The following is a 72,089-nucleotide window of genomic DNA, read 5'->3' on the forward strand; positions in this document are numbered from 1 at the left end:
AGAATTTTATACATAGAGAAGACCCGTAGGTGATCTTTTAAATATTTCCTTGGGATTTATTCTTGTTACTTGATTTACATACTTGTCATACAATCGGGAACCAGAGATCAGAGCCAGTCATTTAGTATGATTAAGATACTCACCAAATTTGAATAAAACGTGTCTTATAGTCGGTATGCCTACCCATGCACGCTATTCCGTATGGATATATCAGTATATGAGTCGGGACGTCCGGACACGGTACCATTAACCCCCAATCGTTTCAGTTATCAAGTAAAATGGAATAAACTGGATTCTTACATTTGTGCACAACATAGACAACCCATTATGTAATACCCGCTCCAAGTGGCATAATAGCCATCCTAAGTTTAGAAACTAAAATAAGTTAAGAGTATTTACCTTTTTGCTAGCTTCCAATCAATATGATTATATTTTAGGAAAAAGCCGTAAGTCTAAGTATTATTGACCCAAGTCCGATTATCTGGGGGGTACTATATTCTGGAATGAACAGATTTATTATTTCTTAGAATGTATACGGGTCAAAGGTTAGTCTCTTTAGATATGACCCATTACTTAAGAGTAGATTCGCTAGATTAGGCGTATATCGAATAGAATGTGGTTTATACATATCCGAGTGCAATGACTCATTGGATAAAGGTTATTTAACCAAGCATTCTAAATTGGAAAGGTTTTGAAATACCTAGACCCGTTACGCCTAGTTTATGCGAACTAGGTTCGTATAACTAGTTATGCGCATAATACGGGTTTTGAAGGTCGGATGGGCTTATGACGAGTCTTAGTATCAAAACACATTTTAGATAAAGCATCTACTGACTTAAAGTCAGATTATAGGTCCGTTTTAATTTAAAATCATTCATTTAGCTCATTTGACCACATAGGGGCATTGTGGTCATTTTTAACAATATAATTGCGACTTGTTATAAAACTCATCAAACGGGCTGGCCATGTGGTATAACTTCAGTAGGTTATACTCAAAAATAACATGGTCCTATAACTAATTTAAATCAGACCTAATCATTGACCAAACGGGTCAGAATCGAAAGTCAAAGAAAAAGTCAAACTACTTGACTTTCGGCATGGAATTAAGCTTTAAACAAGAAATGACGAGTTGGACATGCTTAGACAAGTCCTAACATGTTTTATAAACTGATATGATGCTAAAACTTCAATTTTTAAGATTTAAAAACTTGATTAACGTAATTTGCAGAGTTTACGTTTTTGACCGTTTATTTAATAGAATGTTGACTCGTCATTTCACCTACTTATGGTGATCTTTAGAAGGTATGATCCCAGGGGATTATAACCTTCATAATTACGATCACGTAGCCACGTTCGGATCGAACATTGGCTTGACCATAATGGTCATAACCGAAAGTCAAACAAAAATCAAACTGTTTGACTTTCGGCTAATAATTAGCCAACAAATGAACAAGACTGAGATAGAACACTTACTTGTGTTCTAGGAGAAGTCTTGAACTTAGTAGGAGGCTTCCAAATTATGGAAACAAGCTCGAAGAGCAGAATAGAGAAAGAATGAAGGAATAAGCAAGTTGAAAGCTTGAGTTCATGAGCTATTTATAGTGAATCATGGATCATAGGATGATGCCATGTGTTAGGAGGTGTCCTAGGATGATTGCAAGTGTGCAATATGTGTTAGAACCAGAGGAGAAGTGGCAAATTCGAGCTAGGTGTCACCATATGCATAAAAGTCTTGGAGGCCAAGCATAGTCTGCCAGAGTCACCCCTTAACTGTAAGGGTTGACCGCTTACGGTCTGTAAGGACCTTCAGCGCACCAGAATAAAATTCAACATCCTTACGGACCGTAAGGACTAAGCCTTGAGGTCCGTAAAAGACTTTCAAAAAAATAAATTTTGAGATTTTTATACTTCAAGTCCTTGGACTTTACATTTTTGGCCATTTGGCACTTTTAGTCCATTTCCTTTCCCGTAGTTGAGTTTAGTCGGAGGTCCCGGACGCGTTTTAGTTAACGCATGATAAAAGTTTCTCTCCTTCTCAGAATCGGGATTAATTGGAGATACGAAACACGTTTCAATGAACGTAGAATACAATTCTTTCCTCCTTCCACATAGTCGGGAATTAATTAGAGGTTTGAATATGTATCGTTCCATAGTTGAACGATAAAGTCCCTTTCCTTCGTTGGAAATTCGGGACAGGTGTCGCCTCATAATTGGATGAAAATTTTCGGGTGTTACAATTTGATAATTTTACATTTGAAGATATTATATAAATTGTTACAACTTATGTTATTAAACTTCTAGGGTTTCCCCCACCACTTCATCTAACATTCACCATCCTCTTCTACAAGTGCAACCGCCAGCAGTCCCACTCAGGCTTCGTCATGAATCTTGATTTGGGGAGGAGAACCTGATCTTAATCTATAAGTGTCGCCACTGTCTCACCATCCCCATCCCTTTTTAGGTTCGTGAGAGGAGAATCAGAAAATTGATTTGGTCCATTTATGCGAATTAAACCCAAACCCACCAAGATTATTGTGAATCTTGATCTGGTTTGATCCGATTCCTTTAAAACTCAAGAAAACTCAACATTTTCAAATGAATTCAGTTTTTGAATCCGTTTGAAGATGGATTGTGTGTCATCTAAACATGCAATGTGTGTAACTGTCGCGGTGGATTCTGGAGTTGTTCCGGGAAAATGTGGTGGTGGGTTTTTGCCGGAGTGTTGATGGGAATAGTGGTGATGTGATGGCATAATTGGAGGGCAAGATGGGTAGGAGGAAGAAGAGGAGATTAAAGAGTGTGTTAGGGATGAGTTGGAGTGAGATGGGCGGGTCAGGTAGGAGCAATGGTGGTGGTGATGGTGGTGAGCCGATGAGTTTTAGGTTAGGGAATTTGCATAGGTATGTTGAAGTGGAGCAGGTAGCAGCTGGCTGGCCTGAGTGGCTCAGTGCACTGGTTAGTGAACCTATTCATGGTTGGGTGCCTCTTAGAGCTAAATATTTTGAGAATTAGAGAACCTTCATTTGTGTGTGTTTAATTTCTTACTCAGTTGATCATTGGTATGAATGTTTTATCTTGGTTTTGGTTATTATGATCGGTATCTAGTAACTGATTCAGGGATTGTTTCTAGGGTTGTTTTGGGGAGAATTGAGTTTCAGACCAGAGAACGGGAGGATATGACGGTGTTTGGTCGACTGGAGGAGGTGGTGGTGACTTGGGTTGGGAGGAGAGGGTTTTTATATATACATATATATATATATATAAATTCATATTTTTTAATCTTCCAGTAAAAAAGACAAAAATGAATTTTAGGAAGCAATTATAAATAATTAAATACATATATATAAAATTACTAAAATACTCTTACTTTTAACAAACAATATGAACGGAATTAGAGGCAGAGAGCAAAATGGTAATAAGTTAGAAATATCAAAAAGGAAATTGACACTTTTTAAACTATTGTTAAAATGACCAGACCAAAGAAGTTAACTCTTAAAAAAATCTTAATTTAAAAGTAGAGTTAAAGTGTTTATGAGTAGCTGTAAAAAGAGAAATCAATGAATTCTACGTATATATTAGAAAAGAAAATTACAATAGATGGAATTAAAATAAAAAGAAAACTCTTGAAGTGGATTCTAACCTACCAAAAGCTATTATTATTATTATTCTATTACACAACAATTTAATTTTAAACAAAGTTGACTATCTATTTATTAAGTAGGGTGTTGGTGAGCTTAGCGCTGATAAATGTAAAATTCTAGAATGGCATCTTAAGTTGGTCTTCCGTGATGTTCAAGTTGGGGCTGATCATTTAGGATGATAACGATAGAAGTTCAAACAAACTTTAATTCGTATGCCATTATAGCCTAGTGGCATTTTCAGTGGCGGACTTAGAAATTTTTCGATGAGGGTACCAAACATTTTTAAAAATTTTAGGCCCCAAGATATATAAGTAAAAAAATAGGTTCGTATCGGGTCGGTTCGAGTCGGGTCGGGTCATGTAAAACAAAAGAACATCATACTAAATTTATATAATCATCAAAACATGTCAAACCTTGTTATAAAACATAATTAAAACGTCGCCCTACGGGTTTTTATTTTTTGAAATCTATCCAAAACATCATCTAAACTTACTTTCTTAAGCAACTCTTTCTCTATATAACTATACAACTATCCCTTATACTCATGTTTGTCATACCAATCTTCCTTAAATTTTCGTAACTCGTTACCTTGAAATGTTGATTGTGGGAATTTGATACCTCTTGGTTGATATGGTTCTCTTAGTAGATATGCCCTTCTAATCTCATCTCGTTGATTCACGTTATATGATTCAATCGGCTTACGATCATAAGGATCCGAAGGAAGAGTATCCACATCAACGAATTCGGAAGATGTATCAACTTTCCTTTTGAGAAATCATGCCATAACATCCTACTCATGGTTCCTATCGGCTATCACAAACAAATTGATCTATAAGTTCATGGCTCCATAACATATTACATTATGTATCAACTATTCAAGCCCTAGAAATCATAATGTAAATCACCCTAAAAATCATCTAAACAACATATACACCATAAAAAAACCCAAACATTCTTCACTAATGTAACAAATATAACCCACCAGGTCTGACCGTATATAACCCACCACAAGAAAAAGGCAAAATATCATCAGTAACAAAATATAAGTATATAACGCACCACAAAAAAAATATCACTAACAAGATCATCAAAACGAAGCACATATCTACTGTCATAAAAAATCACTTCCGGTGGGTTGCCGGTTCCGTCCCACCAAAAATCAACCAAAAATCATCAAAAAAATCAACCAAAAATCATCAAAAATAACAAAGAAACTTACCCGTGTTCGATCGGCAGTGGTATGGTGGCTGATTACGGTGGTATGTGGCTGCTCACTGTTCACTGTTGTCGCTGATGTTCTGATCGATGGCATGCGTGCAGGGACGATAGAGAGTGGGGGAGAAGATATAAGGGTTTTGGGCTTGTTTATTTTATTTTAATTTGAAATATTGTTGATTTGTTGGGTTTGTTTATTGGGCTAAGACTTAGTAGTGGGCTAGTTAAAGGTATTGGGTATTTGGGTTTTCTTATTTAGGTATTAAAAGTTATATAATTTAGGTAATATTTTTTTAAAAATAAGAGTTTACTAAAAAAAATTTAAAATATAAATTGATAGCACTTTTACCTAAGGGGTGCGGACGAAAAATTCCAAGGGGTGCGGACGGCATTTTCGACGGAATTTAGCACTAAAATTTTTTTCCCCGGGTTGCGTCCGCCCACCTTGGGCTAGCCTTACGTCCGCCCCTGGCATCTTGGTGGTGGGATAAGACTTATGACCATTAGGTCATGGGTTCAATTCCCACAATAGGGTTTTTCCCAAATTATTGGGTTTCCTCCTGAATTGGTGTATAGGCATTATTGCCGAGTAGAGATGGATATGATCGGGAGGTTTCGCTAGTGGCACGATGATACTCTAGTGATCCATCAGTGATCCAAATTTGCCGTTCAAAAAAAAAAATCTTTTCTAGCTAAGGGTATAAGGAGTGGTTAAACACTTAAGAGTGGTAAACTTCAAAATCAACAAATGAGAGTGTGCCATGTCATTCAACCTTAAGAGTTTAAACTATGCTGAAAAATGTTGGCAATGGTTAAACACTTCATGAATTGGTAAACTTTTTTTTATTTTTTTTAAACTAGTATATTTAATATTTAAACATGTATTTTAACTTAATAAATGTAGAATAAATTAAAAATAAAATTACATTAAATTAAAAAACATTAAATTACATTAAATTGAAATAAAATAAACTAGTATTCGTCGGAATCAACTAAAAGGTGGGGTAAATCTTGACTTGCGAGATGATTCATGAGATCGTGTTTTAGTCTCCAATGCATGTCTTCATCCATCAACTCGTCCAACACCGTATCGTCTAGAGCGGGCTCGACCGGAGGATCCCGAATGTATACCGGTGCTATCACGTTTCTGTCGTCTTTCACAATCATGTTGTGTAAAATAATACACGTGTACACAACACTCCTAATTTTTCTAACGGTTCTTGCTCACATCGGCCAACTCAATACACCCCATTTCGACTTCAAAACACCAAAAGCCCATTCGACGTCTTTTCTTGCCGCCTCGTGTTGCCTCTTGAATTTCTTTTCGTCTACTTCGTGAGGGTATGAGATCGACTTCACAAACATGGACCACACAGGGTAGATTCCATCCACGAGCAAATAACCACGTTTGTATAAATGATTGTTAACGTAAAATGGACATTTTGGCGCGTTTCCATTTCGTTCCGTTAAAAATAACGGAGATTGTTGTAGCACATTGATATCGTTTTGTGAACCTGGTGGACCGCAAAAAGCATACCAAATCCATAAATCTTGAGATGCAACCGCTTCGAGCATAACAGTCGGGTATTGGTGATCTCTCGCATATATTGGCCTCAATACTCGACAAAATTGCCAAACGAAACGAAATGGGTGCAATCAAGGCTACCGAACATACCTGGAAGGTGATGTTTTTCCTCATGAGCTTCGTATAAAAGTGTCATGTCGTGGCTTGTCGGTCTACGTAAGAAATCCGGAGCGTATATTTTGCAAACCGTGTTGCAAAAATATTATAGGCGCTTGCGGGAAGTTCTTTCGGCCATATGCAAGTACTCGTCGTTCTCGTCTGGAGTGCTACCAGTTGCGAGCTGTTAATAGCCGATGTAACCTTTTGCAACGGCGTAAAGCCCTTCCTACCTCGCGCATCGAGGGCCTCTTGAAACCACGAGTCGTTCGCTTCCACATCGCTTACAAATTTTTGGAAAACAAACGTTTCGACATACGGAACCTATGCCAAAAAATATCTTCGTTGTATTTCGGGTCTTCGAAAAAATAATCCGCCATGAGTGTCTCATGTCCCACCTCACGTTGACGTTCAATATATCTCATTCGGTTAGATTTTGCCCTCAATTTAATTTTACATCTTTGTCATCGATTTTCTTTGCTTTTCCAGATAAATTACGATTTTGCCCCCAGTGTATAACTACATACACAAGATGGGGGAATAGTGCCAGGAAGCTGCCTGGGACTCCCTCATTGGCCCAACCAATTTACGATTTTTTTCCCGCTTTAAAATTACGATTTTGCCATCGGTTCAAAATGAGGTTTTACCCCCCAGTTCAAAATAAAATTATGCTTTTGCCCACAACTAAAAATTACAATTTTTTCCTCGGTTCAAAATTGCGATTTTGCCCCCTTTAAATTTACACTTTTGCAGTTACTTTTGTTTTCCTCCCATGCAAATTTTGATTTTGCCCTCAATTTAAATTTACATTTTTGCCATCGTTTTTCTTTGCTTTGTTATTTCTTTTGTTATTTTGTTTTCTTTTTTTTTTTTTGTCCTTTTCCGCTTTATGTATATATTATAGTTATTATTGCGCGAAACTATTAAGAAAAAACTTTCGCAATTCAGTTGGTTGTATGAACATTCAAATATAGTGAGTGTCTCGGGTTTGAAGCCTTTCATAGGAAATAATTTTTTTATTACCTGCTGCTAAATAAAAGTTTGAGTAAATTGTTTCATTTGTTGTAATTTCTTGCCTTTTGCTCGTTTGGGTCGAGGGCGCTCGTGTAAGTTTTTGCCTTTTGTCCTTTTGGGTCGGAGATGTGTTTTAATGAAGTTTATTTGTCAAAAAAAAATAAAATAAAAATTGTTTCATTTATTTGTTTATTAGGGAAAAGATCAAATAGGAAGTTAATTTTCGCTAGGAAGGATAGGAAGCCATAGGATTATGACATGTGGCAAATTTTAAAATAAAGAGAAAGGGTATTTTAGTCAATCCAACTCCTTCTTCTTCCTTTTTCAAAACCCAGTAAATTCAAAAACCCACCATTTTCAAAACCCACCATCTTCAACTATTTCTTCACTTTCTATCTCAATAATCACTACATTATAGTGCGATTTTCATCACCAATCAATGATTCAGAACCCGATCAACGTGTTCTTCAGCTTTTTTTGAAGAAAACCCAGTTTAATTTCATAAAAAAAATCTCGTTTTTCCGGTGATTTTGGAGATAATCACTCGATTCGTTCGATTCGAGCGTTGGTAAGTGTTTCTATCATTCAAATTTCGTCAATTGATGAAGAAATCGGCTCTAATCCATGTAAGAAATTCTTTAATTTCATTTTCATGATCTGGGTTTTTGATTTAGTCATTGCGTTTTACGATCTTTGCGGGGTCCGGGGGCGGCAGCCCCCGGTAGCGGGGTCCCAGGGGCGGCAGCCCCTGGCGGGGTCCAAGGGGCAGAGCCCCTGGCTGGGGTTGAGCTGTACTAAAAATTTTTTTTCGATTAAATTGCTGTACTAAAAACGCATCAGAAAAATTAATTTTCCAGAAATTGGCTCATTTCGAAGACAGTAATTCGTAGACAATTCAGACAGTTCACAGTGACAGACAGTTTTATGTGTCCATTGCGTTTTAGAAATAAGAGAGTTTTATGTGGTTTCTGGCTAATGCGTTTTAGAAAAAAACACATTTTTAAGTGTTTTTGGTCATTGCGTTTTAGGTAAAACACATTTTTAGGTGTTTTCAGTCCATTGCGTTTTAGAATGAGTCATTTTTAAGTGTTTTCTGGCCATTGCGTTTTACATATAAGACATTTCTTTGTGTTTTTGGTGCATTGCGTTTTAGGTAAAACACTTTTTTATGTGTTTTCAGTCCATTGCGTTTTAGAAAACAGACATTTTAAGTGTATTCTGGCCATTGCGTTTTACAAATAAGTCATTTCTTTGTGTTTTTGGTGCATTGCGTTTTAGGTAAAACACTTTTTTATGTGTTTTCTGGCCATTGCGTTTTACAAATAAGACATTTCTATGTGTTTTCTGGCCATTGCGTTTTACAAATAAGTCATTTCTTTGTGTTTTTTGTGTATTGCGTTTTAGAAAAATGTCATTTTTTAGGGTTTTTTTTTCATTGCGTTTTACGTGGTTTTCTATTGCGTTTTACGCAACTGGGTTTAAATTTTTTTTTTTAAATATAGCAATAGTATACTCGTTTTAAAGATAAAAAAACGCTCGTTTTTTTTGTGCAATTTTTATAAAAAATAATGTCGTATGAAAGAGTTATTAACGTTTAAAAAATGGGGGGGAATTGGAGGAGAGAGAAACTATTGGCTTGGATTGACTAGAATGCTCTTGAACAAACTCACGCGCTTTTTTTCTTCCTTTTAATTTCCCTGATTTAATCTTAGCCCTTGATTAACTTAATGGATGATCAAGATCACTTCCTATCCTTCCTAGCCAAATAAACTTCCTATTATATCTCCACCCATGTTTATTATTCTTAATAATAATTTCCATGTTTTTTTTTCAATTTTCAAAAAAAAATTTGTAATTTTTATAATCAACTGGTATGATACTAGTATTTACGGGTAAAACAACAGTAAGTAACGAATCGAACGGGTACCGTGCCCATCCCATTACAAACGAAACAAATCGATAACGTTCGAACTTCCCGCCCGTGTTGCGCTGGGAATTTCACGAGTTGAATCAAAGACGTATTTTACGTTGACAAAGAAAGCGAGATATGTGTGGTGTTGTAACTAACAAATTCCGTCACACATCCCCAATCACAATCAATGACCTGCAAAGTTTGACCAATGAGTCAAGTCAAATCTAATCACTTCTCCACTCAAATAAAGACTCCTAAACCAGGAAACGTATCGAAGCTTATTATATTAACAATAATACCATTTATAAATTCCAATCTTTGCAACTAATTAGCTCAGATTCCATTGACAGATTGTGTTTTAAAGCAAGCGAATACAATCACCAACCTACGCTTTCGTTTATTCTTTTCCTTCTCCATCAATCGTTCCTTCTTCATCATCCAATTTTAAGGTTTGTTTACGTCCAATATATGTTTTATTTCATAATATTAGCTCCGTTTTCAGAATGCTGTGTTGTTTTTAACTTGTCAACGAGATCATTTATATTGATTAATACGAGTTTTATGAGCAGAATCATTCTGTAAATCAGTAAATAGGTACTTGGATTAAACAGTAGGAGGATTCATTTATATTGAGATGATGTTGTTTGTTGCTTTTGATGTTTTCATGACTTTAGGGTTTCATTCAATGATGTGGTTTTGCTATCATACTGTCTTTATTGGTTTATTTAATATGGTTTTTGATTTGATTTACACCAAAATAGGGTGTTAGTGGCTGGGTTTTTCAATATGTGGTAAAGAACTGTTTAAACCTGAAACAGGGAGCGGCGCAGCTTGTTGCCCGTCTACCTGCTATTAGTCTGTAATCGTCTCTGTTTTAGTGAAACTCTTTTCAGTAAAATACAATACATTGTCTGTTATAAAGGCTTACCAACAGTAACTGGACCCTGAACACCCGTGCACCAAAATGTAGTCCTGTTGTTTGTGAATGATGTTGTTGGTGTATGCAGGGTTAGCCCATTGAAGATTTCTGATGGGAGACAAAAGATTAAACTTCAATCGGCCACTTCTTTCTGTGAGACGAACGGTTGCTAATTCACAAAAAGGTTCTACAAGAAAGAATGAAACTTCCACCCCTGCTCTGCTTCCAAGTCCATCTTACAGATCTGACTTGCATTCGGGCCCATTGAGAAACCCCGGGACCGTTCCTTTTGTGTGGGAACAAATTCCAGGAAGACCCAAGGATGAAGGAAAAACACAAAAACCTCCGCTTGTTCCAAGTCCCCCTCCGGGTCGGATTTTGAAAGAAAGATCACAAGATATGAAGAAGCGTTCAGGGAATGACATAAATGAGAAGCCACAACTTACTTATGGTCCAAACTTTTTACAGTTGAATGATGATGATACTGAAGATGATAGTGAATTTGAATATGATGAGCCTGGGCATATGTCACTTCAATTTTGTGGATTGCTTCCACATTTTTGTTTAAAGACTTCTATTGGTATGTTAAATCAGACACCTGTGAGAACCCGATTGCCAGTATCTTCTGCTAATAGAACTCGTGTTGGCGCCTCATCTCAGGTTAATATCTTTTCAGATTTCTTTGCTCAAATACTCTGTTTTTTGGTCAACTATGGTCCATTGTCTATAAGCGGCAACATGGGTGGGTAGGGTAATGGCTCAAAAATTAATTCTAGCTGAAACGGGTCATTTTTGGTCCGTTAGGCTGACGTGCACACACTCTTTTTGTTCACTTTTACATATTTCATAAATAAATAACGTGCTACTTAACATTACGGAAAACATTATTTCTCTATCGCAATTAATAATTAAATGTTTGATTAAAGAAAATAGGAATTTGTATTCATTTGAAACAGACTTTGACCAACTTTCAGTTTTCAAACCGTTCCCCTTTTAGCTAACTTTCACGATTTGACCCGTTTGGGATAAAAGCCACCTGAATTGACCCGTTTGAGACAAATGACAACCCAAATTGACCTGTTTGAGATTAATGACAAACCAAATTAATCCATTTGAGATAAAAGACAATCCAAATCGACCCACTTATAAGTAAACAAGTTGAAATTAGTCAAATTACCACCTCTATTTAGAACTATAAAGCCATACAAATTTCGTTCTTTCTTTTTTTTTATTCTTCCTGGAATTCATTCAGGATGCTAGAGTGGCTGCATATGAACCCAAATCATCCGTCAAAAACCAAAAAGACCCTACCATATTAAATCACGAGTCAACTGAAAATACCAAGCAGAAAAATTCCCAAAAGCTAGAACAGGGTGACAAGATTTCATATAATCACAATGCATCGTCTCCTCCACCTTTTGTTTCTGAAGAAAATGAAGTAAATATACAGAAGAAAGGGCTAGTCAGCTTCAAGGAATTATTAGCTCAAGAATTACAAGCTCATGAGAATGAAAAAGAAACAAACTTTGAGAATCCTACAATTGAGAAGACACTTTATGTTGACACAGTACACAAGGTGGAATCTTCAAAATCAGAGTTCAAGGAGACCGATGGTGATATTTTTGGAATTTCACTTAATCCCACTGAGCCGTTCATGTTCGATTTGGTTTTTGATAATACAAAACATGATAAAGAAATGATACAAACAGGTGCCTGCAACGATCCTAAAGTTGATAAAAAAGTCAAAGCTTCTCAAAAGTCCGGGTTAGAGATGCCTGCTCCTCCGCCGTTACCAAAATCTCCTTCAGATTCTTGGCTGTGGCGTACACTACCTTCTGTGAACTCAAAAACTGCACCTTTATGGTCAAATCATAAACAATCTTCCAAGACAACAACGAAACAGGGTAAAAATGTCCAGTCGCGGTATCCCCAGGTAAAGTGATCGACTTGTTTCAATTCAATTGTTTGCAAAATGGTCGGGTTAGGTAACGGGTCTAAATGAACAATCTTTTGTCACTGTTGAAACCGCCGAAACCTTTGTTCCATATTTTTTTTTTTTTTTTTTGTAAATATCTTGTTTATAGTTTTATGTGTCAAGTATGATTGTAAATAGTTAAATCTATCTTAGTACAATATATTCTAGTTTTTTTTTTTTTTTTTCCAAAGCAATTTAAAAAGTTAAATACACCAACACTTTGTTTGAATTTCGACTCATTTTCGTTTGACCCGTTTGGAATAAAGATAACTTAAAATTGGAAATCGACTTGATGATATTCTAGTTTTGATCATACAACTTTTTTATGATTTTCAGGGACTTTTGCTTCCTATATCCGAAACTTAGCCTTGGTGCACTTCTATGCTAGTTGAACAAATCAAGTGGGTTAGCCTTTAAAGGTTCTATGAATGTGGGTGCTTATTATTGTTATTGGTGTCCACACAAGTTTTTATTTATTTTGTAATTATAAACGAAGAATAAAGAAAAAGTTGATTGTATATGATATGAGAAAAAAGAAATTAAATGATAAAAAAGGTTCAAGTACAATGGGTACCTTTTTAATTCTAGCGAAAGTGATCTTTTATGGGATTGTTATGATTAGTTGTTGGAGCATATGGAAGACCAGGAATGAAGTTAAATTTTCCAATTGTCAAGCTCGGATAGAAGATATTTGTAGCGAAATTAAGTCGGTAGGATTTTGTGGATTAGTAGTAGATTGAAATCTAGGTCCATTGAGTGGTATAAATTTGTTATTATTTAGCTTTTTATCCTTGTATATTGGTGGTTTTTAATGAAGTTTACTTAAAAAAAGTTATAAAAACCTGAAAAACACATATCGGTGTGCAATATATTGAACTACATATTCACATGTATGAATTTCCAGAGCCAACGTCCTTGTGATGGCAGTTAACATTATAGTGTGTTTAGAATCCGCCCTCAAATCAAAACCCTTTATGTAAGATTGAAAGATCATGTTACATTGTTATTGGAACATGTAAGAACCTGTCGAAAGTCTTTAGCGTTTAAAATATTAAGTTTTGCATTGTCAAAACACGATGCGAGTTACGACAGTGTAAACGTTGATCCTGTATCTAATATTTCTTGATGGGTTTGCTTCACTTATTTGATCACAGGGCCGGCATAAAAAAATTTATAAGCCCAAAGCGATAACAAAATTGGAGCCTTTTCGTAAAAATAAAATTGCTTTAGATCTTATTATCCATATATCATCTTTATGTATGCATAATTATAGATCAAAAACTCAATGTCAACAATCAAAAAGCAAAAATCACTTACGTACATTTTTTTAGAATTTAGGGCCCTAGTGAAGCGGGACGTAAAGCCCTTGTTTTATTTTACTCCTCTTGAGTCGACCGTATTTGATGTTTAGATATTTTTTAGAGTTTCGAATACAAACATGTGAATAATTCTATTATATAATTTATTTACATCACATGTTCATGTTTTTTCTTTATTATTACATGTTGCCATGTATGCATTAGCATAATCCAAAAACACACCACTTTTGAATGTGTTGCAAGATGACAATTCAACACACTCATCCATGTAAACCCTAGGAATCGATTTACGAGGGGATACAAAGTGTAATTTAAATTGCATGCAGATTATGATTTCTGTAAGACTTGTATGTTTGATTACGTGTCTTAAACTACAACTTTCAATAAGAGCATATCACCTACATATGAGCATCTCACCTATATATGTAGGGGGTGTCAATCATACTGGGTAGGTAGCTTGACAATTCAAATTGAACACGGCCCATATTTTTGTTGGTATAAAAAACATCGACGCTAAAATCATGCAACCCAAAAACGATATTATCTAAATGTATCAAAAACGTCTGACAGATTGCTAGTAGTAATGAAGTAAATGTTTAATAAAATATGTCAACCTTAACACAACTTGTTTTTTTTTAAACTGACAACCCAAAATTTGATTATTTTGGTGTCTGGCCATATCTATATGAAATAATGTCTCTGCCCACACATTCAAATTTCATTCCCTGTAATTAGATTAAATGAGTGGTGGCGGGTGCAATATTATAAGGAAATAAAAACATGTTTGTTAGGTTCCATCAAGGTCTAAACTAGGTACAAACAATGTGTATGTACAAAGCCTGCCTCTGCCTGCCTAATTTTCATAAACTTGGATTATTTTCACCTCAATTCATTGCATAATATATGTTACCAACACTATTTAAGATGAAGAATTAATATTAATAAATAAATGTTTTTCTTCTTCAAGTCTTGATAGCACGCCCTTTGTATTGACCCCTTTGAATCACAAAATCATCAGGAGGTTGGGATTCTTCTAGCCATGCAACTTCTGAGCATGTTACTCCATCTACCTCTATGCTACCTTCAAAATGTAATAACAATAATAGTAATAAGTTACGGTCAACATGTATATAAGAAACACCATCGATTTCATCAACATATCCTTCACTGTTCTCCGGGACGAGAAAATCTTATTAGGCCTCATCTATTGGAATTATACTATTTTTCCTTGCTTATAGTCTAAATGAATATGGTTAAAGGAGTTTAGGTAGGATTTATTGAGCATCCTGGGAGAGAGACCTCTCGATACAGGACTGAATCATTTCTCTCATGTTTCCCATAGTGGTTTCGTGCCTTAACCTCCTCCTCGAAATATAAATGAAGTCAGGTCATCTTTACACTCATGTTGTATCCATGTCTGGTTTAGCAAGGTACTGACGGGTCCTGGGTTACAAAAGAAAAAGATTCCCATAGTATTCCTAGGTATTAGGTATATTGTTCGCAATCGTTTAGACCCTAAATCATGGGAGCCAAAGTCACGCCTAGACGCAGCTAACAGCCGACCTGACCCGGTTAAAAACTGTCTGAAGAAGTCATCTGTTTTTTTTTCTTTCCTATCTATATTCTAAAAACCAATATTCTTTTATCTTTATAACACCAACCGGTGAAGGAGAGATGGGGTTTTAAGTTTTAACTATGTGTTGTCAGAGGTCGTAGACAGTGGGGTTTTTACATTTCACTGCAAATAAGGTGTGTTGTGGTGGGGTGAAATGTGGTATTGGGTTGAGGTGGCTTATTTAATAATTAAAAAAATGGTAAATTACACTTTTCGTCCTTTATGTTTGTACCGGATTGCAACAGATAACCTTTAACTTCAATAATTACAGTCATAATTGTTGGATATAATGTTCAATTGTCCGATTAAAATTCGAAGTTGCCGTCAAGGTACAACCCAAAGAGTTACACTTTGGGCAACGAACATGTAACGGTGTTTAATTTGTTAATCACCGGATCACGAAATAATAAGCGTAATAAAAGAAACGTGTAATTATTTAGAATAATTACGTAGAGCTGGATAAATATTATAATTAATTTGTTAATTATAATTAATATCAGATAATTAAATGTGTATATCCATATTGTTAGTTATTAGATAATTAATAAAATAAGGAGATATATTGTTTAATTATGAGATAGTTATGAAGGAGTTGTGATTAGATTACAATTCTTAATCCTTGTTTTGAAATAAAAGGTATACGTATATCTTTTTAATAGAAAAAGGGGACTCAACACATAACTCTGAAAAATGGCTTCTGCTCGTTGCTTTTCATGGGTGACGAAAACAAATTGAAGGCAACAGAGGAATTCTTATTCAAATCAAGAGACAGATTTTGCTTTTGTTTTTTTTTTACTTGTGGACCACTCACGCAATAAGAACAAGAACAAGTTATTTCTACTTACAATTTTTCAAGGGTCGCAACAAGTGGAGCTATTGTTTCTTTGGTTACGCATACGGTAAAGTTTTGAATTTTTCTTTTTAGATTAAGGCTTCGTTTGAAATCGTTTCAAACGAACAAATATGATTTCGTGGTCAACGATCATCTAGCGAGATCGTTCGTTGAACCAAGGTGTCTTTCTTGGATGTCACGATTCTTTAATTTTAATATAACCTATTTTGATTGTAATGAGATCACTGGTGGAAACGGTTTAGAACCGAACCTCGTGTACATGTTTTCCGCTGCGTTCAGTTTGTTTGACAAATTGATTAAAATTATTTTCTAAAAGTTACACGAAATTTCCAACAGTGGTATCAGAGCCACCTTACAAATCAAAGTAGGTTATTTTATAGATGTGTTTGTAGATCTATAAAATAGTTATAGGATTGCATGCTTAAAATCGAGTAGATTTGGCATAGGATCCTGTCACGTATACTAGTTATAGGCAAGTTTTATTAAGGCCAAACATGAACACTTGTCAAAGTACTATTTGACAAAATATTTGGCCTTAACCTATTTCGTTTAGCTTAATGATCGTAGTATGCAAATCCGGGTCTGGAATCGTTTTTCATAACACGTGTACTAAATTAGTTTTTGGAGCTACACACGTTAAATTAGTTTAAAGAAAAACGAATATATTAAAATAATTATTTTTAATATATACCAAACTAAAATATTAAAAAAAAAACGTAACTAAACACTTTATTTTAAAATAAAGTTAAAATTTTGTTAAGTCTTTTCGTTACAATATCTAAAGGAAATTTAACTTTTCTTTATATTAAAGTTTTTTTTTAGGATTGGATCTAAGATTAAGTGGGAGCACAAAAGGGTTTGTGCTACACTTAATGGGCTCGGTTCACGTTCTTGGGCTCGAACGAACCGAACATATTATGAACCCGGAATTGCATATTTATTTATTTATTTTGCGTTTTGCCATGAGATGTTTATTACGCCATAAAATTAATAACCAATACACGATCATTAAAACAACAATTTTAATAAAAGGTTTATTAAGTATTGGGTAGGTAATTAAAATAAACAGTTTATTTTAAAATACAAAAATCAAAAATTGGTTTTTCAAAAAATTAAAAGTTAATTTGAAAACCATAATTAATAAAAGTTATTGATTAAAATAAATTTGCGACACGACCAACTTAGATTAAATAGGGTATTTAAAATTAATCGGTCGAGTGATTGAAAGGTGTTTCAAGTCGTCACAAATTAAAACGTAAAATTGATTTTTACAAAGGAATTGTATAGCCTATGTTCATGCCATAGGTCGTACAAGTATTTTAAAACGACCCGAACTGGTAATTTTAAAATATAACCCAAATTAAAATCGATATTCTACGCCACCCTAAATTAAGAACACCCGAACTGATCTATCCGAACCCCTGGTGCTAGTGTTTACCCTGCATCCAGGCCTACGGTTTTGGTTAGGGGTAGTTCCGCGATTTCCATGCTTACATGGGCCGGGCTACAGTTCTTATTGGAGGACAAATATCACTTTTGCGACACGAGAGCGAATGTTAGTGTTTACCCTGCATTCGTCTTCTACGGTTGTGAAAGTGGGCGTAGTTGGGGTTAACGTACCAATGCTTGACAACACTCGTCATGCGACCCTAAACCGAGAATTGTGTAGTTGACACAATTGGTGATCGTCACCTACCCTTCAATCTATGCCAGTGAAGAGTGCTAAGTCCATTCACTGAGTTATGGGGAGATGGGATCTCATCCTAATTCCTAAAATTTTGTATATCTTGGGTCAAAATTGAATTAGGTTAATGCATGAAAATTACTAATAAAATTTTCTTCTAAATTCTACAGATGTCTACAAACAATTCTGATAACACCAAATTCTCGCTTAAGTCCATCCTTGAAAATGCTAAACTTGATAATTCTAACTTCATGGATTGGTACCGCAACCTGAAAATTGTTCTCAGGGCGGAGAAAAAGGCTTATGTCCTTGAAGGACCAATTCCCGAAGCACCTGCTGCTAATACGGGTGCAGCCCGTAGGACATGGGAAAAACATGTTGATGATTCCCAAGATGTGACATGTCTTATGCTTGCTATGATGATTCCAGAACTTCAGAAGAATCTGGAAAACTTGGGCGCATATGAGATGAGTGAGCAGCTGAAAAACATGTTTCAGCAGCAAGCTCGTCATGAGCGTTTTGAGGTGATGAGATCTCTCATTACATGTCGCATGCAGAAAGGTACTTCGGTCAGTGCTCATGTACTGAAAACGAAGTCTTTCGTTGATCAACTGGAGCGTCTGAACGCACCCCTTAGTAATGAGTTAGCTACGGATGTGATCCTTAACTCGTTACCCAATTCATATCATCAGTTCGTAATGAACTATAACATGAATGGGTGGGAAAGAACGATCCCAGAGTTGCATCAGATGCTAAAAACTGCTGAGACAAACATCCCAACTAAGGGCAATCCAGTGCTGGCGATCAGGGAAGGAAGAATTACCAAGAAGAAGCAATCCAAGGGAAAAGGCAAGGCGAGTAAGCAAGACAAGGGCAAAGGCAAAAAGGTTGCCACTCCGAAGGCAAAGCCTCATAAAGATGCCAAGTGTTTTCACTGTGATGAGATCGGACATTGGAAGAGGAATTGTCCCAAGTACCTGGCTGAGTTGAAGCTTAAGAAGCTGCAGATTGGAGAATCCTCGGGTATACATGTTATTGATCTATTTTCCTTTTCGAGCAAATCTTGGGTGTTTGACACTGGATGTGGTTTTCACATTTGTAATGATTTGCAGGGACTGAAAAGGATTAGGAAGCTGAAGCAGGGTGACTTAGAGCTGCACGTTGGGAACGGGCAGAATGTTGCTGTAAAGGCAGTTGGAGAATTTATTCTTGAATTACCTTCTGGATTGTTTATTACTTTAGACAATGTTTTTTATGTTCCTAGTTTGACTAAGAATATTATTTCTGTTTCTGCTTTAAGAGAACAAGGTTTTAATTATGCTTTTGATATTGTTAATGGTAGCATTTCTGCATTTTTAAATGGTGTGTTCTATTTTGAGGCTAAGCCTCACAATGGTGTCTATGAAATAGATACTTCTAACAATAGATCAAATAATATAGTATGCTCTCTTTCCTCTAAACGTGTTAAAACTAGCTTTAATCAAGCATATCGTTGGCATTGTCGTCTTGGCCATATTAACATTAATCGCATGAGGAAGCTCCAGACCGCAGGGATTCTAGAATCCACGGGTCAGGAGACTTATGATTTATGCGAATGTTGTCTAAGTGGCAAGATGACTAAGGCCCCTTTTACCGGAACTAGTGAAAGGGCCAAAGACCTGTTAGGACTCATACATACTGATGTATGTGGTCCATTCAGGACTATGTCAAGGAACGGGGAAAGATACTTCGTCACATTTACTGATGATTATAGTAGATATGGATATGTTTATCTTATGAAGTTTAAACATGAAACCTTTGAAAAGTTCAAAGAATTCCAAAATGAAGTACAGAATCAACTAGGGAAAACGATTAAGGCACTTCGATCCGATCGAGGTGGTGAATACATTAATCAAGAGTTTGATGAACATCTCAAGAAGTGTGGGATTATATCCCAACTAACTCCACCCGGAACACCACAACTCAATGGTGTGTCTGAGAGGAGAAATCGAACCTTATTAGATATGGTTCGATCAATGATGTGTCGTACAAACTTACCACACTCCTTTTGGAGTTATGCTCTTGAAACTGCTACACGTCTTGTGAATATTGCTCCTACTAAAAAGGTAGAAAAGACACCATATGAGATGTGGCATGGTAAACCACCTAAAGTCTCTTACCTTCGCATATGGGGATGTAACGCTTATGTTACCAGTGAGTCTTCGGACAAACTTGATCCTCACGGTGAAAAAGTTGTTTTCATTGGATATGCATACCCGGTTGGTTATTATTTCTATAATCCTACTGAAAATAGAGTTTTCACTAAGCGTCGAGGAACATTCCTAGAGGATGAGCTTATGGCGCGAGGAATTGGAGATAATCTTGTGGATCTTGAGGAAATTCGAGAACCACAAATTAATCAACCAATAGTCGAATCTGCCTCTCAACAAAATATTGTTGGACCTGAACCTGATAGGATTCAGGAATCTGATGTAACACTAGGCGTCCGCAGAAGTACGAGGGATCGTCATGAACCTAATCGGTATTCACCTGATAGGTACGTCTTGATAATAGATCAAGAAGAGCCCTCAACCTACAAAGCTGCGATTTCAGGTAACGAATCTGAAAAATGGCTCGAAGCCATGGGCGTCGAGATGCAATCCATGTATGACAATCAAGTCTGGGATTTGGTTGAACTTCCTCCCGAATGTCGGACTGTAGGAAGTAAATGGGTTTTCAAGTTGAAAACAGACATGGATGGAAATGTGCAAACCTATAAGGCTCGGTTGGTTGCTAAAGGATTTACTCAGACTCAAGGAGTTGATTATGAGGAAACCTTCTCGCCAGTAGCCATGCTTAAGTCTATTAGGATTCTACTTGCCATAGCCGCGTATTATGACTATGAGATATGGCAAATGGATGTCAAAACCGCGTTCCTAAATGGACACCTTACAGAAGATGTCTATATGGAGCAGCCTGAAGGTTTTGTAGATCCTAAGAATCCAAAGAAAGTTTGCAAGTTGAATAAATCCATTTATGGATTGAAACAAGCATCTCGAAACTGGAATCTTTGTTTTGATCAGAAAATCAAACAATTTGGTTTTATCAAAAATGAAGATGAGCCGTGTGTTTACAAAAAGGCAAGTGGGAGTTCTATTACTTTTCTAATCCTGTATGTAGATGACATACTTCTCATTGGAAACAATATCCCGATGTTGCAGGACGTTAAATCCTGGTTTGGTAAATGTTTCTCAATGAAGGATCTTGGAGAAGTTGCTTATATTCTAGGAATAAAGATTTATAGAGATAGATCTAAGCGGCTACTTGGACTTAGTCAAAGTACATATATTGATAAGGTCATTCGGCATTTTTCGATGCAAGATTCCAAGAAAGGTCTCTTGCCAATGGCAAGTGGAACCGTACTGAATAGTCATCAGTGTCCCAAATTGGACAAAGATAAAGAGGATATGAAAAAGGTTCCATATGCCTCTGCTATCGGTTCCATCATGTATGCCATGTTATGTACTAGACCGGACGTATCGTTTGCTCTGAGCTTGACTAGCAGATATCAACAGAATCCTGGTAAGAGTCACTGGATTGCTGTGAAAAATATCCTAAAGTACTTAAAAAGAACTAAGGATATGTTTCTGATATTTGGCGGTTTGGAAGAAGAGCTGAAAGTAAAATGTTACACTGACGCAAGCTTCCAAACGGATCGTGACGATTCACGATCTCAGACAGGCTATGTTTTTACTTTAAATTGTGGTGCTATAACTTGGAAGAGTTCTAAGCAAAGCGTGGTGGCCCAGTCAACCACTGAATCAGAATATATAGCGGCTTCAGAAGCTGCTAAGGAGGCTGTTTGGATGAAAAAGTTCATTGCTGATCTCGGAGTTATACCAAGTATACAGAAGCCTATCGAGATATTTTGCGACAATACAGGTGCAATTGCTCAGGCAAAGGAACCAAGGTCGCATCACAGCACGAAGCATATTCTCAGAAAATTCCACTACATACGGGAAGTTTTGGAAAGAGGAGACATCGTAGTAGAGAAAATTGATACTGATCAGAATCTAGCGGACCCGTTTACTAAGCCTATACCTCAAGTGAAACACGAGAAGCATGCAGATAGTATAGGTCTTAGATATGCTAGACAGTGGGTCTGATTTTGTAATTTAGTAATTTGGTGCATTTTGAACTGTAAACAGTATTTTATGTTTATTTGAATTTAATGGTTGAATGTCTTTTAAACTATTATATCTGTGTTCAAATATTAGTACGTTAAGTATCTATGAATATTGTATTCTAAAATGTCCGTAGTCTATCAGATTCGTGAGAACCAATCTGGTAAAAGACTATTGTGAATTAGATGGTTGATCCATATAATGGATACTCAAAGTGTTGAGAACCATATTCACTGATATGATTAGTTGAATCATATTGGGCGTAACTCGTTTCAAAATGATCTTCATGGATCTTAGTCATAAGACATTTTAAATAGGTACGATCATTGTATCCTTAGACCTGCGGTACATACTAGAACTAACTTAAATGAATGGTTGCTCTTTGATTCTATCTAACGCTGTACGTAACTGGCAGTAATAAGGATAGTTTTGGGAATGATCTGAAGTTTAGTGGGAGTTGTTTGATAAACCACTTTAAATCAGGAACGGAATTAGAAATGGTTGAATAATATATGAGAATGAATTGGATCCATGTCTCATGTTCAACAAGTGTTCAATACAGAGGGATAAATGAGTCGATAACCAGGGCTATAGTATTTGCATAACCAAAGGATTGATTAGTGCAAAGAATTAGTTGACATAAATTTGTCATACCTTACCGGGGGCAATATGATGCAGCTAGGCACCCACTATTGTCTACTTTGAAACTTAATTGGCCAATCGACCAAGTGGGAGATTGTTGGATATAATGTTCAATTGTCCGATTAAAATTCGAAGTTGCCGTCAAGGTACGACCCAAAGAGTTACACTTTGGGCAACGAACATGTAACGGTGTTTAATTTGTTAATCACCGGATCACGAAATAATAAGCGTAATAAAAGAAACGTGTAATTATTTAGAATAATTACGTAGAGCTGGATAAATATTATAATTAATTTGTTAATTATAATTAATGTCAGATAATTAAATGTGTATATCCATATTGTTAGTTATTAGATAATTAATAAAATAAGGAGATATATTGTTTAATTATGAGATAGTTATGAAGGAGTTGTGATTAGATTACAATTCTTAATCCTTGTTTTGAAATAAAAGGTATATGTATATCTTTTTAATAGAAAAAGGGGACTCAACACATAACTCTGAAAAATGGCTTCTGCTCGTTGCTTTTCATGGGTGACGAAAACAAATTGAAGGCAACAGAGGAATTCTTATTCAAATCAAGAGACAGATTTTGCTTTTGTTTTTTTTTTTACTTGTGGACCACTCACGCAATAAGAACAAGAACAAGTTATTTCTACTTGCAATTTTTCAAGGGTCGCAACAAGTGGAGCTATTGTTTCTTTGGTTACGCATACGGTAAAGTTTTGAATTTTTCTTTTTAGATTAAGGCTTCGTTTGAAATCGTTTCAAACGAACAAATATGATTTCGTGGTCAACGATCATCTAGCGAGATCGTTCGTTGAACCAAGGTGTCTTTCTTGGATGTCACGATTCTTTAATTTTAATATAACCTATTTTGATTGTAATGAGATCACTGGTGGAAACGGTTTAGAACCGAACCTCGTGTACATGTTTTCCGCTGCGTTCAGTTTGTTTGACAAATTGATTAAAATTATTTTCTAAAAGTTACACGAAATTTCCAACAATAATTCTTTATTTGCAAAACCCGTTACACTGTACGTCCTTTAGTACTAACCTGGTTAAATTTTTTTGTTAAGTTTATTCACTTAAGGGTATTATGGTCAATTCATACTTTTATATAAATGTTTAATAAAAAAAAAATGCATATAGACATCATCTCCCCCAATTTCCTAACCCTAAAACCCTAACCACCACATCTTGCCACCACCACCACCTCATCCCCCAACCTCTGCAACTCCCCCTCTAAGAGAAACGAAAAATCAAGATAAAAAGAAGAAAGTAAAAGGAAATTCGGTCCCGAGCGCCATACCCAAAACAAAACTAAGAGAAACGAACTGATAGAGGAGTAGGCCTAGTCTGACTGGCCGTCTAGCCATGAAAACAATGAATTTTAAACTAAATTTCTTGAGGTTTCTACTTTTTAATAGCAGATAGACTATCCCTTATATAATATATTAAAAGCAACAAGACAATAATGTATATGTAGTGACAGTCATGAATTGTAGATGCTCAATTCACTTCATAACAGCATAAATTGCCAGCTAATACACACGTCATGAATGGTCCGACTGTAGATATTACAATCTTACCCTCTCGTTCGCATTCAGATTAATCATTTTCGCGCAATTTTATGGTTTACTGATTTGAAGTTTTGTTGGGGGTGTGAAGATCCGTTGCAGGGGGGTTTTCCGGAAGTGATAGATACGTATTTGGAATATGGTGTCATGAAATGCATTGCCTTTAATCGCCGTGGTACTCTTCTAGAGAGAGAGGGGGGGAGTTGCAGAGGTTGGGGGCAGGATGAGGTGGTGGTGGTGCAAGATGTGGTGGTTAGGGTTTTAGGGTTAGGAAATTGGGGAAGATGATGTCTATATGCACTCTTTTTTTTTATTTATTAAACATTTAAATAAAAGTATGAATTGACCATAATACCCTTATAGGTGAATAAACTTAACAAAAAAATTTAACCAGGTTAGTGCTAAAGGACGTACAGTGTAACGGGTTTTGCAAATAAAGGATTATGACTGTAATTATTGAAGTTAAAGGCTATCCGTTGCAATCCGGTACAAACATAAAGGACGAAAGGTGTAATTTACCCTTAAAATATCTTCAAACGCCCTGGTGCCCATGACCAGCCTCAACCACGCCCACAACACTTAATCTTAGAAGAGAGAGGAGAAGAGCTGAGTGATGAGTAAATTTCTTTTTCTTTGTAAAAGGTGATAGGAACAGTAAATGGAGTGTGCTGGTTGCCTGCCAAATTATATGGGGTATGTACAAGTACAAAGTTCAACAAAGAAACATTAATTTATTTATTCTTAGGTTACTATTTTTTTTTTTTTTTGTTGGCTATATATACTCTTATATTTCTAAGCCTATTATATATTTTTTTATTGTCCATTAGTGCACCTTTTCTACGCCTTGCACTTAGGCGACAACCAGGGCCTTTGACAATTTAGACCACCGATTTAGGTCCTGGATTAGGCTTGGTTAAGAATAATTTACTTTTGCTTGCTTATTTTAAATTCTAATTAAGTACATTTGACGGTGCAAATTGGCAAAGCCAGAAGGTAACCCATATGAAAAACTATACTTGGGTTAGGTTAAGGGTAAGATAATGAACGAATAAGGGGAAAATTTGGCAAGTGAGGCATGTGTGGGAGATTGGCTGCTTCTTCTAGAACAAGACCCGGATAAGCACGATGAAAGAGTCACTAAAGCTATATGTTGACCTTAAATGTTCTCAAATTGCAAAAAAGTTAACAGTAATGAAACAATAATCGGAAAAGTCAAAGTTGACTTACATGGTAGATTTCCGCCAAGGGACCTACGGTAATAAGTGCAGTGTCGACCATCTTCAGAAGAATAAGGTGGTGACAATATATCAAATAAAGCACAGTGAGTTATGGCTCTGAAACTATGGATATTCCCTCCACTATTTGGATACAGTGTTGTTGTCGAGCAGGGCCCATTCATCAGCCCATCTTTCACAACCTTTGCAGGTCTTGCTGATGCATCTACCAATAATAAAATAAATTTTAAAAATACGATTAAAAACACATGATAATGGAAAATAACAAGGATACCTTCAGATGGCAAATCAAGCCAATCATAAGATTTAACTTGCATTGTTCCATAAAGAAGCTTGCTTAGCACAGTCATTCCAGGATGATTGTGAAGTGGTATGATAGAGGATGGTGGCATGCAGAATATCCCTATCTGTATACACAAGTAAATATACACACCTAAGAATTTTCATAAGGAAAAATATGGTGCTTATGTTCTAATTTTGACTTACAGAGAAGCTCTCAGACTCGTGAATATGGATATATTTAATTGGCGGTAAAGATCGGCAGGCCCCGTTACGCTGATTCACAGGCCCATTACAATAACGTGCTAATTGTGCTTCCTGCTCAAGCCCTACATCGGATGGCTTGATTTTATCTGTATAACAAATCAAACAACTAAAACTTGTTGTTTTTATATTCAACAAACGAAGATAATTAAAAAAAAAAATTAACTCTTTTACCTAGTCAGAACTCAGAATCATGTATGGATCTATCAAATTTCAGATATTTATTACAATGTGAAACAAAACAGGATAATTAATTTTTATATCAATCAAGGCATTCAATTGAACTCAAAATGGTATAACAATTAAAAAACTAATGCTAAAAGATGATAACAAACGACGATACTTTAGCATAAACTACTAAATTTCTATAATAATGAAGTAAGCATCTCGGATTTGGCTACCGAATGGATATGCTAAAGCACAAGTTATTCGTCTAAAATAATTGCAATGAAGTAGACGAGGCAAAAGAATGTAGAGAGTTGGCCATCAACTACACCTAAATATGGGTATCAAGGTGCAATATGTTACCAAAATCGTATATATACTAGTAATAAGACCCGCGCGCCTTGCGGCGCGGGTACTTCGCAAATATTGAACGGATTAGTCCAAGTGTTATGAGATGTGTTAAGCATATGAAAACGCACGCTTTACCGTATCCGATTGAACTCAATGTATCCTATAGTTGCATTGCGATTGGATCAAAACGTAACGTAAATCGAATTTATATCGTACAATCATAACGTATTATACGCGAGCCGACTAACTCGAATTTATATCGTCAAGCCAAAAACTCTCGAGGGGGTCAAAGTGGCATTTACAAAGTTCAGAAAAAGTTAAGTGGTTAAAAATTGCATTTCCTAAACTTAAGGGCTAAGAATGCGTAAAGATAAAATTTGATAAAGTTTTGGGGTAAGAGGACCCGGGGCCATGCGTTATTCTATCACGGACCGCTCCTTCAACGCGTTATTTCCCACCGCCGGTACAAACTAAAACGCGTGATACATTAACGCAATCCGGTTTTCGTTATCTCCATCACGCGTTAATGTTTTGTTTTGTGAGGGTATTTGTTGGTTGGGGGGAAATTGTTGGGTGTGGTGATGAGTGATGACCACCCCCACTAAAAAAGGTTGTGAGTGATGGAAAAATGGTCGATGACATGGCAGAACTTGATTGGTGCTTGTGAGTGATAAATTCTATCACTAGTGAACCACCCCCCCTCCCCTAAGAAAGATACTATAACAAAGTTGGGGCTGAAAAGGAAACTACCACAAAGTTGGGGTGTCAAAAGCAAACTATTTGTAAAATGGAGTAGTTGTTTAGGGACTAAATTTGCCATTTTATGAAACTTTGAAGATACCAAGGTCAAGGGGCTAAAATTACAACATCGTGAAAGTATGGGGGGAGAGGGAGGCAAAGCCGGTAGGGTTTCCACCGACTTTCTCTTTTAAGAGTATTAGTAATAGTAATATGTGCCATACCATCAAAATCCAAGATTAAAACATTATTTTGCATCTTAATAGGCAACTAAAAGTACATATAAAATCCAGTAAGATATAAAGAAGCATGGTGTACCATACCTAAGAGCGCACGGACTTTTTCGAGAGCCTCTTCAGACACGGGTCCATTAGGAGACAGAGATACTTTACAAGTATTGTAAAGCTTCTGTATTGCTGGCATGATTTTTTTTTATTATTGCAGAAATCTTGTGAACAGAAGGGTCCTCTAGCAGCACAGAAGACCCTTCTAATGTAGTATAAACTGGAATCACGGTCGCTTAATAACTGAATTTTATGATGTCAATAAGTGTCACTCAAGGGTGTCCATATCTTCATCAAATGGCAAGGCATCACATATTGTAGCCGCTGCGCATGCAAAACAAATTTAGGGACTAATAAACGTTGATCTGAAATAGCTCACCTGACATTTGAAACTAATGTAACAGACCAATATATAAAGATGATTATGCTAGATGGATAAAACTTATCTGTTGAGTCAATTACTCAATAAATGATAATTTTCTCTTTCTCAAACAAATAATAATAATAATAATAATAAAAATAACTTCATTCTTCATGAAAAGGAATACAGTATGATAGTCATTACACAGCAAATATCATCTTACAAATCCACTTTAGTTGATTTTTAGAGTTGATTATCATGTCATCACAAAATGCAAGAAACAATCTAAAAGCCAACTCTGCAAATTTAACAAAAAATTCATAATTTAACCCTAATCAGAACCCTATGATCACAAACTCATTTGTCAACTTAGGAAAAAAAACATAAATCAATCAGCATAGCCATAGATCATCCATCAATCATGCACTCTGACTCAAAAATCATCAATTCAGGAAGTGAAATTGCGCAACATTCAACTCAAATTTAAGTCGCAACCTATTTACAACAATCAAAATTCGAATTGGGCGTACAATCAGCGTGTAATCAATTTCAAGCAACAAAATTAATCTGAAAAGAACCCTAGAAACTGAATTACCGGTGTCCGAAGAAATTAAAAAAAAAGTAAGAAACAGAATCGCCGATTGTGGTGAGGAATTGAGGGAGATCTGTCGTGTTTTGGAGGATTCCGGCAGCTATTGTCGACTAGGATACTATTTGTAGGTTAACATAGATTGCATTTTACATTTTTTCATATTGGTTTATCCAAGTTATAAAAATCTTACATGTCCATGTTAATTTTTTTTTTTAAGGTTTTGCTTTTTTTTTAAGGTTTTGCTACTATTAAGCCAATGTGTAGTTAGTCATAAAATCCTTTGTGTGGCGTTATATGATAAGTGACGAAACGCGTAAGAGAAGGGCTTTATATAACTTAAGTGTGTAGTTGGGATATATATGTAAGAGCCTTTATATATATGTATGTGTATATATGTGTGTGAGTGGGGAAGAAAGGGCCACATCATGATGGTGTCCGCGAGAGGAGGGAGAGGCCGTGTGACAACCCGAACCTTACCGAACCTTATAGGTTAGCATCGTTGTCTTAACAATCTTAAGAGCCTCATCGTTTTATTTTATTATACACTATTTCATTGTACGTATTAACTTGAACCCTCACATGTGAATTGGGCCGAACACTAATTCATGAGCATTGGGCCGATAACCAGCTTACACGTATAGGGCCTTTATATAACCTATTCAGGTGGGCCGATATCTGGTTTAATCATGTATGGTATCTTCTTTTAAATAACCGGCCCAACTCTTATATTAATTGTAACCGGCCCAACTCTTATAATTGTTTAGATTTATTATTCAGCCCAACAACCCTTATCCCTATAGAAACATGAATACGTATCATCCTCTAAATCAAATCCGGTTAGTTTAAAAACCATAACAAACTCTACTCTTCTCTCTCCCTAACCTGCGTATTCTCTCTCTCTCTAACCCACGGACGCAGCAGAAAACCCTTTCCCCCTTCGGATTCTTGGTTAGTGATTTCCTTCGTATGTTATGTGAATCTTGTTTGTTTGTGAGTTGAGTAACAGAAGTATGCACATGTTCTAAATTAATTATATGATGTTATGTGATGTGAATCTTGTTTGTTTGTGAGTTGAGTAACAGAAGTATGCACATGTTCTAAATTAATTATATGATGTTAATCATGGCTACACTAATTGAATGAAGTCTTTGTATTTTCGGTCCAATCATGGCTGAAAGAAATTGGAGGTGTCGGCCACTGATGTAGTTTTAAAGGAAAAATAAATAAGTATTAATAGAGGGTAGTGGATCGATGGTCCAATGAGGGGCATGGAACATGAAACTGATTCTTAAAATTTAATACACATATCACATGGATCATTGTATGATCATTGTCGGCCAGTAGGTTGTTTTGAAAGGAAAGTTATTCCAAACATCAGTTTATTAATAATGGTATACTATAAGTAATGAACTGGATTGAAGGGATTGGTTAAGTGGGCGGTGGGTTTTACTTGGATTGGCCGATTGGGCCGCCCACAATTATAAGGGCCATTATGTGACTAACTGTGTTTATATTATGTGACTAACTGTGTTTATTAGTTCGGTGGAGCCTGGTTGACTATTTAGGGGTAATACAAGCTGAATAAGTGTTCGGCTATATGATACATAAAGAGTAGATTTCACACTATTTAATTAAATGCACTTTGTGAATTGGAACACATATCAATCGGGTAATCATGTTGGGCCCAAGTCACTTAGATTTCACAAACGTTAACAGGCTGCACGGTTGATTTGGCCATATGTTTAATTGGGTTGTACACTTCATCGGGCTGGAACCATACGGGCCGCACATGTATGTTAATTGGGCTTGAAGTGTATAAAAGTAACCTTATGTATGTGTGTATGTATGAAATGTGTCTAAGTTACTACATGCTAAGTGGGTATTCGACAACGCTATATGAAAGGCTTAACTATCATGACTTGAATTACGTTGCGTGTGTTACATGTACAATAAATGTGCTTTATGTGGATGGTAAATACGGGAATTAATTGTATACGTGATATGCAATCTATGTGCACATAAAACTGACCGTTACCGGTAACTATGGTAGGACGCATTTGATCAACTGGTAATTCAGTAGACAATCTTACCGAGCAAACCTAAGGTGAGTTCACACAGCCAAGGCATGGGATTCCCGGGTTGGGAATTGGGTTGGATTTGTTATTATAAAAGGAGTTACTCGTACTTACGCATATACCAGACTATAGACCATCGTCCTCAGGTTAGTCAGGACACGTTACGTAAAGCCTACGTAACCCAGTATATTTGCCATATGTCTCCCGGGTCGGGAGGACACGTTACGTAAAGCCTACGTAACCCAATACCATCCACTGGCTTCCAGGTCGGAAGGCCACGCTGCGTAAAGCCTACGTAGCCCCACGCGTACCACTGTCCTCGGGGAAGGGCACGTCACGTAAAGCCTACGCGACCCCGTACGTTTTCCTGTTCTCGGTAAAGAAGAACACATGGTCGGAAGTTAGTCTAGTAAGTACCGTTAATGAGAAGCCCTCATTAACCAGGATGAACATGGGAAGCCCCCACTAGCTATACTTATGCATGTTAGAACCTTACTTTCTGTGAACTCGCTCAACTAGTTTGTTGATTATTTGCTGCATGCCTTGCAGGACCTTAGGTATATTTGGAGCTTGCACCAAAGGAGAAGCGGGACGTTGTGGACAAGGACATGTGAATGCATATTAAACACTTTTACATTCATACTTTGATACTTATGATTTGGGTTTTACATTTAATGCTTCCGCTACATATATATAACGTTTGGTTTTGGACATCAATTATACTTATGATTTTTATTAAATGCTATGTTTGATATAATTGATGGTTTGATCCTGGTCATGTCACGCCTCCAAGCGGTGGTACTCCGCGGGTGGATTTTGGGGGTGTGACAGATTGGTATCAGAGCCATTGGTTATAGAGAACTTGGTTTTAATAGGGGAAAACGTTTTTATTAAAACCGGACTATAACCAGTACAGTGCTCTCAACGATCCACAACGACGCTTCGCTCCACGTGCAAGACTCGACATCTTAGGTAATAAGGTTTATGTTATTGCCTGTTTGCTAGAACTGTTTAGAACTTTGCTCGCGTTACGCTTAGATACACACGATACTATAGCACGAGAATCCCTACATGCTCATACTTTTCTGTCATCGCCCTATTCGCGAACCATTCTTACCTACGCTACCTTTTTACAATGAAGATCATGTCTGGACGAGTTAACATGACACAAGCCCAGCTAGAGGCTCTCATTGCTACGGCAGTTGCAGCCGCTCAAGCAGGTCAACCCGCTCAGCAACAACCTGTGTGTACCTTCAAGAATTTCATGGACTGTCGTCCAAATTCCTTCAGTGGCACGGAGGGAGCAGTTGGACTCCTCCATTGGTTTGAAAAGCTAGAATCGGTATTCGAAATGTGCGAGTGCCCTGAGGCTCGCAAGGTCAAGTTTGCTACTGGCACCCTGGAGGGAATAGCACTGACTTGGTGGAACGCCCAAGTCCAAATCTTAGGGTTGGCAGCTGCTAACGCCACCCCATGGAACGACTTCAAGGAACTCATCAAGCGTGAGTATTGCACTCGCGAGGATATTCATAAGTTGGAGGATGAGCTCTATAATCTGAAGATGGTGGGATCGGAAATCGAAGCGTATACTAAGCGGTCGAATGAGCTGGCCGTGCTGTGTCCAACTATGGTGGACCCTCCATACAAGCGTATCGAGATGTATCTCAAGGGGTTGGCACCAGAAATCCAGAGCCATGTTACTTCGGCTAATCTCGAAAACATTCAGGAAATCCAGCGTCTCGCTCATCGCATCACCGACCAGGCAGTGGACCAGAACAGACTGCCTAAGCGTGTCAACGCTACTGCTACAGTCACTACTTCAGCTACTCCTGCTACTTCTAGTGATGGCAAAAGAAAATGGGATGGAGATTTTAGCAAAAGTTCAGCATCTGTTCAGCCACAAGCTCAGCAGCAGAAGATCGATCACTATCAGAGTCCTAGTCAGCAATCCTCTGGTGGTCACAGACAGAGGAGATATCAGGGTAGTCAACCTAGGTGCCACAACTGCAACAGGCATCACCATGGCCCATGTAACAAGGGTCGTTGTCAAAGGTGTCTTAAGATGGGTCACGAGGCCAAAGACTGTAGGAGCCCACGGCCGGCGAATCAGAATCAGCAGCCTCAGCAACCAGCTCCACAGAACCAGAACCAGCAGCAGCAGCAGCCACAGCGTGGAAACCAGGGATGTTTCCAGTGTGGGGCTGAAGGTCACTTCAAGCGGGATTGCCCTCAATTGAACCAGAACCGCAACAACAACAATCAGGGCAACGGCAATAACAATGGGGATAACAACGACGACAATGGTGCTAGGGGACGTGTCTTCGTGATCGGTCAGGGTGAGTTTCTACTTGACGACTTTTAGGTTATTGTTTTAATTTATTCGAGTGCCGATACTAGTTTCGAGTCTTTAAGAGTAAGTCAAATGCTTAAATCGTACCCCAACACTTTTAAACACCAAGCACATAGTAGAACTAGCAAGCGGTAAAAGTCGAGAGGCCACACACATAGTTTGGGGTTGCAATCTTGTTCTTGCTAATCAGACCTTTTCTATCGACCTCATTCTTATCGTTCTGTGGAATTTCGGGACGAAATTCCAAACCAACAGGGGGATGATGTGACACCCCGCGAAAACGCTTAACAACACTAGCTTCCTCAGTGACCGTTTGCTAAATTTCGGGACGAAATTTCTTTCAAGTTGGGGATGATGTGACAACCCGAACCTTACCGAACCTTATAGGTTAGCATCGTTGTCTTAACAATCTTAAGAGCCTCATCGTTTTATTTTATTATACACTATTTCATTGTACGTATTAACTTGAACCCTCACATGTGAATTGGGCCGAACACTAATTCATGAGCATTGGGCCGATAACCAGCTTACACGTATAGGGCCTTTATATAACCTATTCAGGTGGGCCGATATCTGGTTTAATCATGTATGGTATCTTCTTTTAAATAACCGGCCCAACTCTTATATTAATTGTAACCGGCCCAACTCTTATAATTGTTTAGATTTATTATTCAGCCCAACAACCCTTATCCCTATAGAAACATGAATACGTATCATCCTCTAAATCAAATCCGGTTAGTTTAAAAACCATAACAAACTCTACTCTTCTCTCTCCCTAACCTGCGTATTCTCTCTCTCTCTAACCCACGGACGCAGCAGAAAACCCTTTCCCCCTTCGGATTCTTGGTTAGTGATTTCCTTCGTATGTTATGTGAATCTTGTTTGTTTGTGAGTTGAGTAACAGAAGTATGCACATGTTCTAAATTAATTATATGATGTTATGTGATGTGAATCTTGTTTGTTTGTGAGTTGAGTAACAGAAGTATGCACATGTTCTAAATTAATTATATGATGTTAATCATGGCTACACTAATTGAATGAAGTCTTTGTATTTTCGGTCCAATCATGGCTGAAAGAAATTGGAGGTGTCGGCCACTGATGTAGTTTTAAAGGAAAAATAAATAAGTATTAATAGAGGGTAGTGGATCGATGGTCCAATGAGGGGCATGGAACATGAAACTGATTCTTAAAATTTAATACACATATCACATGGATCATTGTATGATCATTGTCGGCCAGTAGGTTGTTTTGAAAGGAAAGTTATTCCAAACATCAGTTTATTAATAATGGTATACTATAAGTAATGAACTGGATTGAAGGGATTGGTTAAGTGGGCGGTGGGTTTTACTTGGATTGGCCGATTGGGCCGCCCACAATTATAAGGGCCATTATGTGACTAACTGTGTTTATATTATGTGACTAACTGTGTTTATTAGTTCGGTGGAGCCTGGTTGACTATTTAGGGGTAATACAAGCTGAATAAGTGTTCGGCTATATGATACATAAAGAGTAGATTTCACACTATTTAATTAAATGCACTTTGTGAATTGGAACACATATCAATCGGGTAATCATGTTGGGCCCAAGTCACTTAGATTTCACAAACGTTAACAGGCTGCACGGTTGATTTGGCCATATGTTTAATTGGGTTGTACACTTCATCGGGCTGGAACCATACGGGCCGCACATGTATGTTAATTGGGCTTGAAGTGTATAAAAGTAACCTTATGTATGTGTGTATGTATGAAATGTGTCTAAGTTACTACATGCTAAGTGGGTATTCGACAACGCTATATGAAAGGCTTAACTATCATGACTTGAATTACGTTGCGTGTGTTACATGTACAATAAATGTGCTTTATGTGGATGGTAAATACGGGAATTAATTGTATACGTGATATGCAATCTATGTGCACATAAAACTGACCGTTACCGGTAACTATGGTAGGACGCATTTGATCAACTGGTAATTCAGTAGACAATCTTACCGAGCAAACCTAAGGTGAGTTCACACAGCCAAGGCATGGGATTCCCGGGTTGGGAATTGGGTTGGATTTGTTATTATAAAAGGAGTTACTCGTACTTACGCATATACCAGACTATAGACCATCGTCCTCAGGTTAGTCAGGACACGTTACGTAAAGCCTACGTAACCCAGTATATTTGCCATATGTCTCCCGGGTCGGGAGGACACGTTACGTAAAGCCTACGTAACCCAATACCATCCACTGGCTTCCAGGTCGGAAGGCCACGCTGCGTAAAGCCTACGTAGCCCCACGCGTACCACTGTCCTCGGGGAAGGGCACGTCACGTAAAGCCTACGCGACCCCGTACGTTTTCCTGTTCTCGGTAAAGAAGAACACATGGTCGGAAGTTAGTCTAGTAAGTACCGTTAATGAGAAGCCCTCATTAACCAGGATGAACATGGGAAGCCCCCACTAGCTATACTTATGCATGTTAGAACCTTACTTTCTGTGAACTCGCTCAACTAGTTTGTTGATTATTTGCTGCATGCCTTGCAGGACCTTAGGTATATTTGGAGCTTGCACCAAAGGAGAAGCGGGACGTTGTGGACAAGGACATGTGAATGCATATTAAACACTTTTACATTCATACTTTGATACTTATGATTTGGGTTTTACATTTAATGCTTCCGCTACATATATATAACGTTTGGTTTTGGACATCAATTATACTTATGATTTTTATTAAATGCTATGTTTGATATAATTGATGGTTTGATCCTGGTCATGTCACGCCTCCAAGCGGTGGTACTCCGCGGGTGGATTTTGGGGGTGTGACAGGCCGCACATAGCGCCCCCCATAATGGTGTTCATGGGCGCTATGGGGCATTATGGAAGGATGAGGTGCCATATACAACCCTATTACAGGTGGTCTTAGTTGATAAGGTTTTGTTACTATTAGTTGATGTAATTAAGATAATCATGGTAACTGATATGGTAGTCAAAGACACCCCACACCACTAAGATATTATGTGATAGTGAAAGACATGTCATGCCACATAGGTAGAATGGGTCGGTCTTTTGTCGCCAATAACTTGACATATGTAAGGAGTGAAAGATGATATGCCTTTAAAACAAAGTGTTATGGTGTGTAAAATCCGATGCAAGATCACCTAACACACTCTTAAGAGTTTAAAACAAAGTTTTATAAAAACTTTTTTACCGAACTAATTCTTACAAACTAAAATAAATGAAGAGTTGTAAGATGCTTGGACCATGCGTAACGGGGCGTGTTTTTTAAAATTTTTTGCTTTATAACGCCTTATAACGCCCCGCCTACCATTACGGTAGGCGTTATAGGGCGTGATTTTTGAAAAAAATTCGTCCCGGCGTTTAAATTAAAACGCTCCTCAAACTTTGACCAACCAATCAACGGCTAGTCCTCCAACGGCTAGTTGATTTAAATTTTTTTTTTAAATATTAAGTATATATATATATAAACAATCAAAACTCATCCATTTTCAACAAAAACAATCTCAAAACCTCTCTAAAAAATCCCACATTTTTTAAAAAAAACTTGTTGTATTCTCCTAGTTCTTCATCCATGATAAATTTTTACTACAACGAGTATTTTGCGGATGGCGATGGTTCGACCGATGAGGAGCTTGAGCAAGAGGCGGTTACGAGTGCATGTCAACTAGCGGTGCGATATGTCAACCATTCTCGTCGGCCCGAAGCCCCAAAAAATAAAAGAGGCTATGTTGAACGAGACCGACGCGCGGCACACGAGCGTTTGATGAAAGACTATTTTGACGAGGCGCCGACATTTTCAAACGAAGTTTTTAGGCGTCGTTTCCGGATGAGTAAACGGTTGTTTCTACGCATAGTCAACGACTTGGAAGCCAACTACGATTATTTTAAACAAAAACCGGATGCGAGAGGGGCACTTGGATTCACCGGTATCCAAAAGTGTACGTCGGCATTACGAATCCTTGCTTATGGTAACACTACCGACATCAACGACGAGTATCTAAAAATGGCGGAGAAAACAACACGAGATAGCTTGGAACATCCAACACACACGTGGTGACCAAAAAGGACCCACTATTATTCTTCAGGCGGTTGCTTCACAGGACTTTGGCGTGGTCGGGTCATGCAATGATATCAATGTTTTTGAACAATCGCCGTTGTTAGAGGAGTGGATTTCTGGCAAAGCTCCAAAAGCGTCGTTTTACGCAAATGGAAACTACTACCCCCATGGATATTATTTGAGCGACGGAATTTATCCTAGGTATTCGATTTTTGTGAAGACGTTTAGTGATCCTATTGATGACAAAAGAGCATACTTTAAAAAGGTTCAAGAGTCTTCACGAAAAGACATTGAGAGATGCTTTGGGGTTCTTAAACAACGCTGGCAATACTTGAGAAATCCTTGTCGTGCATGGAGCAAGCAAAAAATGAGAGATGCTATGTACGCTTGTATAATCATGCACAACATGATTTTGGAAGACGAAGGAAAGGCGATATGCCAGAATTATGTGCCAGAAGCCATTCACCAGGAGCATCCGCAGGCGTCAATGGAAGAAAGAGTGAATAACGTGCGAGAGTTGCGTTACGAACCGTACCATTCCCAGTTAATGGTTGATTTGGTACACCACGCATGGTCGGTTCGGTACGTACCACCTGAGGGAGAGGAAGAAACGGAGGACGAGGAAGACGAAGTTGGCGAGGGTGAAGAAAGCGAAGACGAAAACTAGTTTTTTTTTTCTAGTATTGTATTTTTTTTCTGTTTTTTTTTTTATTTTCGGTTTTTTTTTCAGTTTTTTTTTTATTTTTTTTCATGTAATGTAATTTTATTTTTAAATTAATGAAGTTTTTTTATGTTTTAAATTAAAAAAAATAATTGGGAAATGATTGTAAAATGATTGAATGGTGCATTATGGGGCATTATACCACTACACCACTTTTTCTATAATGCCCCCTTGCTGACTAGGACGTCACATGGCGCAAAACGCCCCATGGTGGGGGCATTATAGTGTATAACTACTACACATGGTCTTAGAATGTGTGTGAAAACTTGAAGTATTTGTGAGAACCAAGAAAACCATTTCTAGACACTCATTTAATATAAATCTTACAATTATTTTATTTGTTCTATACGAATTGTGGGTAAATGTATATCCAACTATTAATGATACTCATTTTTTTCGATTCAAATTCTATGTTTCTCTATTCAAAATTAGATTTTCCATCTCCCATTTTACATTCTTTTCTTCACGTTTAGAATCAAAATCATTAGACAATCAATGATCAATCCCAGTTGTTCATCAAATCACCACTGATCCCACTAGTATTGTTCATTAAATCATTGATCTAGTTGTTCATCAAATCATCCATTCTACGTGTTTATCATCGATCCCACCATTTTTTGTCTTTTTTCAAATAATGATTATATCTTGATGAAGTCATTTGAAAAAGAACCGGCAACATCATCAATCCCATTGTTCATCCAAATCATTAGCTGATTGAAAATTAAATAAGATCTGGTTACATCTCAATTTAACCAATTAGAAACAAAAACTTAAATCTCGTTATAAGGTATTTGAAAGTAAAAACCGGTAAATACCGGTACCGAACCGGTACCAAAAATGTCAAAAGTCGGTACCGAATCGGTACCGAAAATGTATCCGGTTCGGTAAATTCGGTACCGGTACCGGTTACCATTTCCTCCTCCCTAGTTCTGGGGTGTTGATATCATCGTTGAAAATAGGATTTTGATAAAGATTTTCTTCGATTTAGTGACTGATTGTGATGAAAACAGAACCAAACATTAGGGTTTGGTGACATTCATGTATGAGGCACCAGGATAGGAGTTGGCCAGAAAGTCCAAATTTCGTAAAAAGTGTAAAAAGTCATAAAACACCGTAATGTCAACCATAAAACACACCAAAAACCCACAAATAATATGATAAAGATTACTAAAACATCATGTATGTGGGTTTTGTGTTGTGTTTTAGATGTTAAGACTCTGATTGTGGAATGACAAATATTATTGTGTTTTATGTTGTTTAGCATTGTGTGTTTTATATTCATAGTTCTACGATGGTGTGTTTGAAGTTTTTATAGACTATTAGAGTTTGAATATGGTGTTTTAGTAATATTCATTCTATTATTTGTGAGTTTTAGGGGTGTTTTATGCCTGAAATTATTGTGTTTTATGACTTTTTACACTTTTTAGAAAAAACACACTTTCCGTAGGATCCCCACTCTGAGGCACCAATCTTAACATTCACATATTAATGTTCATGTATATTTAGTTCAGAACCTTTTTTTGTATGGTATCTCCGTAGCTTAATAAATATATGTATCTTACCAAGTTAGATATACATATTTTTGCAAAGTTATATACATGTACTTGATACATATATGTATTTTTGCTAAGTTATACATACGTACTTTTGATACATATATGATACAAATATAATTATACATATATGTATCATTCTATATTACATAGTCTTTACATATATGTGACTTATAAATGTAGCTTGGTTTATATAGTGTTAATATATTTGTTGTATGCAGATGGTAATACTAAAATATCACCAGATTGCACAAACTAGTTTTAAAGGTAAATAACTTAAAAGACTAACTACATACGCGAATGGTAAAGTTGATTGATTTATACTAACTACATACAGTAGGGTAGAGGAATGTCCCGCGCATTGACTCTGAATCCTCCATGTATTGGTTGGGTCTCATAAGCATGATAGTTCTCAAGTGCTTCACTATCAGAACCCCATCCCCAATCCGAGTCTTCATTATTCTTAGCTTGATAACTTGTTTATCTTCTACATGAGTCTTCATTATTGCTAGCTTGATAACCCGTTTATCTTCTACATTGTCGACTGGTATGTACCTAGGTGGTGACTTCATGTCTGTGACACGTTAAACAACATGTATAAGTAGGTTAGACACACAAAACACTTAAACCTTAGGTTATAGTCTAGGATGTTAGGGCTTCCTAATTCTCTACAACCTGTGACTCGAATACCAATTTGTTACACCCTATGTCGCAGCAGAATGGGAGAAACGAGGTGTGACTTATCGGATAACTTAGCAACTGTTTACGAGAAACTTAAAACAACCATTCCAGATTCATTCACAAACAAAAGTAATTTGTCTAGTCACTATTACATCAATTTGTTTGTATTAAGTTCAAGTAAAACAAAGACATGTAATAGCGCATCCAAAAGTAGCATCCTAAGGCCCGTTACTATATGGCACGATTACTTACCTGAAAAACATGCTTTAAAGCGTCAACCAAAAGGGTTGGTGAATTCGCAGGTTTACATATGCAAGTAAAACACGTTTGAGTATGCCATACACATTTATTTATTTATAACTACCATGAGTCACTTAACCAAATCCTGATGTGATTTTGCCCCCAAACAGGTGTTTACCACAAACACAGAACGTTATGGATATCATGCATTCATTTACCATACCGGACATGCTAGTGCGACTAACCATGAAGGGTTTGTCAAACCAAATAGATCTATCTCAAAATATTCATGTCTATACTAGTTAATCGTTATACTAAGTAGAGGACTTTCCATGGTAACAACATGTCTCATGCAACTATTCATGATGAAAACTACTCACTGTTCAGTAGTAATCCTTGTAGTCTTGGAATATCGTAAATGCACTACTTGTCTACCTACAAGTTTATATGCACAAATAAGACATCAGATCTAATCCGACAAACACATGACTGGGACATTCCCCTAAACAAAGTACACATAGTGTATGAGGTTTATTATTAGTGTTTGTTTGTAAAAACAAAACTGTTTAATGTTTATTCACAAAACCAAGGTTTTAGTTATGTTTTATACTTTTAAATTTCTAAGTATTCATGTCATTAAAAACTTTACACCAAATCAGTCTTGGAATGTGAATAAATGTCTTGTAAAAACTCTTATAAGTTTTATTGTCACACACTCAATTTCCACATGCGGAGTATTACCGCTAGGCGTGTGACTGACCAGGATCATGCCACTAATCACATTGAACAATCATTTTAAAATATAGTAAAACCATCACCACAATACGATTAGTGACTAAAGTTCAAAATCCAAACGCGAGATTTATGTAAACAACGGAAGCATAAAGTTTAACAATCCAAACATAAGTTTTAAAGTTCATAGTTATTTATTCAGAACCAACAATGGTTCAATGCGACCACTACACTCCTCCGCTGCAAGCTCCAGAGCTGTGTACTTAACGACCTACAAAGCATGCACTAGGGTGTCAACATAAAGTAGGCGAGTTCAAGGTTTACCAGTTTTATTTAAAAAAAAAACGTAAGCTGTGTGATTACTTATTTATATTCATGATATGGGAGCTACCCCATCTGTAAGCTACTAAACTGTGTAATACCAAATACTGGTGATTGTCAAGTTGTTTGTGCCCCGAGTCAATGTCTATTATCATTGACCAAGTTGCAAGGGATAATAGTTCACGCCCGTCCTCCCAGGCACGGTATGAGGTTTTCAAACCTAATAGCGCTATCAATTAATATCTCCTTCGCCCCCGGCTATTAATCGGTATCGTAAGTGGGGAATTCATGATAGAGTTTCGTTTAGTTTGCTAGTGATATGAAATATAAATAGTATTCAACGGTATTCCCCCAGGAATAGTAGTTTGAAAAGTTTTCCTCCCAGGAATAGTAGTTTGTCTGTTTGTCCCCCCGGGACGCATGCTTTTAGTGTGTGAACTCACCTTTGTTTTTCCCGGCAGGTAATTACTTGTTTTAAAGTTGGTCAACCACGTCCTATTATGGTTACCAATAACAATTAGGTTAGTATGCAAGTAGTCCATGTATTTTTACACGTATTTAACAAGTAGCACACAAGATATAATATTCCGTATCACAAAGTTAGGTGGCCATACTAGGATTCTAAATTAACAGTCCAAGAATAAGCAGTACACAGTAAGGTTACGCAGCCCAATGTGTTTGTTTCTAAGTGTGCAACCCAAAAACATATGGCCCAATGTTAAGTGTGCAACCCACTATCAGGTGTGCAGCCACCTGGTAGTGTGCGGTCATGCTAAGTGGGATTGTACATGGTGTATTAGGCGCTTGTACGATGAGACTGTGCGGTCTTAGGGGTGTGCGGCTATGCACTTTCCACTTGTACGTTGTGCATTAATCGGTTCATCAGAGGTGTGCGGCATACGTGGCATTCATATGTGTGCGGTGTGCTACATTAGTTTGTGCGACATGTGGGTTAAGTTGTACGTTACTAGTGTGTGCAGCATCATCTTATCCAAATAGTAAACATTCAAGTTTATTCGATTAAATCAATCAAAAGCTCAACTTTCTACGTCATTCCTTAAGAACCCTAATATAATATCCATCATTCATAACTAGATTCGTACACATCAACATCAAGCAATCCTCAAAACAGAATTCATATTTCTACACCATTAATGATCATCACTATCTTCCAAAATTATCCAGTTAAATCTTATCTCACATTACATCGTCTAAACATGAATCACCAATCATTCATAACAATCATCAAGATAGATCTAGGTTTTTATACCGTCAATAGTCATAAATCATATATTATACAACACATACCTTATCATCATCATCATATGATCTCATCCATCTAGATATATAAATGTTGTGTCACCCAAAATCATTTGAACAAGTAATGAACATAGTAACATAAATCATCATCTAACATAGCATTTTATACGAAATCAATCATAACTTAAAGCTAGTTTATCTTACACTCACTCATAGATCGGAAACAATATCATAGAATCATCTAGTGACAATCAAGTAAGAAAACACAATTAATAAACAACATAATCATACTAACCTGGAAATAGAAAGGAGTGTTCTAAGAGTAGAATAGATCTTCAAGAAAAGGGGAAACTTTGAAAGAAATAAAGTTATTGTAGATCTTCAAGCAAAAAAGGGAAAGAATGTTTGTTGGAAAGAGAGAGAATGTTCGGGAAAGGAAAAAATGGAGCATAAGATGCTGGGGTCGTTTTTGTCCCAACTAAATAACTTAACATTCAAATTGAGGCATGTCCTTTTTCCATGTGTCAAGAAAAAATGGAGCATAAGATGCTGGGGTCGAATTATTTTAATATATGAAATTATATTTATTAAAAATAAAAACCATTTAATTACATTAAAATTTAAAAAAAACAAGTTACAATCCACGTCATCACTCAACGTTAGCATCAAATAAAAGATAAAAAAGAAACAAAAATCCACATCACTACGGTTACCTATGAAATGGATGAAAAAAACCCTTAATTTTAATAAAGAATGAATGTTGAGTGTCACACCCTGACTTTTGCGGAAGCGTATGATGTGTGACTGGTTTAATATCATTGCATTCAATCGTAATAAACAACTACATGATCAAAACGATGTTCATCCATTCATAAAATTTGAGTATTACAAACACTGGTTATTCAAGTTTTTAAAACACAACCTTCGACTAGGTTACAAACCAACAAAAGTGGATGACATCTAAACTTGAAGTCTACTTCTAGTTACGACACCTGCGCCCAAGATCCATCCTGTAACCTGAAATACATGTAATTTTGGAAAACATCAACAAAAGTTGAGCGAGTTCATGCGTTTTGTTTGTGAGTATTGTACTCTTGTAAATCTTTGAGAGACTCCTTTGTAAACAAGTATGAAAAGCGTGTATGAACATGAGTGTTTTTCAAGGACTTTAAGGCATGTGAGGACATAGGAAGCACTCGCAATGGCGTATACCCTTGTCGATTTTCCTCAACTGTGTCGATTAACCTCGACTGTGTCAATTTACCTTGACTATGTCGATTTCCCTTGTCTATGTCGATTACCCTCGACTGTGTCGATTAACCTCGACTGTGTCGATTAACCTCGACTGGGACTCCGAAGCACTGCTTGGTACTAGTTGTGACCATGAGTGGGGTTCGGCCGTACCCGTTAGATCTAACCCTCGTCCCTAATTAAGTATTAATGGCATTTCTGTATTTAGTCTATGCTCACATGATCTAGTATTTCATAGGCATTTCATACCGTTCAAGTATTCGTAACATGTATTTCACCCCCAAGAGTTATAAAACCAAAAACAGTTAAAGAAAAGGGGGAGCATGAACTCACCGTTTTGCGTCTTCAGTACTCGTAACTCAAATCTCGTCAGCAAACACGTCTACCTACAATGTGCTAGGGTCTATTAGACGAGCGGGTCGTGCCTTGCCTTTGTATTCATGTTTTGAGTTACGTTTCCTTTGTGTCTTTAACATTATCCAAAGTTATAATACTTCTCAAGTATTTATTTTCGTATTTCCTTCCCAAGGATGGGAGCATTTCATACTTGCGTATTTGTATTCTCGTATTTGTAGTTTCCAATATAATATATTTTCAAGTCTTACTTCGGAAAATATATTTAAACTTGTTTTGTCCCAATAATGTATTTCAAGAAAATATATATTTTTCTCAAAAATCATATATCTTCTAAATACGCTAAGAAAATATATTTTAACCACCGAAAATAATAACTTTTCTCCTTGTCGAAAATATGATATACTTTGTAATAAAAATCATACTTTCATTTCTTTTGTATCCAAAATAATATTTACGAAAAATATATTTGTAACGGTATTTTCCGGAATATTATATAAGTTACGTTCTTGTTCGGTTTGCCAATATTTAAGTGTGTAACTTTTGTTCCTCGTAATTTTTGGTATTATTTTGGATTGTAAGTTCTTGGTATTTTTTTTGTTAAGTCATATTATTTTAAATCCAAAAATAATATAACTATACACAAGGTATACACATATTCACACAAGTGTCTTTAATGTAAAATATATATTCTAAATATATATTTACCCATTTTTATTTACAAAACCAACCTCCAATACTTGTATTTTTGGTTACAAAATTTTATGGAAAAATTTATGTTATAAATCATAATTTAAAACACACTTGTGAACATTTATTTAGAAAATATTTTCTAAGTGTTGGAATTTTTAGAAAATTTTGCCATAGTTTCCTTTGTAAATGGAGGTGTCCATGCTATTTAGCATATCATTTTCTTTTCAAAAATCATTCAAACAATCAACAACAAATCACTAATCATCTTGTACTTACCAAGTGCAAAAACTATTCCGTTTACAATACATCATGAACTTGATCTTTCACAAAAACGCGTAGTAACTTGGTAAAGTGTTTAGTAGCTTTAGTTACCCTCCAAAATATATTTACTACTTGGTAAACTTCATTCTTGGAAGTTTTAGATGTTTACAACTTGTAAACATATTTTACAAAGATGTTTATTTATTGGATCTTCTTGTTTCAAAAGTATTTCTACACTTATTTTGTCACTAAAAATAGTGTAGGTTTAATAAAAACCATGATCTTTCAAAAATCATCTTTTTAAACTTGGTTTTCTTGGAAAATCATTTGTAAATCTTGAATCTACAAGTTTACTAGCTTACTTTGTTTATTATTTTACAAGAAATCATTCTTATTCATCAAGTTCATGTCTTCACAAGAAGATGGCCATCATATGTTGTTACATGATCATCCTCCCACTTGCTAGATTATGTATCTAATCACCATCTAGCAAGTTCCATGTGATGATTAACATCATCATCTCTAGTAATCAACAAGCAAATATCATTCATGCATTAAACAATATCATTTTATCCATATATCATCATATGTAAGCTTTATGTTCAAGATTCAAGTTCAAGTCTTTTAGTGTTCTTGTTATTTTCATCATACAACATCTTTTAACCACTAAAAATATGAAGTAACAAGGATCAAGAGAGCCTTACTACTAGCTTTAAGCTAGGGAAGAAACAATGGTGAAGATGAAGTGGATAAAAGCTTGCAAAGGAGGTCCTTTAAGATCCGTGAGTTCCACACCTTCTGATCTTGCTTCTTACACCTCAAAATGACCTTGGATTGCTTGGATGAAGATCGAAATATGGTGATGGTGGTGGTGGTATTTGCGGCCGAGAGGGGAAGAGCAAGGGAGAGAGAGATGAAGGTGTTGGATGTTGATGAAGAATGAAGGTTTATGATCTAGTGGATTGTTCTTATAACTTCCAACAAGAGTTTTACCCAATGGTTTTCATGTTCCTTAAGTACTAAACACAATCTATTAAACAATTCAACAAAATCTTGTAATTAGGCATGTGGGCCGATTTGGTTAGGATATGGGGAGGGGTCTAGATGTAAGTTTGAACCATGTAGTTACCTTGTAATCAAATTTCAAGTATCTAGTTAGTGTAATTAGTTACTAGATATTTTAGTGGGTGTTAGGGTGTTCGGGGATCATGACTAGCTCAAAAATAATAAAACAATGCTTTTAGTAATATTTTGGTGTTTCGGGTAATGTCCGGTTGTTCGGTTAAATACCGGTTCGTTAAAGTGTCAAACTATTCCGTTTAGTGTTCATTAAGTACCCTTTTGTGACACTTTTAATCCCCGACACTTAGGAAAGTACTCAGGACCAATAAACCACTTTTCTGCATTATATTTTGGAGTTTAAATGCTGAAAATAGCTGAATTTTGGTTATTTTCTGCAGAATTCTGCACTTTTAGTGTGTTTTAGGCACTTTCCGGCACTTTATCTATCACCTAGAAAAGCAGTTTTGTGGTACTTACTTCCCTACACACTATACCAGCGTAATACGTAGTCTCTGACTCTTACTGGGCCTCAAAATACTGTCTGTCTATGTACTGAACTTCGTCAACATTTTTAGTTTGTCTGGTAATGGTGCAAATTCTGTTCTGTGTATCATTTGAACTATCTTGTGTTGCATGTAGCAACGATAAAAGTCTTGCAACATGAAATGCCATTGTATGTATATAACAGTAATCAAAAATTCATTTGTCTTGTAAACTAGATCATGCACAGTTATTAAAGCACAGATTACTGTTTAATTAGTGTACGGAATGTACGGAAAAATGACGGTTGTCACATTGAGTAGCGTCATATACTCATCACCAATACATCGCAGGATTCATCATAAAAATTATTCAACAGGCCCTAGAAGGAATTCCGGGAGGGCCATATGAAAATTTAGAAATCCGCCGCTTTGATATAGTAAAAGATACTGTATGGAATGAGTTTGACCTGATTGGAACACTTTTGAAACTTGAGTGACCTAACTGGAACACTTTTAAAACTTAGTTACTATTCTACAAAGTTACCCCTTTTTTTTAACAATGAAATAAATTGTTATTACACATTTGTGTATATATATTTTTTTGAATACCAACTCATACATTTTTTAACTCTACTCCTAAATTACACATTTTTTACAACCACGACCCATGGGACTTGAACCTAGGGGTGTTCAGAATTCGTTTCGAATTCGAAATTCGATTAAATTCGATTCGATTATCAGGAATTCGTTTCGATTATAAGAATTTGAATTTGAATTCGATTCAATTTGAGTCAAGTAAATCGAATACGAATTTATAATTTCAAATTCGATTCGATTCGAAATTCGAATAAAAAGTATACATTTTATTTATTATTTTTATATATAATACATATATAACTTTTATTGGGCTATACTATAAATTATTTTCAAAATTTATTCCAAGTATTAAAATTACCCATTACCAAACTCACTACATGGCCCATAACTAAAACCTAAGTAGCAAATCTATTAGTAGATTTCTAACCCTAAAAATATTAACTTGCAGTGGTTATTCCCGAATTCTTGTTTTGAATGTTAGACTTATGGTACTTTATTTGGAATGTTTTATGGCTGCTTTAAAACTTATGTTTCATTTCAATAGTTATTTACATGTTTTAAAAGAAACTGAATCAAATCGAATTTATTCGAATTCGATTCGAATTTGAAATTTTAATCGAATACGAATTGGGTTTTTTATTCGAATACGAATTCGAATCGAATTGGGTAGGTTTTAATCGAATACGAATCGAATTCGAATTCAAGGAAAATTAAAAATTATTCGAATAATTCGATTCGAATAATTCGAAAATTCGATATTCGATTCGATGAACACCCCTACTTGAACCCTCACCATTTGGAAAGGCAACGCGTTGTCCAACTCCTAAATTTGTAGATTACATAGTATTAAAAAATACATTTATCATATTAGTTTCGGCAGGTATGGATCATTGTTAACCATAATCGATCCTCTATTTTTTGTTTTCAAAAAGTTATTAAACCGACCCACCAATTTTTTGTATAGTTTCGTTATATTGGTCCGGTTTCTTTTCTGGTTTCTTTGATTAATACGGTTATAGGTCAGTTAATTCTGTTTTCTGCCACTAGTGGCCGACAGCTCGTTTCCTACGTCCTCCTCCTCGACTGCTACGTATATGCCTCGGACCCTATATCAACCTTTTCTCTAAAACATCAAAAAGGAAAGTCTCAATTTGCACTTTTCTATCCCAAAAACACAGTTTATTTGTTTAGGCTGCCTTGTAATTTTCTAATTGGTTGAACTACCAAACTATTTTTAATTGATCTTGATTAATCTTTAAACCTTAAACAAATTCACTTCTGATTGTCAGTATTGTTGTCCACTTAAACTTCTACACGAGTTTCAATTAATTCGAGATACAAATTAGTGTTTTAAGAACTAACTTACTCATGTGTTCCATCTCATAATATACTCCTATATCAAAATTCCCTAGATTCAGTCTTACAGGTGAGTATACCAATCTGATTTTATACCTCTGGTTCATGTATTTCATATTTTATACTTTTATTTCATGTACTTATATTTTCATTTCATATATTTATACATATAGGGATTGGTAGACTCAACATCCTAGGTAATAAGGTTTATGTTTATTGCCTACTTGCTAGAATTACATAGAACTTTGCTCGTGGTATGCTTAGATTACATTGCTCACTATCTGTTATTGCTTGAGAACACTTGCGCGGTATCAAACTCCAACCCTTCTTGCAACTCCTTCCACTAAGATGTCCCCAGTCTTAGTATACTAGGTTCAAATTTGATTCTTTGAGCCTTACATAGTCGTGTTAGGAGGAATGTCCCATGTGCATGAACACTTAGAAAATTTTTGAATATCAGTTCCAACTGTTTAGACAATTCTTGTGTCACAGGGATAAGACCCAAAAATATACTAGAGATAAATCCTTAGTATCTCGACGCCATAATATTTGCTTTTTACTACTTATCAGATGTTACATGTCAGTAGTTTGTATAGAGCCAATCAATAAGATTGATGAAGTAGCAATTATTTTAGAAATGAGTGGGTTTGAGTTGTGTAGGGGTGAACAAGTTTAGGTCCGGACCGAAAATAACCGAGAACCGAACCGAAAATATACCCAACCTGACCCGAACCCAAGTACCTAGGTATTTAGATCGGTTCCAAATTTTCATATAAAATAGGGTCGGGTCGGTTCTCGGTTCTTTTCATGGTGAAACCCGACTTGGACCTATGGAGCGGAACCGACCCTATATTTAGGGTAGTGAATCGGTTCTGTATTTTATGTTTGATCGGTTCTCGGGTCGGGCCGGGTAATGGTCAGGTCGGGTTTTTCCTTTTGCTCACCCCTAATCATGTGGCGTATTTTGATTTACACTTTTTATAATCACAGGCAAATGCTTATATTTGATAGAAAGATTTTGTCATATCACCATTACAAGAATCATACATAGTTGACTTGAAACATCCAACACACTGCACATTAAACAGAAGCAACAACTGTCGTTTATATGTATGTATGTATGTATGAAACACTTCTAGTTAAGTAAGTTATTACAATTTACTACAAACCAAAAACTGTGATTAAGAATTTATATAAACATATGTTCTTCTATCATACATTGACCGGAGTCGGAGTAACAGGAGCAACCCGGTTCTCAACAGGAATTTCAACAAATTCAGAAAGGATGGCCCGGAACTCATCACCGCTCATTGTTTCTTTCTCAATAAGAACCTCAACTATCTTGTCTATAGCTTCGCGATTGTTTCTGATATGGCTCAATGCAATTTCATACGCACTGTCAGATAGCTTCTTAATCGCGGTATCAATGTCTTCGGCAAGCTTTTCAGACATGGAGTTTCTAGCCATCATTCTCATGATAACATCTTGACTTTGACCTGACCCATCCATAAGTGACCATGGCCCGATTTCTGACATGCCAAATGTCACCACCATCTGCACATGGAATTTTTTTAAGTTTTTGAATAGGCAGGCATATTTGGTTCTGTAAATAGATATTATGCAAGTTTTTCATGGGTAAATACGAAATTCACTAGTTAGATTATTACCTGTTTGGCAAGACCGGTGATCTGCTGGAGATCACCAGCTGCACCTGTAGTCACCTCAGGCTCACCAAAGATGATTTCTTCAGCAGCTCTTCCACCAAGACCACCAACAATTCGTGCAAATAGTTGCTGTTTGGAGATCAATGTAGGGTCATCTGACGGAATAAACCAGGTCAACCCTCTTGCTTGACCACGTGGGACCAGGGTCACCTTCTGGACTGCATCATGCCCCGGTGTGAGTGTTCTGCATCACGTACACAACCAAATAGTAAACATTCAGAACGGTTAACTTGTAAATCAACAACTTTAAAGATTTGCACGTACCCACAAATAGCATGGCCGACTTCATGATATGCTACAAGACTTTTGCTTTTTCCATCTGTCATAACTGTTCCTTCCATTCCAGCAACGATTCTGTCAATGGAGTCATCAATTTCTTTGGATGAAATAGCAGTTTTTGCACGCCGACCAGCCAATATAGCTGCTTCGTTTAAAAGATTCGCCAGATCAGCACCACTAAATCCAGGCGTTCTCATGGCAATCACCTCCAGAGAGACATCCTTGTCAAACTTCTTGTTGCCAGCATGTACCTTTAAGATCTCTGTTCTTCCCTTAACATCTGGAACATCAACCGATACCTGATACCAGAAATTTTTTTCATGTTTAGTAACAAAAATACAGTTTATCAATTTTGAATGTTTAGTACCTGTCTATCAAATCTTCCTGGTCTCAATAAGGCAGAGTCTAGAATGTCTGCGCGGTTGGTGGCCGCAACTACAATGATACCTGTGTTCCCTTCGAACCCATCCATTTCAGTCAAAAGCTGGTTAAGCGTTTGTTCTCTTTCATCATTCCCTCCTCCAATACCCGTTCCTCTTTGTCTCCCAACCGCATCAATTTCATCAACAAATACGATACACGGTGCATTCTCTTTTGCCTTTTTGAACAGATCTCGAACCCTTGAGGCACCAACACCAACAAACATTTCAACAAATTCCGAACCTGAAATGGAGAAGAAGGGGACACCTGCTTCACCAGCAATAGCTTTAGCCAATAGTGTTTTCCCTGTTCCTGGGGGACCCACAAGAAGAACACCCTTTGGAATTCTAGCACCAACAGCAGTAAACCTCTCCGGTTTCTTCAAAAACTCAACGACTTCCATGAAATCCTGTTTTGCTTCGTCTACTCCCGCCACATCATCGAACGTAACACCAGTGTTTGGTTCCATTTGAAACTTAGCTTTTGATTGACCAAAAGCAAGAGGATTCCCGGGCCCACCTGGACCTCCCATTCCACCTCCGGAACGTCTCGACAAAAGAAACAAGCCACCGATTAAGATCAACGGGAAGGCCAAATTCCCGATTAAATTGAACAGAAAGGAGCCCGAATCCTCTTGAGCATTATGTGCTGCGAAATCTATGTTTTTCTCCCTGAACTTTTGGAGAAGTTCTTGGCTGAGACCCGGAAGCTGGACCCGGACTCTCTGAACCCGGTTTCCCAATTCGGGAGAAACCGCCTCAACGATTGCTATCGTTCCATTTTCAAACAAATCGACTTTGTTTACTCTATCTTTGTCTAGGTACTCCAAGAATCTAGAATAAGACATTCTTGAGTTGGAAACACCTTGTTCATCAGCAGCATAAGCTTTCCCACTACTTAGCAAAGCGGGTCCTACAAGAGCTGTGTTTCCAAGCAATAATTTCAAAAAACCCCTTCTTCCTTGTTGCTGAGATGCTTTTATAACTGATTTTGGAACAGATGGAAGTCTAGGGGAAAGGCGACCATGAAGTTCCTTGTTTATGTTTCTTTTAGTCGATAGACAATTTCCAACAATGCATGCCGAGGATGCAGCCATTTTAGAGAATCCTGGAAAGGAGATTTTACAATGAAAAATTATATTAGTGACCATGAATGCAACAAAGTCTACATTCGTAACTTTATAACTAACAGTCAACCATTAAAAAAGTACACATCAGTTTTCAAAAGATTGGTATGCATTCTAAACATAAAAGTTTAATCTAAACAATGGGCATCCAAAGAAGTTTATTGGGCGGGCGGGCGGGTAGGTAGAGGCTGTCCCAGTCTTTGAATTTCAAAAATAATTAATGAAGTATTATTATTATTATCATACATGAATACAAAAACAAATATCCATATTAATACAACAATATAGGGGTTTGTAAGCAATTGTATATGTTTGGGTGACTTAAAAATAATTCAAGCCGTTTCTAACAGATTTTTTTGTTGTTCCCAGGTTAATGATAAAACACACAACCCCAACCAAATTTTGACCAAAATGGATGGAAGTTGCCCCTCTACAATGAATGAAACAGCATTATTATTAATAATAATAATGTTAGGGTATGCACCCTCAGCCCAAATGTGAAAGATGAAATTCCTAATTCAACAACAGAGCAGGCGAAAGCATAGCAAAGTAAGGGTGAACGGAGTGGATAGGTAAACAGATCGGCAAAGCGGTTTACCGAAAGGTAACACCGCCGCCGTCTGTGTTTACCGCTCGGCTGCATTGGATGATCGGTGAAGGTTTACCCATTAGGTAAACCATCGCCAACGTTTTTGAGCATTAGGTAAACAATTTAGGTGAAATGACGTGGCAGTGTCTGATTGGGTGAAAGTATTATTACATATGTTGCCCCAAACAGAAATCATGATGAATTTGCAATGAACAAAATCAAAAAATCTAGTATAATAATGTGTAGATATCAGCCACAAACCACCAACAAACAATTTGCAATGATATCAACAAAAAGCACAGGTAACTTTAGCTACAATATCTAGATCTCCCCAGTCAAAAAAAGAAAAAAACGAAAAGAGTTGCAATATTCATGCGATTTAGAAAGTATATTCACAAACAGAAGAGTTAATTAATCGAAGAAGATGAATAATACCTGTTGCGGGAGGAGACTGGAAGAAGAGGAAGTTGATTTGGGAGAAGAGAGATGAGAGTATAAGAGGGAGGGGATGTGGTATGGAGATGGATACGTGTTCCTCTATGGATGTTTAAATTTAATCAATTATCTCACGCCTTTCTTTTTTCAGGATAGTGATTTTTTTATGTAACCAATATCATTTTTAGATCTACACCTTTTCATTTCACAATAATTATTATTATGTGAATCCATAGTTCTTTTCTCGGCTTATACTTGTGATAGCTGGCATCAGAGACAACATCACTTTAAGCTGGCGTCCTTGTCACACAGATGTATTCAGAAGGTTCTAGAAGCTTTGGAAGAAGTCACCCATTGACAAGAATATGCTCCTCCAGACAAAAAGGATAACAGGTGGCACCAAATACCAATAGGGAGACGCCAGCAACGGGTGCAAGATCCTAGGAGGACATGACGACATCCAGTACAAGTGAGTGCCCTGCTGGAGCGAATAGTCGCGAGCCACGTCACCTTAGAGACTGGCAACGTCAGAGGGGACAGAAATGATATTCCTCCTGGTCGGACAGCTGGCAGACACTGACTAGCTGGCAGGTCTCCTTCTTCACCATTCTCCAGCTATAAATAGAAGAGTCTACCTCCAGGTTTAAGGAATCGATTTCTCACTCTCTTACTCTAACACACACTTATCCTCAAAACAAATACTTATTTTCACGCTGGAGGGTGGTCACAAGAAGAACCCCCATCTTCTCCTCCTTGTGGCGAGTCACCGATGTTCTTGTTTTGCAGGACCGCTTGTGAGATTAGCTATTCGGAAAGTGAAAGATAGAGATTGAACCACTTTACACGAGACGACCAGCTGGGATAATATAGTATTAACCAGTGTTAATTCATTGGCGCCCACCATGGGTGGATCCTGGATGACCCATAATCCTGCTTGTGATAGTCCACCGCATTTTTACAACCATTTTCATCTCTTTTCTTTTCAAAAACACTCTTTTAGGCATAAACATTTCAAACAATCATTTCAAAGAAAGATGATTAAAAGTTATAATAAGTTTGAAAGCTTAACAAATCAGAAATTCAACCTCATTTTGGACCTCAAAATAGTGATATTCCACTTTAGTTTACAAGGTAAACTTGTGGACAGGCTCCTAGAGGTGTTCCAAGTGAGTTAAAGCAAGAATTCATGAAGAAGAGAAAGTGAGTTGAAGCTCCCTTGTACACCTGGAGATAATATGCCCTAATGTTGCAAGTTCGGGTTCTTGAGAGAGTGATTTGAGTGTGGGAAAAGTGAAAGGAAGGTGTGGGAAGCTTGGTTATATAGTGGTTGGTTAGGGTTATTGTTTTAATGGAGATAAAAGGTGATTGGGGTAAATGGAGGTGAGAAAGGTGACTAATTTGGAGCTGGTAAACAACTTTATGAGGATTAAGGGTCCTTGTTCACCGTGCGGCGCGACCATTTGATTAAGTTTGGTTGTTTTTCATTTTAGCCCCCCCCCCCAAACTTATATTTGATGTTATTTTGTGCCATAAACTTGTATTTTAACATTTTCAGGTATTGGAAATGTATATAAGTATGCGACAGTCATCGTGCATGTACGAATGATAATTCGAATGTATAATAGTCTTGGTTTTTGCATGCAAACACGTATTTGATGAACTGTAGCATAAGTATGAATGTAAGTACGATTGTTATAAACATGATTTCCCATTATGATCGAAGTCCCGTATTACAAGATTGAAATGAAGTATGAATAAAAACTTTCTAAAAATATAAACATGAAAATACAGGATGTTACATGTTGCACCCCTTTGTTTCCGCTGCTAGTTGGGGTGTAACATTAACTAGCCCACATTTTAACAATGGTGTTGTGATTTAATTAAAAAAAATGCATGCGTGTGTGTACACATGTGATTGGTGGAGTGTAGTGGACCCCATCTCCCATTTGTATTAGCGCTCTTTAAGGGGAGAAGAGGGGTTGTCACACCCCAACCGATGGCGGAAACATCGGGATGAGACGAAGACGAGATTGCAAGAGACTTCATAACACTATGTGACAATATAATTTAAATCCAATTTCATTTCAACACTAAAATGTATTACAAAGTTCAAACAAAAGACAATATTGTTTCAACAATACATCAAAATAACAAAATTAATCTAGGTGTGTATCTAAGTCCACCTAAATTGCATTTTTCATAGCGTCATCGAGTCTATCAACCTGCAACATGTATTAAAATAATCAACAAAAAGTTGGCGAGTATACAAGTTTTGTTACATAGCATAATATAGTATAAAAAGCGCTCATATCCAACATGATTCATAATATGTGAATACTAGTATGTTAAAATGGCATACTATATGTTCAAACCCAAGTATACAACGCGTTAAAATAGCCTATCCCAATATAGTAGCGGGAGGTAACAAGTTTAACTTAACAATACCCCAAGACTAATGGGCAGTGCGTTAATCCTATAGCGCTATAATTGTTAAGGTAGGCTAGCAAAGTTAATGAGCATATATCAACCAAATAGTTTACATAGCATACGAGAGTAACAAGCAATCACATATAGTCTCATGTTAAGCATGGACAGAGTATATTTAAAATAGTTTAAGTGTCATGTGATTTTGTATAATATACATGTTGCATCCCAAAGTGTTAAAGAGTAAAAAAGGATCGAGTATACTCACGATTTTGCAAGCTTTCCTACTTGAAATCCCGACGAGTGATGTTAGTGAATGGATTAGTTTGGAGCACCTTGTCCTTCTACACGAAGAACATAGGTGTGTGAGTTTGGGGAAATCTGAAGATTATAGATTCGGAGTCTAAAATCTATGGAAAATATCATAATTGAAAATATTCATCTTGTACATATAACACTCGTTCTTGACACTATTGAAACTCAAAAGAGTTTGTATGATTTCATGGATTCAAAGGTCCATTAGAGTCGTAATGAGTGCATGGTCATAGATGATGTAACATATTCTTGACAAATAACCACTAAGTTATCATCAAGTTTAGTTACTTAGGTATACATATCGAATACAAAGATAATATAAAGATTACAAAGTCCCATAGGTCAAGCATGAGGTAGGAGATTAAAGTCTCCATTTAGGCACCTCTTTGTGTCATATAATTCATACATGAGGTAGGAAGAACAAAGCTTCCATTTAGGTACCTCTATTATTCACCACTACACTTGTTGTTATAAACCACGAGGAGGGTCATGAACTTACAAGAAATAATGAAATAACAACAACTAATCTATGGAAAAACATCAAGAAGTAAGTGGATTTTTATGATGTGTGTAAAATGCAACATATAAATTACATCAAATAAGGCATAAAAGTAACCCTTTTTTAGTACTAATGTTGGAAAAAGTGTGTTTTTGTCTTCCTTTTTGAATTTACAGGGTCAAATGAGCTTAAACGAACAAAAGGAACAAATATACATCCAAAACCAACATAAATACAAAGAAAAGGAAGAAACATGGCATGCCCGACTCCTCGACAGCATCTCCCAAAGCAAAACAAAGAAGACAGAAGACTGAACACGCCCCGTGCTCAGTGAGCACGGGGCTGTGCCCAAGGGTCAGTAGAAAAGACAAAGTCATAGAAGCTTCTATCGCCCACTATGGGGCCGTGCCCAGCGGACACGGGGGCGTGGTCAACTTTCTGCAGACGCATTTATTGAAATTGCGAATTGCAATTAATGAAGAGAGAGAGTCAGATGGACACGGGGCCGTGCCCGAGCTTCTGTTCAGCCTATAAATAGGGGTGTTTGGAGCTCTTGCAACTCATCCCTTGGCACACCACCTCTCTCACACTTCACCCACCACCCACCACCATCACAACACCATCATCCACCACCATCATCCATTGTCCATCAAAGAGTGTGTGAGTCGTCTCGGGATCCAAGATTGATCGTAAGAGTTCTTGACAATCAAATGCCATGTTTGCCTAAGTCTCTTACATCACTTGGTGAAGACAAGTGTTTAGTGTAATACTTTTTATTTTTAATCTTTTGCACTTTTTAATTGGTTTTGTATTAATGACTTTAATTACTAGTTTCTTATGTTGAAGGTGATTCTTCCTTATCGTTTGTCCGTGGTGTCTTGGAATTATTTTACTGTCTATATAAAATAAAAGATTTTCACCATTCATATCTCCACGGTCTATATGGAGGTATGTTGGCTACCTGGTCGGGGGTTAAGGGAACGGTTTGGTAAGAGTCTTGTCATTGTTCAGTGTATAATCCTGCAAAGGAGCTGGGTCAAATTTAGTAGGACCTCCTTCAATACCCAAAGGTATTGGATGGCGGGGGTCCAAACTCTTTGATCCCCTCATAAGTTAAACTACTATTAAAACTTTAACCCGGCTACTTAGGACTGTATCCCTGCTGACTCAGACTACTTAGCCGAGGGTAACGTCGCCTTCAAAAGAGGGGCCTACCACATTATGCATTAATAACTTAATTAATTATCTTTCAATAATCCGACCCTTTAGGATTGTATCCTTACTGACTCAAACTACTGGGTTGAGGGTAACGTCGCCTTCAAAAGAGGGGCCTACTACAATAACTAAGATAATCTCTTAAACAAGTGCAAAATTGCAAAAATAATCAAAGGTTACACTACACACGAGTCTAATCCAAGTGATTCATCTTGTCTATCTGTTTTATTTTTATTTTTCAGCATTTTAGTTAGTTTTATTTTCTTAGTTTAAAAACCTTTTTCTAACATTTTGATTGATTAGACGTTGAGGATAAACCGGTACTAAAAGCTCTTGTGTCCTTGGACGACCTCGGTATCTTACCAACACTATACTACGTCCACGATGGGTGCACTTGCCCATATGTGTGTTTAGTGTTAGTAAATATCGTGTTTTATAAATTTAAAATTTGGCTAAAAAGTGTACAAAGGGCTTAAAATATATACCTAAATCATATACACACTGACACGCATCAATTGCCCAAGCTAGTCTAACAATCACACATACATCAAGCTTCAAGCTTGAACACTTCATGTGGGTAAAACCCTAACTAAAACATAATGTTTGTGAGGTTTTAACCTCTGATTTAACATTTCTCAGCCTTGTTTTTAAGCCCAACTAACCATTCAATTGATTATGAGCATTAGGATATAGGTTTGAGATGAGATAGACTCAAGTTCAACTAAGATTAACAAGTTTAAATGAAAACAGAAACAAACAGTCCACTTTGGAGCCTTTTCGGTGACATTCCAGGGCTTGGTTTTCCATGGAAAACCTCTGGAAATGTTCCTAAGGTTGTTCCAAGAAAGTGGGAAAAATAATGGATGAAAAACATTAAGTATTGAGTGAGTTATGTTCACTTTTGTGAGAGATGGTGAATCTGCTCAAACTTCTGTTTGCAGCAGCTTCGTGAATGATTTGAGAGAGTTATGTGAGTGTTTGAAAAGTGGAAATGGCTTGGGGGAGGCTTGGTTTATATAGGGAAGAGTTAGGTTAGGTTTTAGCTGGGTATTAAATGTCACAATTGTCAAAATCTCATGTATTCGTACAATACTTAAACAGTAATTAGTGCTTTAATGACTGTGCTGATTAAAATTAATGACATGAATGTTTTCTGATTATTTTCATATACATATGTGTGCATCATATATTGCATAATGTCATATCATTATTGCATGCAACACCTTATTGATTCAAATGATGCACGAAACAAAGTTAGCACAGTGATCAGACAAATCAGAAATGCTGACGGGAGTTCAGTACATAGACAGACATGGTATTGAGATACAGAATGAGCCAGGAAACAAGAGTCACACTAGTATAGTGTGTAGGAAAGTAAGGATCATAAAACTGCCTTCCTAGTGATAGTTTAAGTGCCGGAAAGTGCCTAAAACTCACATAAACTGCAGAATTCTGCAGAATTCAGCAAAAATCAGCTTTTAAACAACTTAATATTATGCAGAATTATGGTTAAATGGTCTAGAATACTTTCCTAAGTGTCGGGAAACAAAAATGTCACAAAAGGTAACATAAAGCACACTAAACTGCATAGTTTAGCACCTTAACGAACCGGTAACCAACCGAACAACCGGACACTACCCGAAGCACCAAATTTTCACTAGAATCATTGTTTTACCATTTCCGAGCTGGTAATGGTCCCCGAACATCATAACACACTATATGAACAACATAACAACTAAATACCCTAACTAAACATTAGAATCTAACTTGTAAACTTAACTACCCATTACAAGCTAACCTATACCCCCTCCCCTCTATTTACGGTCACCACAAGGGTGGCCCACCTTGGATTTTACTTGAATTGTTAAATAGATCTATTGTTCCATCTTTAGAAGCACATAACACATTGGATTAAAACATGTTGGAGGATTTATAACATAACCACAAAACTAACATTCTCATTTTCATCACAACTCACCAACACAAAACTCTCTCCTCTCCTCCCTCTAGTCTCGGTCGAGAACAAGAGCACCACCACCACCATTTTCACTTCATCTTCACCCATTCTCTAGTGATTACAAGGTGTAAGGACCTTGGTAAAGAAGCTAGGAGCCATTGGAAGGTGAAGGACCTCTCTCACAAGCTTTTAACCACCAAGATTGTCATCTTCATCTTCTTGAACATCATCCCTAGCCTTGTGCTAGTAGTAAGATCCTTCTAATCCCATTTTACATCTTTTTATGATGGTTAAAATTATATGTAAATCACTAATCATGAAGAACACAAAAGATTAAGAACATAATCTTTAACATAAAGCTCTAAGTCATGATAATCTATGTTGTTTAAGTGTTTATATGCTTCTTGATCGTTGATTGTTTGTGTTTATGATGTTAAACATCATATGAAACTTGCTAGATTGTGATTAAAGATATGATCTAGCAAGATGAGTGGATGATCTTGTGAAAGACCAAGATGATCATACTTTATGTATGCATGAACATGAAGTATGAAGTGTTTTTCTTGAATGATGATGATCAAAGTATAATATAAGTCTTGTAAATGTGTGATTTCAAAAATGATTTTCTCAAGAAACTAAGTTTACTTATAAGATTTACATAACCATGGTTTTTAAGGAAACTAATCACAATTTTAGTGATTAATCAAGTGTAGAAACATGTCACTAACAAGAAAAATTCCAAAAGAAATATTTTTAGAAAATCAAGTTACAAGTTGTAAAGATCTAAAATCTTCAAGAATGATGTTTTTAAACAAATAACCACACTTTAAAGGGTAACTAAGCTTACTAAACACACTACTAAGTTACTACAAATTTTTATAAATTTTCAAGTTCATGGAGTAGTGTAAAATGCTTGATTTTGGCACTTGGTAAGTGTTGTTTGCTTTGTTGATGAATTGTGATGATTTTTAAAAGAAAATGATATGCTTTGAAAGCATGGAAACCTCCATTTTTAAGGGGAAACTATGGCAAAATTTTTCTAGAAATTAAACACTTAGAAAAATATTTTTAAACAAGTGTTTACAAGTATATTTTAACCATGATTTTTCATATAAAAATTGCCATAATTTTTGTTACAAAAATTACAAATATTGGAGGTTGGTTTTTGATAAATAAAAGTGACTAAATATGTATTAGGAAAATATATATTTAGATATCACATTTGTGTAATTACTTGTATATTATGTGTATTAGTTATATTATTTTAGGACTTGAAATAATATAACTCACCAAAATACCAAGAAATTATAACACAAAATATTACCAAAATTCCAAGAAAATAAATAAATAAATTATACCCAAAAATTTGAGAAACCGAACGAGGAATATAACTTACATAAATATTCCGTAATTAAATTCATAAGTATATTTTTGTAAACGGTATTTTGGAAACCAAGAAAATGAAAATATGATTTTTATAATTGTTACAAAAATATATCATGTTTTTTACAAGAAGGAAATATATTATTTTTGGGTAAAGGAAAAATATATATGTTTTCTTGAATTATTAGAGAATATAATATTTTTGGAGAAAATATATATTTCCTTAAAAAAATTTAGAATATATTATTTTTGGGGTGAAAAATGGATTTATAAATATTTTCTAAGATAATCTTGAAAATATATTATTATTGAGATTTATATGAAAATATAAATATTTTGCCAAGAAGAAGTATAGATAAATTTCTATAAATGATTTCTTAAAATATATATTTTAAAAATATTTGTTGGTGATTTTTATTGAAAATAATATTCCGGAAAAATAAATACTAAAATTAAGTATAAGAATACTTAGTAAACACAATAAAAATACGTATTCTCGTACGTATAAATACACCGGAATACGCCACCGATACTTGGCAAAAATATACAAGTTTAAGAATACGAGTATGAATACACCCATCCTTGGGGGAGATATACATGTATAAGTACATAATGTGTCAAGTTAAAATATATTATTTTAACTAATATTCCAAAATTTAATAAATATAATTTAAGTTAAAATATTTATTATTTTAACAAATAATTATATACGTTGGGATAATGTTAATACACAAAGAAACGTAACTCAAAGATACTAATTAAGACGAAAGTCAAGGCACGACCCATCCGTCTAATACACCTTAGCACGTTTGTAGGTAGTCGTGTGATCGAGTAGCAGCTTTGAGTTACATCAGATTTCGAGACGCAAGACAGTGAGTTCATGTCCCCCTTTTCTTTTAATTGTTTTCGGTTTTATAACTTCGGGGGTGAAATACATGTTACAAATGTTACAATGGTTACAAATGGTATGGTTAGCTAAGGAAATACTGATAGATCATGTGAATGAGTAGGTGTTAACTTGAGACCATTAATCCTTGTTTAAGGACCGAGGGGCATGAGTGATAGATCTATTTGGGTGTTGCGAGCCCCACACATGGGTCCGCGAGTTGACCGCATGTGGTGACTATGTCGTTCCAGCCGGGAGGCTCGGTACGAAATATGCAAAGGATTGAGCCTTCCTACACCGTTGCACACATATTAATGACCTTGCAAATCATTAATTGATCTGTTCCTTGTTGCTTTCATACCGGTTTACAAATACATACATACATACATACTATGGTTACAAAGTTTATTACGAGCTCACTGATGTGTGTAAAATGCAACATATAAAACACATCAATTAAGGCATAAAACTAACCCTTTTTAAGTACTAATGTTGGAAAAAGAGTGTTTTTGTCTTCCTTTTGTATTTTCAGGATGAAATGAGCTCAAAATCACAAAAGAAGCAAAAAGACCACTAATTCTACCATAAATACAAGAAAAGGAACAAAAGTAGAATGCCCGGACCCTCAACGGCACCTCCCAAAGCAAAAAGGAAGAAACAGAGTCTGAACACGCCCCGTGTCCAGCGAACACGGGGGCGTGCCCAGGAAGCAGCAGAAAAGACAAACCAGTAGAAGCTTCCATTGCCCACCACGGGGCCGTGTCCAGCGAGCACGGGGGCGTGGTGAAAGTACAGCAGGCGCATTAATTGTAATTCGCAATTACAATTAATGAGGAGAGAGAGTGTCAGGCGGGCACGGGGCCGTGTCCAGCGGACACGGGGTCGTGTCCAGCCTTCTGTTCAGCCTATAAATAGAGGAGCTTGGCTTCATTCTCTCTCATCCCTTGGCACACCACCTCTCTCACACTTCATCCACCACCCACCACCACCATAACACCATCATCCACCACTATCATCCATTGTCCATCATAGAGTGTGTGAGTCGTCTCGGGATCCAAGATTGATCGTAAGAGTTCTTGACAATCAAGGCCATGTTTTCCTAAGTCTCTTACATCACTTGGTGAAGACAAGTGTTTAGTATAATACTTTTTATTTTTAATCTTTTGCACTTTTTATTTGGTTTTGTATTAATGACTTTAATAACTAGTTACTTATGTTGAAGGTGATCTTTCCTTATCGTTTGTCCGTGGTGTCTTGGCGTTATTTTACTGTCTATATAAAATAAAAGATTTTCACCATTCATATCTCCACGGTCTATATGGAGGTATGTTGGCTACCTGGTCGGGGGTTAAGGGAACGGTTTGGTAAGGGTCTTGCCCTTGTTCAGCGTTTAGAGGTCCTGCTTGGGACCTGGGTCAAATTTAGTAGGATCTCCTTCAATGCCCATAGGTATTGGATGGCGGGGATCCAAACTCTTTGACCCCCTCATAAGTTAACTACTATTAATACTATAACCCGGCTATTTAGGACTGTATCCCTGCTGACTCAGACTACTTAGCCGAGGGTAACGTCACCGCCAGAAGCGGGGCCTACCATAATTTGCATTAATAACTTAATTCATTATCTTTCAATAATCCGACCCTTTAGGATTGTATCCTTGCTGACTCAAACTACTGGGTTGAGGGTAACGTCGCCTTCAAAAGAGGGGCCTACTACAATAACTAAGATAATCTCTTAAACAAGTGCAAAAGTGCGAAAATAATCAAAGGTTATACTAATACACGTGTCGGAACCAAGTGATTCATCTTGTCTATCTGTTTTTATTTTATTTTTATTTTCAGCATTTTAGTTAGTTTTTATTTTTCTTAGTTTAAAACATTTTTCTAACTTTTTGATTTGATTAGACGTTGAGGATAAACCGGTATTAAAAGCTCTTGTGTCCTTGGACGACCTCGGTATCTTACCAACACTATACTACGTCCACGATGGGTGCACTTGCCCATATGTGTGTTTAGTGTTAGTGAATACCGTGTTTTATAAATTTAAAACTTGGCTAAAAGTGTAAAAAGGGCTTAAATACTCATCAAAATAATATTACACTACACACGCATCAAGTTTTTGGCGCCGTTGCCGGGGACACAAGGATTTTAAGAAAGTTAGGAATCAACGGCCTAATCATATTTTTATTTTTCTTTAATTTTTTAGGATTTTTTCTTAGATTTTTAGCTTCTGCAGAGCTCAACACGGGGCCGTGCTTGCTGAACACGCCCCGTGCTCAATCATTGGAACTGGCAATCTTGTTTTAAGTCAGACAGTAGGCTGAACACGGGGCCGTGTCCACTCAACACGCCCCCGTGCCCAAGATTCAGTTGCTGAAAACAGAACCGTTAGATCCCGGCGGTTGGTAATTTCTGATACAAACATGAGTGATAGTAATTCTTTTTACTTTCGGCACTCTTATGGTTTGTGGTGTCGAATATGTGGAGGCGAACATGAGGAATTAAAATGTTTCTTCCTCACTTATAGGCCCCACTATATAGACCCACCGATTCCTTGTAACCTTAAGAGGGGCGAAAGTAAAAATAAGCACTATTTCTCCCTCGAATGCGCCCAGCCAGATATTCTAGGAGAAATGCTCCTTGACGAGCTATTTCAACTAGAAGAACTACTTCTCAATTGGTCAAAAGAACTTAGGAAGGATTTTTTAGATCCATCCCAAGATGATGACCATGAGGAAATGTTGGAACCGCATTCCGACAACCTCGTTGCTCCCGAAAATACCTTCCTACCTAGACAAGACGCGGACGATAGTCGTCCCTGTGCCGATTGTGCCGTGAAGGACTCCCCATCGACTTCGTTCGGTGCATACATAGACCTGAGCGATTCGGCATACACATTCTTTAACGAGAGCCCGGGAAAGGGTTGGACTTGTCCACCTAGAATGAAAATAGGAATCACCCTCACCGACAACCTCTTGCGTTCTCGCCTTAGTATAGGACAATTAAGGTATCTTAGGCACTATGGGGTTGTTCCAACAAGTCAAGAGCCACCCGATATAGATTAGCTCCTTAGTAAAGACAAAACTTCATAAGACAGCTTTCCGACACGGGGCCGTGCCCGGCCAACACGCCCCCGTGTCCACCAAAAGATTCCCTCTGATCAGAATGTCAGAATACGGACAAACTGTGTCAGAATTTTATCTGCACACGGGGCCGTGTCCAGCGGACACGGGGCCGTGTCCAGCAGGCTGTCGTTTTCTATAAATGCAGCCAAAAATCCTGCACATTTGGACCAACTTGGGGACAGAGATTTGAAGGAATCTTCTCTCAAACAATCCTAGGTAAGTCTAAAAGAAGTTTCCAACAACCCATCTTGTCCTTTCCTCTTCTAGACATTTCCTTCTTCTTCATCTTTCTTCAAGAACTACCATGAAAAGCTTGGATTTTCAATCTTTGTGGTAGGGAACAATGAGTTTTGATCATAGAATCTTGGTAAAAACATGTTATGTAACATTGTTTAGAGTTATTTACTGACAAAAAGCTTGCATAAATTCAGAAAATAACTTAAAAACCCAAGATTCCTTGCTCCAAAATTCTGCAGAAAGATGAACACGGGGCCGTGCTCAATGAGCACGGGGCCGTGTCCAGAAACTGTTTCGTCATATAAACTGCTTTTGGTTTATTTTTCGTAGAATGGCGAGTGAAAACAGCGAAACATCATCCGTTCATTCCTCAAACAGCCGAAGGGGAAGGAGGCCTTCCGTTGAAGCTACACTTGTGCACTACGTTATAGCGCTAAGGGAAGCTCTCGACGAAATGACGTCAGTGGAGGAGGTCCTTATTGACCATATTAACGATCTTACAATGGGACTTGAAAGCAGCTTCCAAGAAATTAACCTTTTGCACCAAAGGTTAAACATTTTGGTAGCACCCCCTATGGAACCAGTCCTTCCACAACAAGACTGGAACTTGGCACTCGGTGTTAACAACCCTACCGGGTGGGGAGACTTTCCCGCAGAACCTCTTATGGAAAACCCACAAGAGGTCCCAGCGGAAGTTGAAACTCCTCAAACCAATGCAAATGAGCCCTCTTTTCTCCTCCCAAGGGAGGTAGAGGAGTGGCTTGCCGACATATGAGGAGAACCGTACCCGAAAGGAGGAGTTCTACAAAGCCTTATCTAACCAAGACTAGTATCTTCTTGGAAATTTTGCTAAATTAAAATAAAACATAGGGCTAGAACTCCATAAGCTTAATATCTTTGTAGTTTTTATCTTTATGTAATATCTCTCTATGATTTGCAATGTTATGATGGTTTTTATGATTGACGGTTATAAAACACACTCATGGTGGTAATGGATGAAAAAGGGAACGAGAAAAAATGGAACCATGCATGAAGAACAGAGCAACCCGACAAAAATCTCCATCACAGAAGGCTCAACACGGGCCGTGCCCAACCAACACGGCCCCGTGCTGAGCCCCTGCAGAAAAATCACCCAGTTCAGGTAACTGGACACGGGCCGTGTTCAGCGGACACGCCCCCGTGTCCAGGCTTCTGTTTCAATTCTGAAATTTTTGTTACTGGCACTTGACCACGGGGCCGTGCCCGGTGAACACGGGGCCGTGTCCAGAGTGCCAGTAACATAAATATTTGCTTTTTAACACACTTTTATACATTTTAATCAACCCAAAATATTGTTTTTGGACACATTGAGGACAATGTGTAATTTAAGTGTGGGGGGGATGCTAAAACCTTGAAATTTTGCAAAATCCTAAACACAAGCCTTACACAAAACTCTATTGGAACCGCTAAACACCCCAAATTTTTTCAAAAACTTTTTCATTTTTTATTTACTTGTCTTAGTTTAAGTTGGGAAGAACAAGTTCTAAAAAGGTTATATTTTTACAAGTTTACAACCGATAGCGTCGTGATAAAAAAGGAACCAACATAAGAAAATTATGAAACGGCATAACAAGTCTAGTTTAAAATTCGATTATATATGCTTGGTCACATTTAAAAACCCATTCCCACAAAAGTGAGTTTTGAGCCTTTATTGAGCATAAAAATACACATATTTAGATTAAATGCTCATTTTTCGTTTCTTGTGTGAATAGCCGCTCGGTACTTACAACTCTAGAACTTGCCACGACGATACATTCCCGGTCCTTACCAACTTAAACCCAAGTAAGTAAATAATGGAGGCATTAGGACTAACCATTTTTCTTTTAAAACCATTATTTTTCATTTTTTTTTACCTACCCAAAATCCCCTAGAAAACCCCTTTTGAGCCTAAACCTTTCATTTCATTACCCCCAAAAAAAAAAAAAACCATTTTTACCCACCAAAAACCTTTTTTCACCCTTTATTTTAGTAACAAGCTCGGTTTTTCGTCAACTTGCCCTTTCATGTGACATCAAAAAAAAAAAAAAAAAAAAAAGAGCTATAAAAAGCTTGTTTGGAGAAATACTTCAAAAATAATAAGTCACCAAAAACAAGGTATTTTACGAAAACCGACGCTTGCTACGATTTTCGCCTTTTTACTAACCACTAACCAACCACCCACCTTTAAACCCAAGCCTTCACCCAAAAAGTCCTCTTGATATTTACAAAGGTAAAAAGTTAAAAAGGAGGAGGATTGATTGCTTGGCAAGCCTATGGAAATACGTAAGTTCCGTGCCGCTCTCGAGTGATTCACTAAAATATACACCTTCGGCCGAGTGTTGAGTGATCTCCCGTGAGGTATGTGAACTTGTATATAAATGGAATTTTAATAAAGCATGTTATGCCCAACTAAGTAGTTTATCTTATGAAAAGTTCAAAATAAATCATAACGAATAGGATTGTAAATAAATAAAAATAAAGCCTATAAAAACCTTGGATTCCCGACACTCTAGGACAAACTAAAAACTTCTCTTCTACCTATTCCATTTGGGAGTGTAAGCCACATTTAAAGAGTTTTGCTTGAGGACAAGCAAAAGTTCAAGTGTGGGGGTATTTGATGTGTGTAAAATGCAACATATAAAACACATCAATTAAGGCATAAAACTAACCCTTTTTAAGTACTAATGTTGGAAAAAGAGTGTTTTTGTCTTCCTTTTGTATTTTCAGGATGAAATGAGCTCAAAATCACAAAAGAAGCAAAAAGACCACTAATTCTACCATAAATACAAGAAAAGGAACAAAAGTAGAATGCCCGGACCCTCAACGGCACCTCCCAAAGCAAAAAGGAAGAAACAGAGTCTGAACACGCCCCGTGTCCAGCGAACACGGGGGCGTGCCCAGGAAGCAGCAGAAAAGACAAACCAGTAGAAGCTTCCATTGCCCACCACGGGGCCGTGTCCAGCGAGCACGGGGGCGTGGTGAAAGTACAGCAGGCGCATTAATTGTAATTCGCAATTACAATTAATGAGGAGAGAGAGTGTCAGGCGGGCACGGGGCCGTGTCCAGCGGACACGGGGCCGTGTCCAGCCTTCTGTTCAGCCTATAAATAGAGGAGCTTGGCTTCATTCTCTCTCATCCCTTGGCACACCACCTCTCTCACACTTCATCCACCACCCACCACCACCATAACACCATCATCCACCACCATCATCCATTGTCCATCATAGAGTGTGTGATGTGACAACCGGTAATTAATGGCTTCTAATTACGCAATTAACAAACATTTAAGGCGATAATAAGTAGTGTTTAAGGCACAATTAACTTAATTAGGCTATTTGAATGCCTGTGAACGCCTACTCGACTATACAGTGCGCGTGTGACGATCCACGGAGAAACTACATAATATTAAACGATAACGCGCTGAAACCGAACAAAATACTGACAACACCGATGAATACGAATTTTATACACGTATTTTATATTTATACATTTAGTTTTGCGAAACTTTCATGCTTTCGAACGATACAAAACGCAAACGAGAACGAAAAACGCGGAAACAGTAACACACCAACAATCAACGACGAAACGAAAGCATCAGACACGCGTATTAACAAAAAAAAAAAAAACTGAAATGTTTTGATATATTTAGCTTCGCTTTTAAATTTTATTATCCGTAGTCGAACCGGATCGAAAAACGGATTGAAACGGCAACCGACGCAATCTACGTGCTTTTAACGCAACCAACGATTAAAATGCGACAACGACAACTACATACACCAATTTGACTATCTCAGAACCAAAAATTATGATTTACAACGTTACATGGAGTTCGGGTTCGTAAACGGGTTCGTAGGTGCGGACGGGCCACTCAAAACACGGGAAGTGGGCTTGTGGGCCTTGGGCCCAAGCCCACTAACCAAACCTAAGTATTTAAGGGTAGTGAAACCCTAATAACCCCTTATCATCAGCCGCTCACAACAACTTTCCCCTCTCAAAGCCTTTCCCCTGCCAAATTCAAGATCATACACACACAAACACATGGAGTTCATCCTCTCCAAACAATGTCCCACAACAACCTGCTCTCCTCTATCCCTCTCGACACAACCGGACTCCATCTCCGGCGTCATGATGGTCCGACACCACCCCCCCCTTTCTCCTTCGTGTACCTGTTAACCACGCACTCAGCCGACAACCATAGGGGGGCCGACGACAGTTGTGGGGCCGGCCACCACACCTCGGTGGTCCGGCGAGAAGCTTGAGCGACGACTAGCCGACGTGGGTTTCGACAAGACTAAGAGACGGTTCGAGTAGGAGAGAAAGAGAGGAATCAGAGATGGAGGAGCAGCGCCGCCGCTCACGGCGGCGGCGAAGGAGGCGACGATTGTGGATTCCGGTGGTTGACGACGGCTAGAAGTCGCTTGATTTCCGGCGACCAGTTACGACTCCGACAAACACCGGTAAACACCCCCTCCCCGTTTCTCTGTTCGTCCTTTTTTTTCCGTTTTAACGACAGATGCCGATGATGTGATTTTTTTTTTGTTGTGAGGATGATGAATCGGAACAGTGGTGCATCGGAGTGTCGGCGGCGGTGGGGTCGGCCAACCGGCGACATAGGCGACTGTGGTAATTGACGTAGTCGGCTCAGTTCTGGTTCACACGATTCACATTTGGTTCGAGTTTGGTCAACCTCAGCTCCTGTTCAAGACTCGATCAGACCCGAGTCAACTGGGTCAACTTGGTCGGGTCTCGTTTCGGGTTAAACAGGGTTCACCTCGGTTCGGCAGGTTCGATGTTCGGGTCAACAGACGGTCAACTGATCTCGGGTCAGTTTTGAGTATGCAGTTTAGTTTTGGTTCGGTTTCGATTCACCTCAAGTTTGTTCGGTTCGACAGGTTCAGATTTAATTCAAAACGGGTCAGAAAGTCAACAAAAGTCAACCCTGGTCAACCAGTCAACTGTCGGGTCAACTGGTCAAGCGCAAGACGCGGTAAAGTTAATGACGCGAAAATTAGTTTGGATTGATAGTTTATATATTTTTATTCTACGCGAAACCGAGCTCGACCGATACCGTTAGTGATTAGTTACGTTCTATTTTGTCGTATTTGATAAATTTTTTAAGTATATATTGGTTGAATTGATTGAATATTGTTGAGTTTTGACAAATTACGACGACTTTTATTGTCGGGTTATTCCAAAAACAGAGGAAATTCTGCCCGATTTTCGTTAAAAACCCGGTTTACTAAACTTATATTGTTATAAAGACAACACTTATCGAGATACAAGTTTCTTATAAAAATAAATATAGAAGTATGTTTATTTTGACGACATTATGAGATTTTGAAACCGATACCTAGTTAAAATAAATATAATGGTTATATTTATTTCCAATATCGATATTTCGAACACTTTCATACGATAGATATAACGTGTATACCTATTTCAAACACCTTAAGTTCGAATATTTATTTCACACCACGACGACATACATTTTCCATCAAATAAATATAACGAGTTATATTTATTTCAAACGTAGAAATTTTTATTTCAAATGTCAACGGTTTCAAATATATATATATATATATATATATATATATATATAGACATGTATCTTATTTACTTTCGTCTTACGAAAGCTGCGAATAGTCGTACTACCATCCATCTACGCCTCTATCGCTACGACTATCATGACTTCGCGTATATATATTTGGTTATATACATAAAAATAAGTATGAACCTTTTAACACTCGAAACTAAGTCGATTTCCAAGACTTAGTTTTATCCGTCAAAATAACAACAACTTCGTAGAGTCGTTTCATTTATGACTCGGTAGAGCTCGGACACGTGGTTTAACTACGTTTAAATTAGAAACTGATAAGTATTCCTTCGTAGGAATGACATAGTTGTACGCTAGCGAGTTCACGTTCTTGGAACAACATCACAGAAACACATTTAGCTAGCTTTGCACAGGAATGTCAAGGTGAGTTCATAACCCCCACTTTTTACTGTTTTACATTTTTTATAAATGTTTTCGGGGGTGGAAAGACATGCAAGTTTTTGCAAAAGCAAACACTATTTTGATGAATGAAAACACATATTTATAAACTATGTTGCAAATGAATTTCAACGAACTCGAAAAGTTTACGAACGAATTATACTAAACATACCGGTTCTACAAAACGTGCATGATTTTTATGACTAGTGACGAGAATGTCCTAGTTACAGCAACGGAACTGGGTTGGCCTGCGTACGAAAAACGAGACAACTCAGTGAGATCATGTCCCCCTTTTCTTTCAACGTTTCGGTTTACAACTTTCAGTGGGGAAATACATGTCAAACTTAGGTATGATTAAGTTATGGAATGAACTCTTAGATCATGTGAGCATAGGCTGTAACTGAGGTGCCATTAATCCTTTTGAGGACCAAGGAACAAAGGTTAGATCTAATGGGTACGGGCGAGCCCCACTCACGGTCCATGGGTGACCACTTAGAGTGCTGTTGTGTCCCAGTCGAGGTGATTCGACACTAAAAATTGCCTACGCGGGTTGAGTACCTCCTATGTCGTCGCATATATTAATGTCCTCGCGAAACATTAATGATCAACATGTTCATAGACGCTTTACATACCAACTTACAACACTATAACTTTCAAATGTTTTTAACATTCATTTGACGCAGACTCATAATACATGTATTTACAAACTTTGATCATATTTTCAACTTATGTACAAGTAGGAGGACGTGTTGGTCCTGCTTACAAATACTCTTTTGGGCTCGGCCCATTCTCTCTCGTGCAATGCACGAAGACTCTTGTGGGCTAGACCCACAGTTTTCATATAAGATGTCGAGTAACTGATTTTACTAAATTTTCTCCACAGCTTTTAAACCGGTACACAAAAAGATTTGTTTAAAATCTTTCTAAAACAAACTATGAACT

The 72,089-nt window shown here is 37.1% G+C and overlaps 3 protein-coding genes across 4 annotated transcripts; 1 reads left to right on the forward strand and 2 right to left on the reverse strand.

Annotated features, from left to right (window-relative positions):
• Positions 1–9,719: 9,719 nt before the first annotated feature.
• On the forward strand, positions 9,720–13,141 carry LOC110922125. Of its 2 annotated transcripts, XM_022166451.2 has the most exons (5): positions 9,720–9,912; positions 10,471–11,042; positions 11,635–11,995; positions 12,092–12,315; positions 12,694–13,141. In XM_022166451.2, exons 2-5 carry the CDS (start codon positions 10,494–10,496, stop codon positions 12,721–12,723), a joined length of 1,164 nt encoding a protein of 387 aa, XP_022022143.1. In that variant the 5' UTR covers positions 9,720–9,912; positions 10,471–10,493; the 3' UTR covers positions 12,724–13,141. The 2 variants fall into 2 exon arrangements, with proteins under 2 accessions (XP_022022143.1, XP_022022142.1); XM_022166450.2 differs by having other exon boundaries at positions 9,721–9,912; positions 11,635–12,315.
• Positions 13,142–14,386: 1,245 nt separating this feature from the next.
• On the reverse strand, positions 14,387–28,641 carry LOC110926527 (plant cysteine oxidase 4). Its single transcript, XM_022170310.1, has 6 exons — positions 28,486–28,641; positions 27,569–27,853; positions 25,935–26,080; positions 25,723–25,855; positions 25,441–25,653; positions 14,387–14,757 (listed from the first exon to the last, which is right to left on the reverse strand). The coding sequence occupies exons 2-6, from the start codon at positions 27,666–27,668 to the stop codon at positions 14,639–14,641; spliced, it is 711 nt and encodes a 236-aa protein (XP_022026002.1). The 5' UTR covers positions 27,669–27,853; positions 28,486–28,641; the 3' UTR covers positions 14,387–14,638.
• Positions 28,642–49,575: 20,934 nt separating this feature from the next.
• On the reverse strand, positions 49,576–53,331 carry LOC110920947 (ATP-dependent zinc metalloprotease FTSH 2, chloroplastic). Its single transcript, XM_022165194.2, has 5 exons — positions 53,098–53,331; positions 50,895–52,054; positions 50,513–50,826; positions 50,192–50,432; positions 49,576–50,078 (listed from the first exon to the last, which is right to left on the reverse strand). The coding sequence occupies exons 2-5, from the start codon at positions 52,041–52,043 to the stop codon at positions 49,737–49,739; spliced, it is 2,046 nt and encodes a 681-aa protein (XP_022020886.1). The 5' UTR covers positions 52,044–52,054; positions 53,098–53,331; the 3' UTR covers positions 49,576–49,736.
• Between the last annotated feature and the right edge of the window lie 18,758 nt (positions 53,332–72,089).

Source organism: Helianthus annuus, chromosome 17 (assembly GCF_002127325.2).
Source record: "Helianthus annuus cultivar XRQ/B chromosome 17, HanXRQr2.0-SUNRISE, whole genome shotgun sequence".
Lineage (NCBI taxonomy): Eukaryota > Viridiplantae > Streptophyta > Magnoliopsida > Asterales > Asteraceae > Helianthus > Helianthus annuus.

What these genes read in the sequence shown, in the direction of transcription:
- LOC110920947 (XM_022165194.2), bottom strand. Translation starts at nt 52,043, where the DNA reads ATGGCTGCATCCTCGGCATGCATTGTTGGAAATTGTCTATCGACTAAA. An exon ending in GTCGGCCATGCTATTTGTGG is followed by an intron (nt 50,433 to 50,512) that starts GTACGTGCAAAT and finishes TACGTGATGCAG; the next exon opens with AACACTCACACCGGGGCATG. An exon ending in TCACCGGTCTTGCCAAACAG is followed by an intron (nt 50,079 to 50,191) that starts GTAATAATCTAA and finishes TTCCATGTGCAG; the next exon opens with ATGGTGGTGACATTTGGCAT.
- LOC110926527 (XM_022170310.1), bottom strand. Translation starts at nt 27,668, where the DNA reads ATGCCAGCAATACAGAAGCTTTACAATACTTGTAAAGTATCTCTGTCT. An exon ending in AAAAGTCCGTGCGCTCTTAG is followed by an intron (nt 26,081 to 27,568) that starts GTATGGTACACC and finishes TTTGTTATACAG; the next exon opens with ATAAAATCAAGCCATCCGAT. An exon ending in ACGAGTCTGAGAGCTTCTCT is followed by an intron (nt 25,856 to 25,934) that starts GTAAGTCAAAAT and finishes TTGTGTATACAG; the next exon opens with ATAGGGATATTCTGCATGCC.
- LOC110922125 (XM_022166450.2), top strand. Translation starts at nt 10,494, where the DNA reads ATGGGAGACAAAAGATTAAACTTCAATCGGCCACTTCTTTCTGTGAGA. An exon ending in GTGTTGGCGCCTCATCTCAG is followed by an intron (nt 11,043 to 11,634) that starts GTTAATATCTTT and finishes GAATTCATTCAG; the next exon opens with GATGCTAGAGTGGCTGCATA. An exon ending in TCCAGTCGCGGTATCCCCAG is followed by an intron (nt 12,316 to 12,693) that starts GTAAAGTGATCG and finishes TATGATTTTCAG; the next exon opens with GGACTTTTGCTTCCTATATC.